Source organism: Capsicum annuum, chromosome 9 (assembly GCF_002878395.1).
Source record: "Capsicum annuum cultivar UCD-10X-F1 chromosome 9, UCD10Xv1.1, whole genome shotgun sequence".
Lineage (NCBI taxonomy): Eukaryota > Viridiplantae > Streptophyta > Magnoliopsida > Solanales > Solanaceae > Capsicum > Capsicum annuum.
Genome location: NC_061119.1, coordinates 196,186,657 through 196,258,745, shown reverse-complemented (window position 1 = coordinate 196,258,745; position 72,089 = coordinate 196,186,657). Strand labels below are relative to the sequence as shown.

General features: G+C 33.3%; 4 protein-coding genes across 12 annotated transcripts in view; 2 read left to right on the top strand and 2 right to left on the bottom strand.

Moving 5' to 3' along the window:
- Positions 1-13,655: 13,655 nt before the first annotated feature.
- LOC107842233 (peroxisome biogenesis protein 22) lies at positions 13,656-28,843 on the top strand. Its single transcript, XM_016685983.2, has 8 exons — positions 13,656-13,987; positions 15,912-16,145; positions 16,227-16,274; positions 25,181-25,237; positions 25,312-25,413; positions 26,231-26,296; positions 27,609-27,710; positions 28,435-28,843. The coding sequence occupies exons 1-8, from the start codon at positions 13,895-13,897 to the stop codon at positions 28,537-28,539; spliced, it is 807 nt and encodes a 268-aa protein (XP_016541469.1). The 5' UTR covers positions 13,656-13,894; the 3' UTR covers positions 28,540-28,843.
- Positions 28,844-36,827: 7,984 nt separating this feature from the next.
- Positions 36,828-51,154, bottom strand: LOC107842237 (zinc finger CCCH domain-containing protein 13). Of its 9 annotated transcripts, none has more exons than XM_047397171.1 (12): positions 50,769-51,022; positions 44,305-44,901; positions 44,011-44,193; positions 43,710-43,740; positions 42,990-43,143; positions 42,791-42,847; positions 41,390-41,487; positions 41,220-41,291; positions 40,894-41,102; positions 38,473-38,648; positions 37,504-37,692; positions 36,828-37,092 (listed from the first exon to the last, which is right to left on the bottom strand). In XM_047397171.1, the coding sequence occupies exons 2-12, from the start codon at positions 44,306-44,308 to the stop codon at positions 37,033-37,035; spliced, it is 1,233 nt and encodes a 410-aa protein (XP_047253127.1). In that variant the 5' UTR covers positions 44,309-44,901; positions 50,769-51,022; the 3' UTR covers positions 36,828-37,032. The 9 variants fall into 9 exon arrangements, with proteins under 9 accessions (XP_047253127.1, XP_016541477.1, XP_047253128.1 ...); XM_016685991.2 differs by having other exon boundaries at positions 44,440-44,901; XM_047397172.1 differs by having other exon boundaries at positions 42,990-43,125; positions 50,769-51,021.
- A 4,133-nt stretch (positions 51,155-55,287) lies between these two features.
- On the bottom strand, positions 55,288-56,031 carry LOC124887172. Its single transcript, XM_047396357.1, has one exon. The coding sequence runs from the start codon at positions 56,029-56,031 to the stop codon at positions 55,288-55,290; it is 744 nt and encodes a 247-aa protein (XP_047252313.1).
- A 13,642-nt stretch (positions 56,032-69,673) lies between these two features.
- LOC107842241 (traB domain-containing protein) overlaps positions 69,674-72,089 on the top strand; it is a 10,524-nt gene continuing 8,108 nt past the window's right edge. The window contains exon 1 of the mRNA XM_016685996.2: positions 69,674-70,497. Within this exon, the coding sequence (XP_016541482.1) occupies positions 69,883-70,497 (615 nt within the window). The 5' untranslated portion in view covers positions 69,674-69,882. The remainder of the gene's footprint in view (positions 70,498-72,089) is intronic.

The following is a 72,089-nucleotide window of genomic DNA, read 5'->3' as shown; positions in this document are numbered from 1 at the left end:
CTATGAGTTAATCTAACCCATAATTATTAAGCACTTACCTAATTAGAACGAATCTATATACTTGTCTTTCCTCGTATCAAATCCTTTTTCATGACCACTCTCGCTCCTTATTATATTACCATTTACTATTGGGATTGCAACAACTAAATCAATTGATAACATTAACAACTTTGCAAAAGAGAACACTATATTATATATCACGTATATAATAATATACACATCAAAATAATATTTATATATAATTCAGGATGTGCCTTATAATAATTATACTTTCTACAACACACAATCACCATAATCAATATAACTATTCTATTTAAGGAATCATAGTATCCTATCAGACAACCGATCCACACAAGGAACTAATTACACTTAGGCAGATTCTTCAGTAGGTATCACCACAACATAAAAAGATATATAAATGTACATTCAAATGCATATGATAAATATATATTTGTATGATACACATAGCATCTCTTTCTCTTCTTAATCTCATCATCATCAATATTATTCTCAAAATTATGAAAATCATGATCTTAATATCATCAACTCATTTGTATTAATACCATTCAATATTATGAACATCATGATATCAATATCATCATTAATATCAACAACTCATCCTCATTAATATTATTTCAACATCATGAACAGCATGATCTCAATAGCATTATCAATACTATTAATGGAAATACAAGATAAAGTCAAGAATTATAAGTAATGTCTAGAGGCGAATTGCAACTCCCCAATCAAAATTTAATGTAAGCAACATCGATCAAATTAGGACTTACTACTAATGACAACCAAATAAATGCAATAAATAATCACAAGTTCATTATTCCAAGTAACAACAAATATATACAAACAGAGAAAATCACAAGGTGTGAAAGTCAATTCACCACTTACTCAATTAAGTATTATCAAATCTAATCATCAATCACAAACATGTCCGGAGATTAATCAATCAAGTATATATTTTAGGAATTCATATTCCACTAAACTTATATCTACACTCTAAATCATTATTCTATGTCATTCATTAATTCAACCCTCTTTTATTCATATTGAAATGGGTAAATTTAATTACTAAATAATGACCCCTACACTTAAGTCATCACTAAGTTTAAGTCACTATCCACTTTAGTCGATCATTCAACCCATAGATTCTACTGGACTTATAATTCTAGCTAGTGTCATACACCTTTACACATCTTGCTTTTTTGCACTTAGCCAAACTTGACTTTAGGTTCTTAAGTAATATCATTACCTCCTCTTATCACAATCAATTCTCCTGACTATCTTTTATCAATAATATCACATGTTTTAAATATACACAATATCGGGTTCACCCTTTTTAAGGTGTTAAAGACTAGTTCTGTAGATTAGAAGGTCAACTAATCCTTTAATTATTATTCACATTCATACATTAAACTCTATAAAATCACCAAGTAATTTGAGAAATTACAACCACTTATCAAGGGATTCACACCAAATACAATAACATACAAGTAAATTATTATTATACCATTTTCATATTTTATCCATCCTAATTCAGTACCCGCAGGCCTAGATATGAATCTTTCGTCCACTACAGTTATTACATACATCTAAACCAAGTATAATACACATGAAATCATATCCTACCTCGATCAAAGATATCAAAATAAGCATGCCGTACCAAGATTGTTCTTTCCTTTTCTTTATGTTTTCATTAGCTCAAATATCTATAAATCACATAATTATAAGAGTAATTAAATAATTACTTTTTGAATAATTGATTTGAAAATTCAACCCACTAATTATACTCGTATTCATGGTCTAAATCATTACCCAAGGTTAATTAACCCTTTAACTAATTCTATCATACTCAATTCATCTCCATTAATAGAGTTTTGAAGGTAAAAGGTCTCACCTTTATTGAACTCAAGATCCTCAACCATTAAAGTTTGTATTTTTGAACTATAATTTTATACTAAGAAGAGTTAATTTACAATCAAAATCGATTCTAGGTGAAAGTAAATTTACCTATAAGTTTTTTCCATGATTTCATGAACCTAGAGTTCTAAACCACAAGAATTTTACCATAATTTTTCATGCTAATGATTCTAAAAGATAAAAGGATTAATCAATGTTAAAAAGGAGTAAATATCTTACCTCAAAGAAGGATTCCCCCCCCCCCCCCCCCCCAAAACCATGAGTCAATCGCCTCTCTAGAGTTTAGGAATGAAATACTTAAGTTTTGGGATTAAAATCCATCAAAACTAACGTTAAATACTATCTCATTACTATTGCAGTTGCCCAGACAATGTTCAGTAAAATGGTCATAACATTTTGCTCCAATGAAAGATTAACAAATGATTGAATGCGTTGGAAAGAAGACTCAAAAATCTTTCATTTGGTGGGTATTTAGCTCTATAAACCTTTATATTCTATGAGATATGCTCATTTGAATTCGACCCTAATTTAAACTTAGCTTGAAACTCAATCGATAAGAATATTTTCAATTTAATTTGTGCTAGGGGTATTTTATGACCTTAGTACATGTCCAACGTACTCCTATACTAAATAATTAGTCTTATAAATTATGATGATAGAGCTTATAATGATTTTACCACATATATTTTTAATAACGATAAAATGAATCATTACACCCAACTACTAAACACACACGACAATATGTTGAAACTCATTCATAGACTATGTTCTGATGAAACACTTGTCCAAATAGATCCTCCACCTTTACTTCTATCGGCAAGCTCTTAATATTCTCCATATCGACTAATACTCTAGTATAAGAGGCTCGATCAATCTATGTGGTATATTAATCCCCAAATAAAAGAATTCCTAAATCACTACTTATTCTGCTAAGATATTACACACCCCAGCAATTCAAAGGCAAATTCAAGTTTTTCACCCAAATTGGAATTGCATGTAACACCTACTTGAGATCAAACTCTGGCGTCCATGGCGTCACTATTATTGGTTTATTTTTCAATATACATGGTCCTGAATACAATAGTTCTTCTCTACCCTCAAAGCTACTAAATCAAACTAGAAAATACCCGTCTTTGTGATAATATACCTTTGATTTTTCTATGTAATTTCATTGCGTAGCAATATATTATTTCACCGCAATAAAAGTGGATTAGCTCCAACTACATAGAGGTTTAACGTGTTCTTTCATCTCACAGTCTCTGCTTTTATTTTGTCTTTGCATAATTCTACAATCGTCTCACTATTTTTTATAGTAAAATTAAAATCATTTTGTTTCATACTTTGTGCAGCGATATAATTCCTCTGAAACAAATTCGCCCAATTTTGTTGCTCTAGATTCACCTCCCCTTGCTTCCACCTAGAAATAGCTTTGTCGACGCCTTCTTATGTTGTTGTAATTGTACCTCAGTTGTTCCACTAGATTTCGACTTTGTCTCATCATTCGTGCTGCAACTAGGGATGGGACGGTCAGAGTTGGGGTTTCATTCCTCTTTAACTCTGGACACTGCTCCATGGAGTTCACCCCAGTGTTAATGAAGCTTTTGATCGCTATCTGGTTTTCATTTACCATTTGTTTTCTATCCCTTGCCATCACAGCCTAAGCACATATTAACTTGCCTATCGAACGACTAGAGGAAATAGACTTTTCTTTTGCGCGTTTTATTTCTCTGCTTTTGCTTTCAGTCGCACACGTCTGCTTAAAAACATTGCAAATCACTATTGTTATTTGTTATTTTTTAATTATAATTTTCATGCTTTAAAAACTTTTCTTTTTTGTAGAGGGTCTGTAGAAATAATCTCCCTACCCCATCAAATTTGCATACAGTATATCATTCTCTGACTTCGGTGAAACTATACTTATTATTAAAGTTCAATCTTGACAAGTCAAATTCTAGATGCAAGTGCAAAAACTTTGGCCTTCATAAAGTAAACTTCTGATGAAGTGTTAGAAGTTTGGCCTTAACAAGTACTTCATTTTATTTTACTTGAAAAATATACTTTTCTTTTTATTTGTTTAATCTAGCAAATCAAGAGAGTTCTACTACAATTTTTTGTCATTCTACCCTTACTATTAAGTAACTAATAACGTTAGTTTAGTAAAGTACATATTAATTTAAAAAAATTAAAATATTATGTCAAGTTAACATGAGCCAAATAATATAAAACGAAGGTACTCAGAGTATGTCAAATTTTGTACACGATTTCTTACAACTTCAATTTCATATAGTACTTCCTATGTCCAACAATATTTGTATACTATAATAAAAATAGATGTCCAACAATATTTGTGCAGTTTAAAAAATTAATAAATAATTTAGACTTTTTTTTACTCATTTACCCTTACTGTTAAATATTATCTATCACTCAATGTATTTTTCAAGATATTAAATTTATTATATTTAAAGGGTAATATAGTAAAATTACATCTATTATTTATTGTTTAATAAATATGAGCAATTAAGTCTCTTGAACTTATCAACTAGAAAATATAAATGAAGGACAAAAATGAAAAGAAAATTCAACAACTCTCTTGAAGATTGAACAATAAATTATTTTGAATATTAAAAAATGACTCACAAATTAAGTTAATAATATGAACCAAAGGGAGTAACTATCAAAAAAATATGTATAAACAACATAAATCCCACCTTAAATGAAAGTAATTACATAGGATCCCATATTCAGTTTCTCTTCCCAGATTTTGAAAAGTACATATACATGTCGTTGTATCTTATACATTAGTGTATGTATGAGGTAAATCGTTTTGCCTAAAATTAAGAAAATAAAATCAGACATCATTATTTTCTAACTTAATTAACGGCAGTAATTAATATACAGATTTTGTGGAAAGATTGTATTTCTAAATGTCCCAATAAATTTTTTCCCAAAATAATTCTTTATATCTTCTCTAAATTTTCGATTACATGAGCTACCAATATGCAACAGGTGATCCAGAATTTTGTCAATACGATATTTCATGCCCTGAGACAATAATATATATTTACAAAGTTATCACAACTATCACAAAAAAATCAAGTTACAACGAAAAAAGAAAAAAAAGTGAGTTGCATATCAGTAGACTGCCAAAAACAAAAAAGATAACCTTATACAATAGTTCAACATGTATGTGTGCATCTTATACATAGTACGTCTATGTATAATGTTTTATGAAAACTAATATAAAATATAAACTTTCTAAATGTATAATGTAACCTTATACATGTTATAAGGATGTCATGAAGACTAATAACTAATGTAAACTTTCTAATGTACAGTGTAAATATCTAAAGTATAATATGACCATAAATGTAAGAGGATAACACAGTCGATTTAAACGTATTATAATTATATTGTATAAGATTACAATTGTAAAGTATAATGTACCCAACGTATATAAAAAATATATCAACTTAAAGTATTATAAAAAGGTATTAACGTATAAGAAACCATTTAGTAAAGTAAATAAAGTATTATAAAAAATATACCTTTCTAATGTATAGAGTAAATATCTAAAGTATAATGTGACCATAAAACTAACAACGTATAAAAGTAATATTTAATGTAAACTTTCTAATGTATAATGTAAATATCTAAAGTATAATGTGACCATAAAACCAACAAAGCTTATGTGCCGGAAAGAGGAGGCGGAATTGGAGAAGAGATTTTGAATTAACGGATGTACAAACCTGAAGAGAAAGCCGAGGATGTGACTAGTTTCCGAACCTAATTTTTTCGATGTTTACTCTCCCCAAACCCCACTGTGTGGGAATACACTGGGCTTGTTGTTATCGTTGTTGTTGTACCTTATCAGTACTTGAAGCAAAGTCGACAGGTCAATATATTGTGTATCACAGAGAGTTTAATCTAGTGGGTGTGGGGCGGAGGGGGGGATTGAGATATACAATAATGCAACAAAGAAAAAATCGAAACAATTTTTTATTTAAATAAAGAATGTTACGAAGTTAATTACTTGATCAGTTAATGCTTGATAACTGAAAGAAAATTGAAACCCAAATCACGTTAGCAAAGTTTTAGGCGAAAAATATGGAGCACAATGTTAGAGCAAAATATGGTGGTTTGGAATGTATGAGACGGAAGAGACAGAAACGGTAAAAAGGAAGGAATTTTGTGTAATTAATATGGAATATTTGTAATTACTTTTCAAAAAAGGAATATTATGTAATAACTAATAGTTAACTTGTGTATTTATGTAATTTTTCCAAAAATATTTAGTATCCCCTGTCCAATAATACTTGTCCACTATATTAAAAATAGATGTCTAACAATACTTTTAAAAAGTAATATAGTAAAACTATCACTATTATTTATATATTTTAATATATGTGTCAAGTCCATGGACAACCATTATTGGAAGGAGGAAGTGTTCGCAGTAAATTTTCGTAGCGCTGAAATTAACTGCAAGTAAAAATAAATAAATAAAAAGAAATAATGATTTTATATACACAAAATTTGAGGGTACAATTTTGTTGTTCTCTTAATTCTTCTCTCGTAAACTTAGAAATGATCTGAGGGCCTTCAGTAGCGTGTTTCTCGAATCGTTGGATGATTTGTACTTCTAGAGACGTATTTCAATCATCGAAAATGTCGAAAAGTATTTTTTCGTATTGGAATAATCTCCGGAAAGAACTCCGTTGATTGCTCCTTGCAAGAACTTAATAGTCAATGCCGACGTTGTCAATACTTGTCCAAGTCCTCTTTTCAGAATTCTCCTTTTTAGAATCTCTTTTTTCCCCCTTAGAAGGTTATGTTACCCCCTATTTATAGTTGTAGGAGTAGGCCTAGTTGCTTGTGATTGGCCGAAAATATGTTATTTGAGACACTTGGAGCCTTTTGACTGGTTATTGAATTTGAATGAGATTTCCACATCATTTGTACATGTGGCGGTGTCTCATTGGTCTTGAATTTGACTGGTATGTCACGTCACTTGATGAGTTTGGGCTTCAAGGTGAGATGGACCTTGATGAGGAATAAAATGGGCTTATTATTTTTTTAAGCCTAAAATAATTTTAGACCAAATAAAATATGGATCAAATTCAAATTTTATATAAATTTGATCCAATAAATTTTACGTGTCTACAGATGCCCTCTACTTCAAGGTTGGTCAACGTGTAGGCTTGCAAAAACTTGGCGGCGAGACTTGAAGTACTCATGAATGTGTTTTCATTCTCGTGACTTCAAAGGTATTTGTTTCTCATCGGTGCATCCTAGTTAGACCAATACTTGCGAGTGGTCTAACTAAAGTTTCCTCTAGGAATTTTCATGTCGTGAAAGTCTTCGTCAAAGCAACCAACGATTTGTTTGTGGTAATCTTCATTTTTCGTCCACAATCGAGTACAAACTCGATATTATTTCAAGAGTATTAAAAAAATTATCAACTTGATTTTTTTTTACTCTTCTTGGATAAGTATGAACATGAGAATCACCACCTTATTATTTATTTAAGTAGTTTTTACTTGCACAACAATATGACCCTCTCAATGTATTTGAATTAAAAGGATCAACACAACCCCTTCACTTGACATATTGCACGTATGAAGTAAAAAAGTTGACTTGATTTTTTTGTACCAAAGGAAAATATTTACTTTCCTTTTGGTTTCATGTACCAAAGAAAAAATATCAACTTCCCTTTTGGTTTCATGTACCAAAAGAAAAATATATCAACTTTCCTTTTGATTTCAAGAAAGTATTAAAGTCACCTCCAAAGAAATCTCCTCAATATGGTAATTTTTCAACTGATTGGCAATTTGAAATTCCCAGGAATTCTCATTTTCTAATTTCACCACAACATTCCTTGTACACAAATTGAAAATTCTTCATAGGAGCTTCTACATAAGGAGATGTTATGAAATCACATCAACCACAATTTTTTGAAAACTGTAACCCTTGCAAAGACATCCCTTAGCCTCTTTATGACCATGTATTTGAAAACACTGCTGGTGCACCTTAACCTTTTTGGCAGCATTGGTGGACATCACGCAAAGTATACAACCTCCTCGCAACATCAACCGAAGAAGTACGTGGAGTGTCTTTCTTATTTTCAACTTCAAACACTTGTAGAGTTAAAAACATATCTGACTGTAGGAATGTCCAAATGTTGAACGACTTAATTCTGGAGAGACTAGACTTGTATTGTTGCCTCATATCCAAAAATCAATGTCAAACTCCTTCTGTAGTGACGAGAATTAATTTTTGAAGTTGACGCTATAAGTTGTCATGTCGTGACTTTAGATAGCATGGTCGTGATCACTCCTCTTTGCCTTTTTTTTGTAGGTTCATGAAAAAATGTAAGTGGTGTCGATATCACACCAAGCATATACAAATATTGTCCAGATAATTGGTCAGGAACCACTTGAGACATCATTTTTTGAGTCGCAATTTTCAATGAACAACAACTAGGTGCTTCACCCATTTTCTCAAGGATTAGCAAGCAATATTCCCTCTCACGTCTTGGAAACGGGCACTCAGAGTAACTCTTTTCTATCCTTGACCAGAAAATTTTTGCCTATTTTCTTAAATCTTGGCATAGAAAACTCCTTGCATCTCGGCATAGAAGATCAATGATTGAAAATCAAATTTCATGCTAATCAATATCGATATCAGTCATGTCAAACTAAACTGATGTGTTTCTCCCAATGTTGATCATGCCACATTGAAGCATCGTGCCTTTGTTACCGACACTTATTGCCAGATTGAAGTTTCACGTAGTTGACATCAATCCGTATAAAACCGAGAAGCTTCATCCGGTCAACACTGTAGATGTATTCTATCTTCATTTTTTTTGTGTGTAGGTTTATGCAAATGGTCTTTATGTCAGACCAAAAAGGTAGAAATGATTGATGTTGAACTATTTGGTGCATTACTTCCTTACTGCTTGATAAGAAAGTGACTTAGAATGATCTGATTTCATCCTTGATGACGCTGAAAGTTCCTCTTTTTAGCTTCAGTAAACATGTACTAGGAACACGTTCATAAAAATATTTATTCTCCAATGGGAGAATAAAAGTATGAGTTGTTTGATTCATAAAAATGAAATTCAATGTCCCAATACGTCTATTTTATCAGCTTTGCGCAGCGTCACGATAAATTTTGTATTTTGACATAAGAGTATCAAAATCAGGAGCCGTTTTTTGTGTTGGAAACTAGACTCGTAGAGTTATGTCTCACGTGGTAATCACAATCAGATTGCACCCAAATCGTCCTAGCTATTTCCCCAAAACTGATCCTCTAATCTTGGTTCGCTAGTTTAATTAGTTTTGCACAGCATCACGATAAATTTTGTATCTCGACGTAGGAGTATCAAAATCAGGAGCCATTTTTTGCATTGGAAATTAGACTCATAGAGAAACGTCTCACGCAGGAATCACAATCAGATTGCACCCAAATCATCCCATATATTTCCCCAAAACCGATCCTCTAATCTTGGTTCGCTAGTTTTATCAGCTTTGCGCAACGTCATGATAAATTTCGTATCTCGGCGTAGGAGTATTAGAATCATGTGCAATTTTTTATGTTTGAAAGTAGATTCATAGATCTATAACATATATAAAAACCACACTCAACTCCCTTATGGATTCATACAAATACGACATTAAAGTCAGCTTAGTTCAGAATCTGATGGCCTATTTTGCAACTTTGAGCGGCTATGATGGAAAATTCATAACTTGGCGTCGGAACCTTTGAATCATGAGCCATCTTTTTTATTTCAGAGAAGTATCTAAGATCTACCACATATATCAAAATAATGGTGGACACCTATACGGATTTATACAAATATATTGTCGAAATTCGCTTTGCCTTGCTAGTCTCTTCACCTTTGAACGTCTGCGGTAAACTTAGCGAAGGAACGTCTATCCTCATTTGATATCCATGTCAATTCAAAGCGTTATTTCCATGCTCAAATAATGACATATATTTTCCCCTTTTTTTTATTTTTCTAACTCATATGACTGAACTTAGAGTAAAAATACTCTAAGCTGCCTACGTACCTCGGGAGGATCAAGTCATAACGTAGTTCACGAATGATGAGTTAATTTACTTTTTTTCTTAAATTTCTTTGTCTTTCATTTTTTTCTTTCTTTTTTCTTTTTTCTTACTTTATAGAGATCTGTTCACAGTTTAGACTCATGCAGGCCAATAGTGACATGCAGTTTAAGCTCGTGCTTTAATGAGCATTTTGACTCGCAGTTTAGGCTCGTGCATTGAGGAGCATTTTTGACTTTCAATTTAGGCTCATGCATCGAGGAGCATTTTAACTTGCAGTTTAGGCTCATGCATCGAGAAGCATTTTGACTTGTAATTTAGGCTCGTGCATCGAGGAGCATTTTGACTTACAGTTAAGGCTCGTGCATTGAGGAGCATTTTGACTTGTAGTTTAGGCTCGTGCATCGAGGAGCATTATGGGGAAGCATTCTTGTAATGTAACTTTCCTTCTAACTCTTTGTAATGGAGTATTTTTGTACTTCAGTTTGGTATTTATTGCGCCCATTGGTTGAAGCAGATTTGCATTTGATCTTATGTCGACTTTTGAAAGTTGGAGTTTAGAAGCCCTTTGATATTTTTTTCTTTTGCGAGCGATCAATGTCTAAGTATTACCCTTCTTGATATTGAAGAAGTCATTTTGCATGGATTTGCTCGTTATTTTCTTCAAGGCTGGAACCCCAATTGGGTCAAAGCTCCCAAATTATAGCATGATGATTTCTTCCACTTTTGGTGATTTCACAGAGCGCATGGCTTGTAGAACTTTTGAAATTAAACCATTCATATGGTGCAGTTTGGTGCTAACATAATTTGCGTCAACTATATCACCATCATCAATGATGATCTTTCCCTCTTGCATTAATGTCATGATCTTTTCCTTCAGGATGAAGCATTTTGTGGTGTAATGACCAACAATGCGGTGAAATTTGCAATATTTAGGATCGTTGACTTTGTTTGATTCTTTAAGTTACTTTGACTTAGGAATTTCAATGACTTCTTTGGCTAGCAACTCATCAAGAATCCCAGGAACATCAGAGTCGGGGAAATGATATACCTTTGCTTGTAACTCCTTCAAGGTTGGTTGATTTTTTACCTCTCGCATTTGTTGCTTTGGAGCTTCCTCTTTTAACTTTTGTCTTGTGGAGGCCTTCATAAAACTCACAGTTGTCATCATAGATTCCCCAATTGGGTCTCCTGACGAGCCTTTAAATTTTGTGAATTCTTTCCTAGGATAAAAAACAGGTGACGCCATTCTATGATTTGCAATGCTTAGCTCCATGTCATGAGCCCGCATAGCTAATTCTTCAAAAGTTTGAGGTTTAATTCCTTGGAGGATATACACAAGGTCTCAATGCATCCCTTGAAGGCACACTTCAATCGCGAAAGTTTCAGAAAGTTGATCCTTGTAGTCGAAGCTCAATGTTCACCAGCGATTTATGTAGTCTACTACAGGCTCATCTTTACTTTGTTTTGTGTTTGTCAACTCCATCATGCTGACCGTATAACGGGTGCTGTAGAAATGATTTAGGAACTGATTTTCTAGTTGCTCCCAACAATCAATTGATTCAAACTCCAAGTCTTTGTACCAATCAAAAGCGTTGCCTTTCAAAGAGCGAATAAACTGCTTGACAAGAAGATCACCATGTGTACCAGCACTGCTACAAGTCTCAATGAAATGAGCGATGTGTTGCCTTGAATTTCCCTTTCCATCAATTTGTTAAAACTTTGGCAGTTGATATCTAACTAGCATAAGTAAGCCCTCGATTCGCTTAGAATACGTCTTTGAGTATCCTACGAAACGTTGTGACGAACCGTCATATTGTGCCTTGATGGTGTTTGCAATCATATCTTGCAGTTTTTGAACTGTTAGAATAGCCACCGAAGTGGGTCGATCATCGCAGTGATTGTTACTTAACTTGATGAGAGATTTACCATCAACTTTTTCTTGTGGTGTTAGATTATAATTTGACTCTCCAGAATTGTAGAGCTCTAACTTGCTCATAAGTCGGGTGATTTGATGATCTTTCTCATAAACAGAGTTCTTCAAGGCTTCAATAGTTTGTTCCATCATTGCAAACTTCTCATCCATGTCAACTGTATCAACCATGAAGGTGTTGACTTTCGTTAAAGTTAGAGAATTCGTTCAGTCTTTGGATTTTTCAATGTTGTAGACAGTTTCAGATGGTTCATCTAATAACATAGATGCAAAGTTGCCCCCAGGGATTGTAGTTACAGCCGAAATTTGTGATTTTCTCCTTTTTGTCATCTCCAAAAAGGTGAAGTATTGGGATCCATCAAAGCACAAGCGTTGAGATTGCATCGATTGATGGAGTTAACAAGTTTGATCTCAGTAGACGTGGCAGTAGTAGACTTCTTGCACGAAACTTCATTGATTTTTCTGAAGTCCATTGTAGTAGTTGAATTCTTGATTTTTCAATTTGTAGAAGGAAGAAATGAAAAGCAGAATTGGTCCCACTGGGCGTGCCAAAATTTGTTCACAACAAATTTTCGTAGCTCTGAAAATTAACTGCAAGCAAAAATAAATAAAAAGAAATAATGATTTTATATAAATAAAATTTGCGGGTACAATTATGTTGTTGTCTTGTTTTTTCTCTCCTAAACTTAGAAATGATCCGAGGGCCTTTAGTAGCATGTTTCTCAAATCGTTGGATGATTTGGACTCCTAGAGACATATTTCAGTAGTCGGGAATGTCGGAAAGTGTTTTGTCGCTTCGGAATAATCTCCGGGAAGAACTCTGTTGATTGCTCCTTGTAAGAACTTGATAGTCAATGCCGACATTGTCAATACTTGTCCAAGTTCTCTTTTCAGAATCCCCTTTTTAGAATTTCCTTTTTGTCCCCTTAGAATGTTATGTTACCCCCCCTATTTATAGTTGTAGGGGTAGGCCTAGTTGCTTGTGATTGGCCGAAAACATGTCATTTGGGACACTTGGCGCCCTTTTGACTGGTTGTTGAATTTGAATAAGATTTCCACATCATTTGTACATGTGGCGGCCTCTCATTGGTCTTAGATTTGACTGGAATATCACGTTACTTGATGAGTTTGGGTTTCAAGGTGAGATGGACCTTGATGAGGAATAAAATGGACTTATTATTTTTTTAAGCCTAAAATAATTTTAGACCAAATAAAATATGGATCAAATTCAAATTTTATATATTTACATGTCTACAGGGAGTAGTTAGAAGCTAAGTTGCTCGGACTCTCCAAAAATATTGATGAGCTCTTGTCGGATTCTTCAAAAATATACGATTCTTGAGGAATCGACGCGCCGTAGACATTTTTGAAAAGCCCGAGTAACTTAGGTGTATATTTTTGAAGGATCCGATAAGTATCCGTAGATATTTTTGAAGAGTTCGAATAACTTAGGTTAGAAGTTTTCCAAAATAGTTATGAGTCGTTTGGTATGAGGTATAAGGTATAAATAGTCCCAAAATAAAATAAAGAATTATTTTATCTCATGTTTAATTAAAAATATTAGTTTATATCAAGATTATTCATCTCACTATTTACACTTTGATAGAATAAGTTATCCTATATAATTAATTTCAAAATGATGAATCTTGAGATTAATTATCTTGGCATGACGCTTTTCCAACCAAAACTGACCCTTCAAAACTTAATAAGTTTGGTTATGACTTAAATGCTAGTCCTAAAATGGGCTAGCCATAAAAATAGATGTACCTATTTTCCCTTTTCATTTCTCCACTTTTTCAATCTTCCATTCGAAGCTTCCTTTGCAAGATCAATTTCTTCTAGAAGATTTCTGTAACAGCAAAGAGAGCTCGATCAATCTTTCATCGGCTCAAACACTACCAAGGAACCACAGAATTCCATCAATTTTGAAGAGTTGAGGGGGTTGGGTGGGGGTGGGGGTGGGGGCTTATGGCTGATACTTCGAAGGACGATTTGGTGGAGCTGATAAAGCGAATTGGGGCTTTTCTTACTCTTAAGTTTTCTAATCTCTCCCTAACATTGGTACGAATTAGTTTTGTATCATTGTTGTTAGAGTGTGTTAAGAGTTCCACATTTGTTGCGGAATGGATCAGTAGTAGTTTGCTTATATTAACTTGGGCAATCTCTCTCGTGATTCATCTTTAGTTGGGCTTGGGGGTTAAAGGGGCGTTGGAATTCTAAATTAGTTTGGGATAGACCAGTGGTTTGCTTATATGGACCTAGTCAATTCTCTCTATTTTGGGGTTGAGTTAGGCTCAGGTGTTGTATGTTTACGTGGTAGTAGTGTAGGTCCATCCCTGTTTGGACTCCCGGTGCACACTCAAGTTGGGCCTGGGCTTGAAGGAGGTGTTAGAGTGGCTTAGAGTTCCACAAGAATTGGATGATGGATTGGTGGTTTGCTTATATGGACTTGGATAGTCCTTGGAGATCTAGCTTTTGGGGTTGAGTTAGGCTCACGTCAAGTCCTTTCTTTTTGGACTCTTGGTCCCCTTTGGGCTTGGGCTTGAAGGGGGTATTAGAGTGGGTTAGAGTTTCATATTGGTTGGGGAATAGACCAGTGGTTTGCTTATATGGATCTTTTCTTAATAAACTAACTTTTGGGGTTGAGTTAGGTTGGGTTAGAGTTCCATGGTGGTTGGAGAATGGACAAATGGTTTGCTTATACGGACTTGGACAGTCCTCCTCTTGTGAGCTAGTTTGAACTAGTTTTTGGGGTTGCGTTATTAGGTTTAGTTGTTGTGTTATATAAACATTGTTTGTGGGGATTAGGATAATTTTACTGGATAATTTGATGATAAGCAATGTTGTTAAAGGCTGGACTACCGTCTGCTTAAACCTTGAAAGTAGACACAGTGCTTTAGCTTGTTTAGGTGATGGTTTTGCCTGGACAAAAGTTGGTGGAATTTTACCTAAAAATGTCCGTTCAGGTTAGATATGATTAGGCATCAGTGGAAATATAAAGAGGAGATTTAACTACGTATTAAATGGGCCAATATGAAATGGACAAATTTGAAGGAATAGCAGGCCAAGATCATGTGGTTCATTGGGAATTGGAAAGGGGAGAACGAGCAGATATAGAATGTTAAATTTAAATTGTTCCACGAGCTTGTATATTGATAAGAGGCAGAACTATTGATATAATAATTGTAAAGAAGTATTATGGAAATGAACTTTTTTTGCTGATTAAGAATAATAATTAGAATTTAGTATAAGGAAACCAGTTACTAGTCTTAACTAGAAACTTAAATTTGCACATTTGCACTTCTATCAGAAGTTTGAAATGATTTTTGAATTTGATTTGCATTCTCATTGGTTCATTTATTTCATTCCCTTGTAGCTTTTTTAGTTCATTTGTCATTGTAATTGTTATTCCTTTTGTAGCTATTTTTCTTGCATTACCTATATAACTCTTTTCTCCCTCGTTAAAATTCTTCACTGGAATCTACTGTTTATTTATGCTTAAAGTCCAATTGAACATTTGTGTTTCTCAGCACACTTGATTTTGACAACAAGATGCTAATTTTTTTCCCACTTTAGGCCGAATCTTTGAAAATCATTGACTTTGGTCTGATTCATATCTTGAACATACAACATAGTTCTAAAACTACAGCTACATAACCTGAGCAATAGCAAGAGTGTAGAATTAGGTGACTGCACAATGTAGAGTTTCAGGGATTCCTACAGCTTCTACCGCTTGCAAAATTGAGGAAGGCAATAGATGCTGAATTAGCAATTCAACAACCAATAAACTGCCATTTTATCTAATTGTTTTGCTGATATAATTCTATCATACAGGAACTGGTGCTGCAATAGCTCTCTTTTTGAAAAACAAATCCTATGGCATTACAATTATCAAAAACAAATCCTATGGCATTCCTAAGAAATATGTTTTAAATGTTGTGCTATTTTCACTTTAGACGGTAACAGCTATTTGTTTTAAGTGCAGGACTCAAGATCTATAGGCGCTATAGCAGGTCTTGCATTTACAATAGTTTTTGCCTGGAGAATATTGAGAACATCTAGTCCACAGAGGAGGAGTCCTAAACGACAAGCTGTTATACCTGGTAGTTCTGGTGTAAGCAGTCATTTTAGTGAAAATATAGCAACTTCAGAAGTTAGCCCCCCATCAGAGGATTCGAGTGCACAAAATGTAATTGATGAGTTCTTTCAGCCAGTAAAGGTAGAAAAAGATTTTCATTTGCCCTTACCCCTTTATCCTAATATAATTGATGGATTAGTGACTTCTACTAATTGCTTGCAGCCAACTCTGGGACAAATAGTCAGGCAAAGACTGAGTGAGGGGAGGAAGGTATCTTTTAATGCTTCTCTTGTTGGTATCTCTTTAACATACACTTCTCCATCTTCAAGGCCTCGTGGGTGCCAAGTACATGTTTGATGTTCAACATACATTTATTAATCTAAGAACAATTTGAGATCATGGGCTGCCTTTAATTTGTTCCTTTAAGATAAAAAATTCATTCTTTTAGGTGTTTTTGTCAGTGAAGTTTTTTTCTTCTTCAAAAACTGAAATAAAATTGGTGTTTGTTAAGGTATTTTTAAGCTTTATTTGCAAGAAATTTCTTTTGCAATACTACTTTTTGAAGTTGTAGTTTGGGGGTGTTTTTTGAAGAATGTTTGCAAGAAACTCTTCTGCCACTCACAGAACACAAAAAGAACCAATTCAAACAGATCTAAAGTTTCACAAACTTTTTCCAATTATTGGCAAAATGGCTGCTTAAATTCTGGAGATAGTTCCTGAAATAGTTCTTTGTGCTAATAGGTTAAACTAAAGCGAATAGCAAGATTTCAAATGTGAAGGATTCACCAAAAATGAGGGATTAGTGAATGGAATGAACCAAGCAATGTACTAACAAGATTAACTATTATATTTTATTCCAATAGCATTGTCCATTTAAGCCTGAGCTCACCACTTTGCTCTCAGTATATTTATTCCATGGTGAGTGATTGCAGGAAGATGACGACTGACCTTTTAATAAATTTAATCCTTCAGTAGGGTTATGTAGCATAGATTACATAGAAATATCTTGAACATTATCTAATATAGTTATAAAATAGAATCTCCTAGGTAGGTACTTAAGTTTACCTAGAAGTGTAATAGTCTTTAAATAGAATCGCCTAGGTAGGTACTTAAGTTTACCTAAAAGTAGTTTACATTTGTTTGTTTTTGCGAGAAACTGCTTTGATATTTGGAGAGCCTTCACGAGAATAGATCATTCCCAAATGCTAGCAATTCATTCATTCTTCAAAGAGGATACTGTCTTCGTATCTTTTGAAGAGGTCATAAACTAAAGTATTAAGATGAGTCTTTCCCAGATCCCACTTAATAGCATTGGTGGGGTGATTTCTGCTAACGGCTATTGCGTTTTCGAATCCTTTTCTATTGTAACAACCAGACATTTTTGGGGCTTTGCTTGCCCTTAAGTACATATGTAGACATCAAAATGAATTTTGAGTTATGTCATTACTTTTAGTTTTCTTATTTTAACAATTTGCATACCACTTCAAGTCTTGTAGAATATTATCTAGCATATTCATACACGCACTTGGGAGCATAGCTTACATCCATATAATGTATGAAGTAGAGAATTAAATGAGTGGTTAGTGGGCAAATTCATATTACATATGATGTTTCTTTGGTAATTAGCTCACGTTGGATGACAACTTAAAAAGATATTTCAAGCTCTTGTTTCAAATGTCTTAGGGACTAGAAACAAGCAAAACTGTGTTTAATGGTAAAGAAATGGACCTTGGGCCTAACTCAACCTCAAAAGCTAGCTCATGAGGGAAGGATTGCGCAATACCATATAAGGAGACCAAGGACCCTTTAACCCACCGATGCGGGACTCCAACACCCCCGCACACCCAGGGCTGGACATCTGGAGCGTGGACAATATAAGACGGGGGGCCCAACATCGAGAACAATGAACTAGGTGGGCCTGGATCTGATACCATGTGAGAAAATATAAGAGAAAAATATTATTGAATTGTTGTAACTACATTATTACATTGAGGCCTATTTATAGACAATACATTCCAATCCTTTTCCTAATAGGACACTATATTATAATCCTTTACCAAGTAGAATTTTATATACTATTCCTATTCCTACTCATATTCTAACACTCCCCCTCAAGCTGGTGCATAGAAGACATATGTACCAAGCTTGTTATGGATGTAACTAATATGAGAATTGCTGAGGGACTTGGTGAAGATATCTGCAAGAAAATTGATAAGGACTGCTTTGAACGTCTGGGAGACCTCAATTGAAACGGAACAAACTGAAAAAGTGATTCGAAAAGTAGTAAATATTGCCGTAAAGTCGATGTGTCGCTGGAAAATTGCCGAAAACTGGTATAAAATATACGGGTCATCTCAAAATCAAGAGATGAGTAGATCTTGAACATGAAAGTCACCGGAAACTTAGTCGAAACATGCTCACACGCCGGATTATTAGATTTGATGGATGAAAAGTGACTACAATCTGAAGAAAAAAAAGTATATGGGTAGGATCGGAATGATGTCACGACCCTACTGAAAAGGAGAAATATGTGTAGGGTTGGAATGACGGCACGGCCTTATTGAGAAATAGAAATTATATGAGTAGGGTCGGAGTGACGGCACGATCCTATTGGAAAAGAGAAATTATATGGGCAGGGTCGGAATAATGGCACGACCCTGTTGAAAAAGATCTGAGGAGTCACCGAAAAGACATATGGAACTATGTAAATTAAATCTGAGGAGTCACCAGAAAGATGCATGGTTCTATGCAACTTAAATATGAGACATTAGTCCGGAAAGATGCACGGTGCTATGCAAATCAGATATGAGAAAATAGTCACCGAAAAGAAGTACGGTGCTAAGAAAAATAGATATGAAAAAGTAGTCACCGGACAGATGTATGGTGCTACGCAAAGATATGAGAAAATAGTCAGTAGAAAGATACACAGTGAGCCAGTGACCCAACTTTTGCTAACATAATCATTGGCCAGACGAGCGGCATGTATGGATTATAGCTGCCCGCCGGCAGCGGAAAATCTTTGATTCTTTACCAAGATCATGGAAGCTCTGATACCATGATAAAGAAATGGATCTTGGACCTAACTCAACCTCAAAAGCTAGCTCATGAGGGGAGGATTGTCCACGACCATATAAGGAGACCAAGGACCCTTTAACCCACCGATGTGGGACTCCAACACCCCCCGCACGCCCAGGGCTGGACATCTGAAGCATGGACAATATAAGACGGAGGGGCCCAACATCGGAAACAATGAACTGGGTGGGCCTGACTATGATACCATATGAGAAAATATAAATGAAAAATATTATTGAATTGTTGTAACTACATTATTACATTGAGGCTCTATTTACAGACAATATATTTCAATCGTTTTCCTAATCGGACACTACATTATAATCTTTTTCCAAGTAGGATTTTATATGCTATTCCTATTCCTGCTCATATTTTAACAAGTTTATTAAGGCAGAAAAAACAACATAGAGGGACCTTGGGGAGGCGTTAAGGTAGTCAAGCTACTAACTGAATTGTCTTTTGTGCATATCACTAATTAAGGGATTTTTGGAGAAGAGGGACATAAAGCATACTACTTTTATGCTCAGGAAACAATGTAAAGTTAAGAGGGATCTTGTATATATAATAATCTTAAAGTACGAAAATGCCATTATATATTATAACTCTTGATGGCCAAATTTAAGATTATATAAAAGACTCATCTTAGTTTTTTAGTGTTTCCTGAGATAATAGCAATATGCTTTTGTCCCTTTACAAAAAAAAAAAAAAGGAAATCCTAAACAGTGATGTCCATAGAAGATGATTCAAAAAGTAGTTCCAACCCTGACGCCCCCTCCCCCTCTCCCCAACCTCCCAAAATCCCTTTAAATTGTTGTTTCTCCTAATGCACGAAACACAATTTGTATTTCCACTTCTTTAAGACATCTAAACATGAGCCAGCAAAAAGTAAAATTGACTTGGCCCCATTTCCTTCTCCTTTGCATTTTTATCCAAAGTCGGCCACATATCAAATCGTCAATGTGGTGTGTGAAGTTGGCATACTAGCCACTTATTTAATTCTCTAACTAATACATCATATAAATGCTTCGATGAAACTCTAAGAGTGATATAATATAGACTTAAGGACACTATTAATGTTATTGAGAATCAATTTTGGATTTTATCCCCGGTAGATCCACAACAAAAATCTGTATTTTTTCAAAGATGATTTAGAAAATTTATAGTAAGAGGAAGAAAGATCTAAACATGGTTATTATTGGCTTGGAGAAAGAATATGATAGACAGATAGAGTATCAAGAAAAGTCATTTGGTGGGTGTAGGAAATGAAAAGATTCATGCTAAATAATTTACGTCATAAAAGACTTGTATGAAGGGCCCATTACAAGAGTGAGAACAATAGAAGAAAACGTAAAGGAGTTTCCTATAACCATGGGTTTACATCAAGAATCTGTGTTGTGCTTCAATGCTTATTTACCCATGTTATGAAAGAGCAAAAACCAACACATTCAAAGATGAGGTCCAATGGTTGTGGTGTATGTTATTTGTTGACGATGTTGTTCTAATTGACAAAACCAATGAGGTGTAAACCAAAAGCGTGAACTATGGAGAAACACTTTAGAAAGTAAGGCTTTTAAGATAGGTAGAAGTAAAATCGACTATATGCATTTCAAGTTCAGTCAACATATGAAATTGAAGTTGAGATAGGATTAGATATGATTGTGGTTCCTAAATCCAAACAATTCGGATATTTAGGATCGTCGTTCCAAGAGAATGAAGTGATAGGTGAAGATGTTACCAGAATCAATCGGATCGGATGATTGAAATAAAGAAGTGGTAGCAGGATGTAATGTAATCAAAGGATGCTTACCGAAGTGAAAAGTAAGTTGTAGAATATTTATTAGACCAATGATATATTCTTTTTATATTTTTTTTTGAAAGTTGTGATATCCGGGCCAACTTGTGCCCACCTCGACTAATTCCACGTTTACTTGCCACCTCCCACTAGCAACAGGTACCTGGTAACTTTGTCCACCTAGGCTATTGCAAATGGGAAGAAATCACTTAATGTTCTTTTTGATCTCCGCTAGGATTTGAACTCGAGACCTTATGGTTCTCGTCCACTTCATTGACCACTGCGCTATTGTGCCATATTCTTGGATGCTAAGACCAACAATATCATATGAAAGTGAATGTTACATTGACAAGATAAATTGCTAGGATGGATTTGCGGTCATACATGATTAGATATGATCGCATTAGCTAGAAAATAATCAGAGAATATCATTTGATATGATTGTCATATTTCAACTCTAGATGCATGGGTCGATAGGTGTGAAATCATAGTTAGTGAATATAGAGAAACTGGAAGAGTACTCAAAATCATATGGAAGGTATTTCTCTCTCGACCTATATTCACTTGGGAGCCGTGCAGATTTAACAAAGATTGGATGCAATGGAAAAAACAAATTTATATAGGCAATACCGATTAGTTGGGAATATATATCAGTCATAAAAGATTTACTTCAGGTCCTACGCTTTCGAGGAGTCTTTAGTCCTATTAGAGAATCTTGTGTCAATAGAAAAAAAAATAGAACTTCACTTTTCTTTTTTATTTTGTATAATGTTGGCCTGAGATGAAATTAAATGGCGAACATGGTCAGTGAGGATTCATCTTGAGCCGGGTAGCCGAGGTTCTATTGGCAATAGTCTCCCTACTTCACTCCTGAGGTAGTGGTATGGACTTCGTACACCTCACCGACCCCAACCCCACTTTGTGGGAATACACTGGTATGTTGTATGGTCGGTGTAGATTTAGTATAGCCAACTCCACCTTGTTAGAAAAATTTTGTAATGGGAGAGGCACAACCAACAAAAGTTGTGTGAAGCTCTATTTGTCTACTTTTTCAAATGAAAGCATTGAACAGGAAAGAATGTATATATATAATACAAGTGGGTCCATCAGGCACAATAAATTATATTAATTAAGTATAAACTTATTTATTGTGCGATAGATCTAAATGTAGTAAGTCTATAAACTTATTTCTTGTATTGTTTTTCCCTATTATTGTACTTGTGAAATCATATTCTCTTGCCAAAGATTCAAATTGCAAAATGAGAAGTTAATCATCAATAAATCTTATTTGGATACATATATACATGAATGAGAAAAAAATTATAAGTAACTAATTATGAGCAATTGAGAGTACCTTTGCATATCCATTTTAATTTTTTCCTATCTACACTTTTTTATATTTTTTTCTCTAAAAGATTGTATGCATTATTCAATAATTTAGTCATTTATAAGGAATATTAAAAAAAAGAAAAAATTACAGTGAATTCCTTTTATGTAAAAAAAGTTCAAAATTTAGTTGTGATATATCAAGATACATCGACAATATTAAAATGTAAAACCAAAACGAAACCAACCAAAGAAAATTAAAAAAAAAATTGGGTTTTTCTTCGATTTGATTTTTCATCAATTGTTGGGAAAAATCTGTCAACATAGAAATATTATTTCTTCCATTTCAGTTTATGTGTAAGTGTTTGACCGATCACTTAATTTAAGAAATAAAGGAAGATATTTAAAATTTGTGGGTTAAAATAAGCCAAAGATATTTGTAGGACTATAGATCATTTTAATAAGAGTAAAATGTATATTTTATTGTTAAATTCATATCGAGTATATAAAGATGTCCTCTTTATTTTTTTTAAAAAAGAATTGTCTAAAAAGGAAAAAAATGTCATAAATTGAAATGGAGGGAGTATTTATTAATAAAAATTAGTTCAATTTACAAACTTGGTGTGATTTTTATTCAAAATAACGATTCCAATAAAACTGCATTCAAAATTAATGGTGGATCACGTATTCTAAATTATAAAGTATTTTAAGTAGACTTTATAATATACCAAAAAAAAAATCTCACACACACATACTGGTTTAATTTTTTATTTTTAAATATTTATTTAATACAATTTATTATACCTGATGGATCTATTTATTACTTTCTCCCTCTTGTTCATTGCTTTCATTTGGAAAAGTAAATAGATGGGCCCACTATCTTATGTGTAAAAATGTAATGGAGCCTCACACACCTTTTGTTGATTGTGCCTCTCCGATGATAAAAATTTTCCCTTGTTAGGGATTAAGGTGTAGTTGTTGTATGCATTATATACAATCAAGTGATGCTCCCAAGTGTGTGTATATATTTTTCCGTGAATTGTTAAAAAGAAAACTATAATTGAGTAATTAACTCAAATGTTCAATTTGATGTCTATGAAATCCCAGAAATGACAATTTGTTACACTTGTAATCTATTGATGGTCCCCTAAAATTCAATTTACTCTTCACTCTCTCACTATGAAATTCAAGTTTGAAAAATATGGTAGAGGCATGTGGAGTATCTTTTCTTATTTCTCCCTTTTGCATCACCGTGAATGAGCACAATGTGTCTCCCCTTTCCACTCATTGTCAAGAAAAGAGAGTAGTACACCTCTTTTTCTTGATACATGATCATTGCTCCTTTGGTCCAATTAATGTCTTAATTTCCTAAGAATAAAGGGGGCTTCTTTCTGTCAAATTGCGTTGAAGAATAGTTTGGAAGGTTGAATAGATTGGAAGTAAGTAATTAATTGGAGGTAGAACTTTATGTGTTCCGCCTCATTTTAACTGAAGGTGTTTGATTGTAAGGCAAATTTATGCAAATTACCAAAAGTATTCTTGTTTGTTAAGTGATTGCGAAAGTTCCACGTGTCCTTTTAGTTTAACTCTCATTGTAAAACAATGAGCAAAATATCAAGTGGGTCCAATAAGACATTCATTATGGGTAAGACGGCAATGCTAAGATCAAATAGTTTCTAAAAAGTGAAAAATGTCGTTCTTTCCGGGATAGACTAAAAGGAAAGCCTATCACATAATTAGGCCAGAGGTTGTAGTAGGTTAATAGAACTACATTATTATTTTCATGTAGAAATGCACACCTCTATTTCAATTCGCTTTATTCAGATCCCATTTCATACCCACAACTATGCCTCAATTCTAAAGTAGTTTCGTTGGCTATTTCAATATACATTTGTCTTTTCAAAACTAATTACAACAACAACGACATACCCAGTGTATTCCCACCTAGTGGGGTCTGGGGAGGATAGAGTGTATACCACTACCTCAGGTGAAGTAGAGAGGCTGTTTCCGATAGACCCCCGGCTTAAAATCAATTACAAAATAACAGACACAATACATAAATGAATATAAACTTGTACAGTATGCAAAATAAACTAACAACACTAGCCACAAGATACTACTAAAACTATAAATCTGAAACCGTAGACAACACTCAACACCTACGAACAAGAAACTTCAGACACAAATACAGAACACTCCCCTGCTGTCACCGACACCCTCCCACCCCCTAACCCTCTACCCTAATCCGCCTCCTCCACACCTTCCTATCAAGGGTCATGTCCTTCGTAAGCTGTAACTGCTCCATATCATGTCTAATCACCTCCCTTCAATATTTCTTCGGCCTACCTCTCCCCCGCCTAAAATCATCCATAGCCAGTGTCTCACACCTCCGCACTGCACTGGCGCATAAGCACCCCTCCTCATCACGTACCCGAACCAATTAGAGTTCCTAATTATCCTTGTTAATCTTATGCTTATCATGAGGACATACAAGTCATTAACCAGAACAGAAAGGCCTGTGACAGCAACCAAACTTGTCAGCCACTAGATGCCACTGACCACACTGGCTGACCTGGTGTAAGTGTAACAATAATAGCTACATCATATTGTATAGATCCTTTGCAGTTATTGCATTTTGTTTAGCTAAGTCTCTGTTGAAGCCTACACTAGCATGCTCAGCGTGCACTTCTAATGGGGTGTCTTACCCACCTTATCCTTTAATTGGTAGCCTTACGGGTCCTATTTAGGATTTAGAATATAATGAAGTATTATTGATTGCAACATCGAGAAATAACTGAGAGCATGATGGTTGTCTCTACCTTAATTTTAAGAAAAATTGAGATACTTGACCAAAGCTTATCTGTTCAAGCTTTTGCATTCTGACATCCTCTTTCCTGATTCTGTTTGGCAGTGGTAGAGACTCTTCGTTAATTTCGTCACAGTAGCCCAAATAACTGGACAATCTGCATATTATTTCATTTTATAGGTAACATGTCGGTTGCTTGGAGTAATCTTGGAGGAAACGAGCCCGGAGGAACTACAGGTTATTATTATTTTTGTTGATTATGCATCAATTTTCAACATGCAGTTGACAATGTTTATTCTTGTTCTTTGCAGAAACAAGCTACTGTCCGATCCTCTGTGCTTGAAGTGTTGCTAGAAATCACCAAATTTTGTGACCTTTATCTCATGGAGAGAGTACTTGACGACGAAAGTGAAGTTAGTGCTCGCTCTATTATATTGCATCAGTGTGTTGACTAGTAGTTGCTATAGTTCCAATCCCTTTATAAAAATTTAATCTGCATTGTTTGACTTAGAGAGGATAAATTTTTTGGGGTTGGATGCCATTTGATGCTTCTTTTAAAATGAAAAGGAAAAGTCTGTCCTTGTTGATTGGCTTTGTATACCAAATAAAATTGGCTTTCTGAACTGATCCCTAAAAATTAAATCTAAAAAGGTAAAAGGACGTATCTTTGATGCAAAGTCTTAGTTGACTCTGAAAAACTAGTTTGATGTGTTGCTTTAGGCATCAATTATGCTTACTGCTTTTCTGAGAATCACCTATAAACTCAACTGCCTTAACATACCCTTGTAATCAAGTGGAATGACATTCCCTAAGCAGTACACTATTCCCCCTCTGTTTTTTTTCCTAGGCAAAACTGAGATCACATTAAATAATCATCACACACATTGACAAACATTCATCATTTACTAGTGTAGTAGAAGATTTGCACTTACTAATCTGCATAACTTAACAAAATAGCTTTCCTTGATAGTAAGTCGACCTAAAATGAGATAAGATGACCATGTTTGAGCTTCTTTTGTACTTCTTCTTTCTGGATGTCTGGTCTTGTCCACTATTTCATGACTTCTTGAACTTGATTCATTTTTCAGCACCTACTATCATAGTTTTGGTGCATGTTAATGGTGGACTGCAGTTGATGCAGTCTCATTTAGTTTCTATGAGTAACCTGCATGTGTATCACCACATTCTTTTTCTTGCATGCATATTCTTGAAATGCATGAATATTTGCAGAAAAAGGTCCTACTGGCTTTAGAAGATGCTGGAGTGTTTACATCTGGTGGCATGGTCAAAGACAAGGTAACAACTAGTCATTCTTCAACTGCCAATGGAAATCGAAATCCATTTAGAATACTTTCATGGACTTCTTGTTATTATGGTTGTTTTACATGGGTGATTTCTGCAACTTTTAATCTCAACCTTGCACCTGTGAACACTTTTCCTTTGTCCGTTTATTGGTATCCTCGTCCTGGAAAATTTGAGATTTATTCTTCTGGATGCGCGAACTTTATAGTCTTCTGTTCTGGAAAAAAGAGAGATTTTTTTCCTTCTAACAGTAATACAAAAACCTCACCTGAGGTTTTGGTTTGTTAAATATATGTTCCTTGTGGTTTTCTAGTACTACGTTAATGTCCTAGTCCCTTCTTTAAAGTTGTGTAGCAAATCTATTCTTTTATGTTTTAATTTATTGGTGGACAAATTCAACCCATATACTTAAATTTTGTTCTTTTATGTAGAAAAACGACATTCACATATTTTCTTGGGTCATGGCTACAATCTTACATCCTCTTTGCAACTAATTCCTTTATGCTCTTACACACTTAAAAGATAGGCCAAATACATTGACAAACGCTAAAACTTACACCTTTTTTCCATTTTGACACCACAATCGTCATGCCTGTTGAAAACTTAATGCTTCCAAAACTGTGCCTACTAACACAAATTTTACTGATCCACACCAACAACAAATGTGCGATTCTCACTCTCGTTTGATCCTATGACGTGGTAAATCAAACCTCTAAAATTTTGCCCAAAGAAAAATAGAATTTGTCGTCTCAGCCAACCTTCATCTTCTTCACCAGCTGTGGACCACTCTCGTCATCTGGAACACCATCCATCACCTCTCCACACCATTACACCACCTCTAGACTATTAGATTTGTTGAAGAAGCTTTCGTCATTCCCGAAGATTGTGGTTCTTCATTGAAAGCTCCGGCTATTACTCATGTTACACTCTATTAGTCAACTTTGTTCATATTATATTTAGCGTCTCTCGTTCTAGGTACGGTCTTACATGAAACAAGAGAATATTCAGTCCTCAATTGTCAGTGTAGAGTCATCAGCAAATGTTATTGTTTTTTATTATGTAGGGAGTAACATAATGATTGGCTAAAACATACATAGAGAGTAGATTTGTCCGAGCAAAATGTGGATTGATTAGTATAAAAATGATTTATTATCCCAGCTGTCACAGTTTGAATATTTAATATAAAGATTCAACAGTTGAATTGATGGCTCAGCTGCCATTTTAACCTTTACTATTTTTCTGATGGTCCTCTTTCTTGTACTGAGTGTATTATGCATTATATGATACTGATTTGATTGTTATTCAGGTTCTCTTTTGTAGCATTGAGAATGGGCGAACATCATTTGTCCGACAACTGGAACCTGATTGGCACATTGATACAAATCCGGAAATCGTTTTTCAGTTAGCGGTATTCCTTGTTTCCTTCGACTGTTAGCATGAGCATCCCATGTTTATAGTCTTCTCTATTTCAGTAGATGTACTAATTCATGAAGAAAAGTAGAAGTATCAGTAAACCGATGAATCCGCCCATTTATCTACCATGCATTAGTTAGATCTCTTTCCCCAAGGAAACAACTTCAACCTCTCTTATATTTACTAATGATTCTAAGATTTGCCTATAAAAAATAAATTTCTTTCTTCTTAAATTAGAAAATTTGCAAGTTTGACCCTGTAATTTCCTGTCTGTCAATGTGAAGGTCTTCTATAAACACCCATTGCCTCAAAGAAAAAAGTCTTCTACAAACACATAATGATACAGTTACTTGTCTCTTGCCTGTTTCAAGAACTCAAGTTTTGACCTATTAGAGATTAGATTTTTCAGATCACTGTTTCCTATGGTACTCGAACTGCTTTGAATTTATTTTTTCCCTTCAGCCTAGGGTCTATCAAGAACAGCCTCTCTACCTCCCAAACGTAAGCGTGAGGTCTGCGTACACTCCACCCTCCCCGGACCACATTGTGGGATTACATTGGATATGCTGTTGTTTGCTTTGGGACATTCCATTAGGGTAGTGATGAAAACGGTTATGACAAGTGTAGCTATAATTATTTAAATGGCAGTGTGGCTATGCAAATTTTTAGTGCTTTCCTCTATTGAGATATTTAATGGGTTGATACTAACTGATTTGCAGAGATTTATCAAATATGAGCTACACATTACACCTACCAAGTCAGAAAGAACAGCTATGAATGTTTTCAGCTCAACGTCTTTGGAGCAGTTTTTCGGAACTGTTTAGATGCCATCATATCCCAATGAGTTCTAACATATTTTCATTCGTTTTAGGTCTCACCTGTTGCCCTTCCTATTCAACTTTGGGCTGTGAAAGTTCATATTTTAAACTCAATTACGTCTTTTTCTGGTACCTGCAACTTCATAGGTTGAGGTTTAAGGGTGACACTTTGTATATTACTCTGTTGTATTCAGAACAGATCACTTTATAATTTATATGGTTGCTCTGTATAAGCCAGTGTACCAAATGGCTTAAACAAAGATGTATTATTTTGCTAGCTTTATGGTGCAACCTGGTTATTGTAGAGGAAGTTGATGCAATTTCAGATCAGGTTTTTGCATGCATTGCTGAAGGACGATAATTAAAAACCACCTCGAAATAGAGGCATTTGCGTAAATGACCCATTTTAGATGTAATAAGGGATCGCGCAGTCTTTAATGCAATATTAGCTTGGTGTCACTAAGCATTCATAAAATCTGTGATTAATTATTTTTTTGAAAAAAGAAGTCATTAATAATGGTTTTATTTAGGGGTGTCAAATGGATGGTTGTCTTTAATGCAATACTAGCTTGGTGTCACTAAGCATTTATAAAATCTTTGATTAATTATTTTTTTGAAAAAGAAGTCGTCAATAATGGTTTTATTTAGGGGTGTCAAATGGATGGTTAGGTTGAATGAGTTAACAAACGAGTCTCAGTTTTTTTATCAGAAGTTCCTTGGGCTGAAATGCTGAAATTGCTTGCACTAAAAGCAGTTCATAAGTTGATCCACCTAATTCTTGTCAAGTTTTTAATTTCTTTGTTTGTCCTTCAATTACTTTTGTAATTAATAAAATTATTTCTTTTTATTTTGATTTTATGTAACATAACAAAATAAAAAGAAGCTTCTTTGTGAAAACTTTTTAACAAGATTTGTATGATTTAATTTATACTTCATATAACCTCAATTTTTAAATGGACTAAAATTATCTTAGCTAATAAATGAGCGCAAATCTGAACAGATTAGCTGAAATATGTTTTCATCAAATTTGAGGAGGGCAAAAGTTTCGTGTTAGGGAATTTCAAGAATTCAGAGAAATGTTGCGAGGAGGTCAAGGGCGCTATTCATAGGATGCGTAGGGGTAGGGAGATTGGGGCAAACGAGATTTTGGTGAATTTTTGAAAAAGCAATGGCGGGGCAAATTTGGAGTGGCTGACAAGGTCGTTTAACATCACTTTCAGGGCAGCGAATATGCCCGAAGCTTGGAGATGGAGTAGGATGATTTCATTATATAAGAATAAGGGGGACATTTAGAGTTGCAACAACTATAGGGGTATTGTTGCGGTCTATCGCACAGGCAAGTGCACTGATCGTACAAGTAATATAGTGACCCAAAGAATCGGATATCGTACCCACGAGAACTACTTGATTAGTAATTTAATCAACTTCAGTTTCGACAATAATGTGTTTAAGTGTTTCAAAGTATCAAGATGATTGTGATAATTTAATAATTAATCTACTAATTAAATAAATGACAAAGTGTGACAATAAACGTGAGCAAGGTTGTAAACAATATGAGATAGAATTCCAGGGTAGAGGCACTCCTAACAGTCTTCTGAATCTCCATCTTTATCGTGGTCGTGTTGATTATCGGGTTATTGATTCACAGGGTTTAGATTACGATCATGATCTTCCGAGTCTCTAATATCTTCTACCTAAATAGACATTGCAACTACATCGTTGAGCAGGGATGCAATAATTCATTTAGATGCTTTAAGTTATCTTCCTGCAATTGAACCAAACAAGGCTTCTAAGTATATTCCTATCCTAGTTGCTACTTCATCTTCTTCATTATGTAGAAGAATACGAACTTGCTCCTCAAACTCTTCGATCTATCCCTAAGATTCTCCTTCCGTGTTCACAAAGAAACTATAGATTCATTCTAATTTGGCCCAATCATTAAAATGGTAGAAACAAGAGAATAAGAATAACCCATATGATAAAACCAACGTTAACCACTCTAAGAATATCAAAATATAATCATGTTTGTGGTCTCAACCCGAAAACAAGGGTGTTTAGCTACTCATGTTCGAAATCAACATCAAAGAAATATAATTAATCATACCAAAACTAATGTTGAGAGATGAAAGTTCAAAGAACCCTAAGAGAAGTATTGCAATTGTTTTCGCCTTTGTTGTACGTATGCCAAGGTATCCCCAATTGATTTGAAGTGTTCCTTTTATAAGAGGACATAATTGAACGAAAGTTGACCTTTCTCATGCCACATTTCATCACAAGGACTAGGATTAGCGCCACGGAGCTATCGCGGACCCTCATTGAAATGTGGCATGAGAAATAATTTAGCTCCGCGATGCGCCAGGGATCGACTCTTAGCCCTTTTTTATTTTTCTTGGTGATGGATGTTTTGACTTGCATATTCAAGAGAGGTGCCTTGGTGTATGTTATATTCTGATGGTGTTGTACTTATTGACGAGATTCGAGGGAGTTGGGGGATGGGAGGAGGAAAGTTAATGATAAGTTTAAGGTTTGGATATAGACACTTGAGTTCAAAGGATTTAGGTTGAGCAGGACCTAGACGGAGTACTTGAAATGTAAGTTAGGGATTTGTCGCATGAGGCTAGCCTGATAGTGAAGCTGGATTCTCAGGCTATTCAAAAGAGGTAGAGTTTCAAGTATCTTGATCTATGATTCAGGTGAATGGTGTGATTGACGAGGATGTCATGCACCATATTGATACAGGGTGATTGAAATAGAGGCTCGTTTCGGGAGTCTTATGTGATAAGAAGGTATCTCGTAAGCTTAAAGGTAAGTTCTACAGAGTGACAGTCCGACCGACTATGTTGTATGTAGCAAAGTGTTGGCCAGTTAATAACTCCCATATCCAAAAGTTGATAGTGAAGAAGATGAGAATGTTGTGATGGATGTGTGGACTTACCAAGAGAGATAGGGTTAGAAATGAGATTATTCGGTAGAAGATAAGAGTGGCTTCGATGAAGGATAAGATGTGAAAAGAGAGGTTGCGAAGGTTCAGACATGTGTTGAGGAGGTGCACGAATGCTCCAGTACGGAGGTGTAAGAGGGTGGTTATGAATTATTTAGGCGGAATAGATTTAGGCCGAAGAAACATTGGAGGGACGTGATTAGGCATGATATAAAGCAGTTACAGCTTACGGAGGGCATGACCCTTGATTGGAAGGTGTAGAGGACGCGGATTAGGATAGAGGATTAATGGGTAGGAGTACGTCCGTAATAGTAGGGAAGAGTGCTTTGTTTTTATCTGTACCTGTAGTTTCTTATTCGTGGTGTTTCAGTGATGTCTATGATTTCGATTAGAGAGTTTATAGTATTATCTTGTGGGTGTCTTGTTTTCTTCACTATCCAACTATTATTTGTCCTGAGTCGGGGGTCTATCAGAAACAACTTCTCTACTTCATCTGAGATAGTGCTATGGGTTGCGTAATTTTACCCTCCCAGACCTCCACTTTGTGAGAAAACACGAAAAATTTTACTATGGGAAGGGCACAACCAACAAAAGTTGTATGACCCTCCATTAAGTGAAAATTATCCCAAAGAGACTTATTATATTGTTAATTACAAGTTATAGAAAAACTTTTCAATAATTACTAGACTAAAGAAATAATTACAAGTTATAGCAACTTTTTAGAAAAAAAAATTTTAATTAAATATTCGAAAATTAATTTTTTAATATTTATTATTTATATTATTTCCTTATTTTTAGCATTTAACATTTATCACTCTTAATTAAAGTTTTGGATAATTATGGCAAGTTATATTACCTCTGATTATGCAGTCTACCTCAATTACTTCTTGCTCCTTAATCTACCCAATTCATCCTATCCATTTTCATCGTGCCAACAAGAACAAGAAACCTCTTACACTTTCTCTCTGAACCTCAAAGTGTTGTTGTTTCACTCTTAGCTCTTCTTCTACACATATTTGCAGCAAAAAACACTAACAAAAAATGACAACAACAACAACAACCCCATAATTAATTGGGAAGAATTCTATTCTTCTATTCAACAACAACAAGACACAACAACAACCTAGTACGATGACGAATACGAAGACGAGAACTCAGAATTTGACCTTCCAGTTCATTTAGGTATTAAAACAAACATGTAGTGGACAGGCTTGAAAGTTGCATTAGGACAAAGGATTAATGTGGAGGGGATTGTTTCTTCATTAAGGATTTTTTATAAGGATAAGCATTTAGCGATCCCACTGTGTAGCATGCAAAAAGATAATTCATTATCTGCACATTAAAAGAATAGAGCATACATTGTCAGCCACTGTTTAACCACCATGTTTAATATAATGATGTTTTCGTCATCTTCTTCTTAAGTTTCTTGATTAATTGCTAAAATAAGCATCCTTTGCAGGTATATGCATGATGTTTGTTTACTGTCTTTGGTTCACAAGAATATCAAATTTGCAAATATTTTACTTGACGCAAAACTCAATCCTCATCTATCAGACTCTGGATTGGCACCGTCTTTTGCAAATATTTAATTTTTTCTGTATTAAATTGATATAAAATTGATATTGAATCATTTTTTCTATTTATTGTTTGTTTTTCTAAGATAGTTAATAATAGTTAATAATGTGAATTAATTTTTTAGTGTTATTTTTTGTATTTATGTAGTATTTATATAATATTATGTTACTTTAACATTTCTTTCGTATTTTACATCATTGAATGAAATTGATATGAATTAAGCCGCATCAGATGGTATTAAATTTGATATCAACTACATCAAATTATACATTTTCGATTCTGTAATTAGTAACATTTGACATCAATATTGTATTTCGATTTTCAATGGTGCTCATTACTCTTTGTCTTTATAAGATTGTTGGTCTGAACAAAGTTTAATTTTGGTATTTAACATACTATTTATATAATGTTCTTCATCTTCTTCTGCCAGAAAGGAAATACTAATATCAATCATGGTTAATACTGATTATTTTTTTATTGCAACAAAAAAATATTTGACATCAAACAATTATTAATTAATTTATTTTCAACATTTATGTTGATAGTTTTTCATGTAATATCAATTACATCCACTAACAAGGTTATGTAACATAAAACATAATTTTTCTTATCGATTGTCACATTCATAAAACTCATTCAATACAAATGTGATATATGCGAACTTCATCGATACCAATTTTAATATCAATTTAATATATTGAGAACTCAAAATAAAAGTATTACTTAAGTAAGAAATGAGTATATAAACTGATTTCAACATAATTTATACAATTCATGGATATTGTGTTGTGTACTATACTGGTTTCATACACTAAAAACAGTTATAAGAATACATCATTTGTATGCAGAATCTTATATACCAACACAAATAACAGATTGTTCAATATTTTCATTAATATTCATTGACATATATTTTGTTGTCACATACAATAGATATTTAACAAAATAATCGACAATACTACTTTTTTTTATCTAAATACATCATTACTCCCGTGTCATTGTGTATGAGCATTGGTGGGCATATATCACTTATCAAAACCTCAATCTCAATTTCAATTGAGGTAATGTCAATCTTCAACTATTATGCTATTGCATTTAGCAATTCTTTATACTTGGTATTTGCATCATACATTATTTCATATATAGAAAAATCTTTAGGTTTACCTGCAAACATAATATAGAATTGTTAAGTAACTAATACTTAATAATCGGTAATGATACGTAATTAAAAAAATTACAACATATTTTAAAACTCATAAAATATACACATCAAAAAAATAAAAAAATGATAAACATATAAAATTTGATAATTTCAACATATTTTGATACTGTCAAAACATACAAATCAATAAAATTAAAAAATTAAAAAAATTACTGAAACAATAAATATAATATCACAATAGGTTACTGAATGTAATATGACCGAATGAAAACAGTTGACGGCCAATAATCATACACCTATAGATTAATTGAACAATATTTTTTTGTGACTTTCCACCACATTCTCGTGAATAATCAACATGTCAACATCATATAATCAAAAAAAATATGAAAAATAATATTAACTTTTTCTCTGAATGTCTTTCAAAAATATAAAAATCAACATGTCAACATCACATAATTAGACAATATATATTTCAAAAAGAAAAAAATTAATACAAAATATCAAGTTAATAACCAAGATATACTTGAGGCATCTCATCTCCCTCCATTGTATATCACGATTGAATGCAAATTAGCATAATTCACATTTGTGTGTCTCATTTTTTAATTTTTTATAGATTATTGAACGTTTTTTTTTTCAATAAAAATACTCAAACATTGTATGAAACAACAACAACTTGTGGAAGCATTTTATTGAAATAATAATTTCTGATAGAAAGAAGAAGAAAAGCAAATGAATATGAAGAAGGAAAAGAAATCAGATTGTTTAAAAATGGAGGGAAAATGCCTAAAGAGAGAATAGTGGTGTGATTGGTATCTATTAGTAACTGTTAACTACAATTAAGGAAGGGATATTGTTAATTAAGTTTAACTATATTTAAGGAAGGAATATCGCAATTTAGTTATATTATATTTTCCTTTCCTGTAATGATTTTGATATGTTTTTAAAAAAAAAAAAAAAAAAAGTATATAAAAATATTTTTTTTTATTTTTTTTAAATGAAAGTTGCTATAAACTTGAAAACTAAAAAAAGTTGTTATAACTTGCAATAAATAATCTAATAAGTTTATTTAGTTAATTTTTTCTTATTCTTTTGACACATAAATAGTGGACCATATTGATCCAATTTTACAATTAAAAGCCCTGAAATTCCATCTATCTATCTAGTACTCTGCCTATATAAAGATCTTTTTGGTCATAATATATTAAAATATGAAAAAAAATTTAAGAATAATTTTTTTTATTTTATTAAAAAATTAGTGTTTGATGAAAATTTTAAATCCAACTTAAAGTTGTATTTCAAATTCAAAAAACAGTTATGGGCCTATTTTCCAACAAAATTTTCACTTTTATGAGCAAAATGCTAAATAACATTTTTTTCACAAATCTAAAACATTGAAATATTATTTAATATATTTTAATTTATGTAAAGTATTGACTCGGCACATATTTAAAAAATAAAATAAAAATTTGAATTGAGATAAAATATAGTATTTTATAAGGCGAAAAGATTTGTGTGGTTATAAATTATTCTAATGAGAGTAAAATACATAATATTTTATAGTTAAATTATTACTAAAATAAAAAAGATGAAGCACCTTCTCTAAAGTTTGCATGCATTCTACCCTCTTCAAATCCTATTTGTGAGATTCCACAGAAAATGTTATTATAAATATAAAAACATCTCTTCTTTTTAAATTTTAGAAAAAAAATCATATATTTAAATGAATAAAATATCTATTAATAAAAATAGGATCAATACATAAAGTTGCTACAATTTTATCTACTAATAACGGTCAAAATTTTACATAAGACTTTTAGATCATATTTTTACCTTACAAGTTGCATCTGACAAGAGGCATATAATTCTCCTTTTTGTTTTTATATTTGCTTATACAATTTATAGTACCAGTTAGGACCCACATGAATTATATAAATATATTTTCTCTCATATTCATTGTAAAATTAGAAAATAGGACTCACTATCTATGTGTCAAAAAATTAACGGAGGGTCATATAACTTTTATTGGTTGTACCCCTCGCATGGTAAAATTTTTCAGAAAACACTGGATATATTATTATTGTAGATGAAACATATTTTCTTGGGTTAATTTTGTTTTCCATAGTTATTACCTAGATAGTTAGGCACGAAGCAATGTCGGATCAATTTCTTGATGTGACCACGAATACCTCCTACAATCATACTTGCAAGTGAACCAATCAATTCATCATTGAGACTTTATGTGATTAGAAATGGATTTCTTATTGGAAGGCTATAAGAAGTTGTTTGGTACGAAGGATAACAATTCTCTAATAAAATGCAGAATTATTTTAACAACGTTTGGTTAGGAGTACTAGTGAATCTTGAGATTACCTATTCCACCATTTATCCGATAATGATGCAATAAGTTATCTAATATAATATGGTGGCTGATCCCATGAGATAACTGTTTATCCCAATCCCATATCAAGCATACCCTTAAAGGGGTAGCTCAGTATGTTTCTGTTTTGTCAATGCAATATCATATGTATAACCAAGCAAAACAAACAAGTAATGGATATGCATGTGCTGCTTCATAGACAAAGCACCTCGAATATGCAGAGATTAAGAGACTCAAACAAAACCACTGGTCTCGAATTATCAACCTTGCTATACAAAAAGAAATCTGGTACTCATTCAAAAGCATAATCCTTAATTTAGTATCCATAAAACCTTAATTTAGTATCCATAAAACTTGTATGTGTAGCTCTATTCTTCCCCTACATATGCAACAGCTGCGTTCTAGTCCTCTTATAATGGCAACATATTGATCACTATGCTAAACAACATCTACCTCCAACATCTCTTCATCAACTCCATATGCATCATCGCGGCTATACTGCAACCAAAAGTTGAATGGCTCATTTCATATTAATACTATTGACGTACAAAGCTTATGAATACAACATACGAAGACAAGATTGCAGAAAACCAGAGTTATTATGGATATAAATTGAGGACACGGAGATGGTCAAAACATTAAGAGTAAGGAAATATTGCGGCTTTTGGCAAGAATCTGAAAACTACAATGTAATCTGCCTGTTTTGTCTTAGAGATGGGGGGAAGTTCATGACTGAACTTTGTTTTACCTTTCTGGCAGTTTTACTGATCACCCACTATTAATTTTGCGATCCAACGAAAAACAGCTAAAAACTGGTGGTTTTGAACTAAAGTAGGTTGCAAACAGAAGAACTTATGAGCACCATATATTTGCATGCTAGATATGTACCGGTTCAGTTATTGAACTGACCTGTAAACAAGCACCTGGAGGGAGAGGAGGAGGTGGTGGAAGAAAAGGGTACTCCGGGATACCAGAAGGAGTTCCCTTCCCAGCTACTTCAAGTTTGTCTTCCATGTCAACAACTTCGACATCTTCATCGGCTGCATGAGCAGCCATGCTTGTTGATGGCAACACAACGGCAATATCAGAAGCTTTGGGCTGCAGAATTTGAGGGATGCATTTATCAGTTCTTCGAGCATAAGAAATAAAATGCTCTAAAGATGCAATATCCTTCACTTAGTTGCATCATGGAACTTGGAACAACTACCATCAGGCATAAACTGCAAGACCACTTTCATTTTCAATTTAGAAAACACCAAAGGCAAAAGACATGATGCTGCAAAATTAATAAATAATATAATTGGGCATAGTTGTATTCTTACGAAAAATGATAGTCAAATTCAGTGTTATGCATATTCAGGAACTACTGATGCATACTCCATTTTTTTGATAACCGAGAAATCGGAGAAGACAGGTGGAGGACAGTTCGAAACTCAGTGGGCAATGTCCCTGCCTGCCCCTGTCCATTTGTTGAAGTTCTTACAAAGCGAGTTGCCATAGGTAAAAAGAGTCGGAGAAACCAAAATTCACAAAAGATTCTCTTTTCTAACAAGTGATTCCTTCCGAGTCCACATGTCATCCCATATCATTTGTTAATTCATGTAAACCATGTCAGAACATGCAGATTTCAGAACGTTTAAGATGCTTATGAATGTAAGAGAAACAATTGAAAGAACAAACAAAAAGGGAAGCCAACAAATCAACAAGCACCAGAAAATAATCAGCATAAGATTGTGGTTATATAGACTGCCAAAGATATGAAAGGGGTCATCCCTAACTCTTTTTAAGTGTTGGCGTAAACTTCTTTTGGTTGGTTTGGTTTTTTTTTTTTGTGGGGGGAGGAATAGTGGGGGCTTATGAAGGTTAAAAGTAAAGCACCTTGTTTGTGAGAGACATGTCACTGGAAAAGTTTATTCCCTTCTTAATCTTCTCTTCACCCACTAAGGTCTTATAAGCATTCTCAGAATTGAACTCTGCCTCGTCTTTCTTCTCATTATTCAGCTGAAAAGGATAAGCAATCCTCTGTGAAGCATTTCCTTTTCCTTTTGTTGAAGCTGTTACAGAGAGAGTTGCCAAATATATAAAAAGAATTAGGACACCAAATTCACAACGAGGGATTTCAAGAACTTTGATTTGCATCACAAAGTAGGATCTAATGTTCTCACAAGAAGGGATCTTTGATGATTATGAATCAAATGTTGTGCATAGTGAAGGACTAGAGCATTAGAGAATTGACGCTTCATACCATATAAACTGAAACTAAAGCATTTATTGCTGAAATTAAGGATCTTACTTTTCTTGTTTTACTTTCATAGTATTATTTTTCACGTAAAGGAGTATCTCTTGAGGCTGCATTCCCGTGCATACTTCTCGAATATGAATACAAGCGCCAGAAAGAGTATTCTCATCAAAAACAGACAAAAAAAATTAAGAAACGAGTATGATGAGATAATGGTTAATGAATGGAATATCCCTCATTTACATTTTCTTCAACTTGAAATTTTACTATCTACACGTGGCAGGCAGTTCAAGGCATGCCAATGTCCAAAAACATGTGGGTTATGGCAATGAGCTTCAAGTTAAGGTGCCACTTTGTTTTTTCTAGTTCTTCTTGTGATTCCCTATTGACACATGTACGCTTTATCAACCTCCTCACCAAATGTCCTCCAGCATCATAGAATACATCCCCCAGAACAAACTAAAAGGAAAGGAGGAAATTAAAAAACCCATTCATCCAGATATACTAATTGTATTATTTACTTAGAACTGACTACTCTCCTATTCTCAGCGTTTCATTTTTCAATAGCTCAACCGCCCAATGCTGCAGGCCTGCATGTCTTCCATCTCCTTTCCAGTCATGTATGAGAATCAGAAAGAACAGTTACTAATCAAAGGCATCCATAAAGATCAACATAAATTGGAGTCACATGTAACTTAATCATGTGAATCTTTTGTTCAATACACCTGTGAGTCTGCTGTTAGGGTTCTATTTTGGATTAATTGGGCAAGATGACGTGGTTAAATAATAACTGATACAGTGTACTCGATGATCTCTATTGTCTGTTTTTAGTCTCTTCCTCTCTCCTCACCCACTTTTCCGTCTCTCCTACATCCTTTCCTCTTCTTGGAAGTAGCAGGGCTTCCTTCAGCTCACCAAAATAGTTTACTTCCATTTTCTGTCTAATGTTAAAACAGAACTTTTTCTGAAGATATAGTAGGAGTATATGTGAAACAATTTGTGTTACATGTCTCCTCTAATACAGAATCAATACACAAGGTGTAGAATACTTCATAGATGGAAGAGAAGAGAGACCTTAGAAAAATTCTATTCACTCAACTGTATACACCTCTGCTCATGCACTATCCAGAAATGCATTTTGCTACTTGTTTCCAAATTGCAAAAAGCAAAACAATTGTCACTCAGTAGACAGACATGACAGAAACATCATGCTGCATCGGACCAGCAATAGTCAGACTCATCTATCATCCTTCAAATATAATAGTCACATTTCGCTTTTCAAAGATCAGTTTGACCAATTTTAAAGTTAACCTGAACATATATAATCCATCTTTTGAAAACAAAAATTTAGAGACTCGGAAATAATTACATGTTTTCTGCTGAAAAGTATAAAAAGAATACTTAGAAGTCAGAATGTTCTTACTAGAGTGAAATAATATTGACTATCAGAAAGTTAAAAAGCGAAGAACTTTTTGGAACAAAGAGAATTAACTACCATAGCGCTGGAATTATCTGTCTAAATTCAAAATTTCAGTAAACAAAATAATCATCACAACAAGCAATGAGGTTTTGGAAATCACAGCGCTGAATGAGAACTACAGTAACTTGTCACCAAATACAATAATCCGAAACCATTTAAATCATCCATATACAACATCTAAGATTTTGTTTTCTGCACTTCTATATTCAAGTATTATTCACATCTATATAGACATACTCTCTTGGGTCAACTGACTTCAGTTGAGTATAGGGAAACTGAATTTGTAAAAGATGAGCAGGAAACAAGCACCTATTATGAATTATATCGGCCCCCGACTGCAACAGCCACTTCGACTCTATATATAGAACAAAACAGGGCACTGATACATACTCTAGAGGTCCTCGCCAGTTTTGTTCAGTTCAGGAAAGAAACCAATTTAAAAAGAAAGAAAAAAAAGCACACTGAAAGCTTAAGACTAGTCACAAAATTCAGCGCAAGCGCTTTAGATTACAATAAGAAGCACTAGTACAGTTATTTTATTTGAAAAGCTATACTCTTAGACATAATCATCATTTATTACCTTGGTTTGAGGTTTCATCAGCTTCACGATAAATTCTTGGCCTTTTCTTGGTAGGTGAAGTATCCTTCTGCTGCTCATTCAACGAGCTAAAATGATTACCAGCCATCCCCCCATCAATAATATTGATGGCAGAATCCTCTCCACTTGCACCGGTTCTGACGAAATCTGAGCTGAGTTTATTAGCGAGCTTTTGAAGCTGAGCTTCTGACCTACAATTGCACCATCTCCACTGAGTATTCATAGAAACAGAAATTGACTTACAATTTTAGAATCTGAAGTGGATAGGGAGGAAGAAGTCAATAGAAGGAGCAATATCATTATAATACCTCTTTAGTTCACCTTCTAACCGTGAGTGATTATTATATGCTTCAATGAACTTCTTCATCTTCGAAGTAATCCTGGGGGGAAAGCCAGGATTGGACAGACAGCATGTAAGGAAAAGGTATATCCAGATTCAAATGAAAAGATTTTGAAATTCGTTATAACAATTGGCGACCTTTTACATTCATCCTTTTCCTTGAAAAGCTCCATCTCAAGGTCCTGAATCTTTGAAGATAGACTTTCTGCCTGACAAGTTGTCTCTTCAAGGTAGATCTTTCATGTTCCAACCAAAAAAGAAAAGTATTGGTGAGTAAACTTGAAATATTAGAGCAAGAAGCAAAAGAATGTGTTAGGGGAAGGGCATAGAGACAGAAAGTAGAATGGTCTGTTGAAGAAAGATGGAGGCAAGTAAACGTTAACGAGAGCCTTTACATCTGCTAATGGCAAATGAATAAAAAAATAGAAGGCGAAACACATCTCTAATAACTAGTAGTATCTTTTTCACTGCTATAAATTAGCACAAAAGATTAAAGGTTTGAGCCTCTAACTTAGGTCAGAAACTTCACTATTAATGCGAAGGACCAGCAGCGGCAAGAGAGGCTAGCTAATTTAAGAAGGAAAAACAATCCAAAAGCCAAAAGGGTTATTCTAGACCGTCAAGGCCTCTTTGGCAGCTTATACTCTTTTCTTTCCTTTTAACTATGGCCTAGTCATCTATGAAGTGGGTTGAGAACCTTGCTGGATAGAGTTACCGGGTAGTGCTAGTGGAAGGACGCAGGTAATCCCTGGGATTAGTCGAGGTGTGCTCAAGCTAGCCAGGATACCATGGTTAATTAAAAAAAAAAAAGTGGCTAATATAACGCATAACAAACAACTTTGCTAACAACCCCTCTATTTGAAACCGGTTTCTGTGCCCATAAAAAAATAAGAACTAAAAAGTGCCCTACCTAGTGTTAATAGGTTCAGACTTTAAACAAGCGAAAGATACATAACAAATATTAGTAGTACCCCAAAACAAGGACATAGACATACCAGTTCATAACAGTAACCAGAGAAAGCAAAAGATATTAGTTGGAAAAAAGACTATAAGACGAGACACACAGCTGTGGTGTGTTGGACTTCTTTCCTCAAGATCATAAAATCTTATTGAACTTCTCGTGCATTGTGACGCCCACTTCCCGCATAATATTTGACTTTTCATGAAATATCTGCAGAGCCAGATAACCAGATAGTGGTACATAGATAATTAAATCACCACCGTCATTATCTTTACATTACCTTTGCAATACACACATGAAAAGGAAAAAACATTTATGCATATATCAATACACACACGTACATGTTAAGACACATGCATTCATATTACAATCATCTATGGCATACAAATAAATAAAAGGATATACATAAATGCAAATGATGATAAAATACCAAAGAGTGTAACTGGCAAGCACTTGCTTAGAAAAATAATTAAAGTAGGAATTGAATACAAAGACTATTTCCAAAATTATGCAAAAAGGATAAATAAAAGAAATCTATTAAGGAACAAGAAGCCAATTACAAGAAAAACAAAACCAACCTCCAATTCTCGTTTTTGCTCATCCAACAAATTGATTTCGGATTGCAGCTGCCTAAGCTGCAATGTGAAGGATAGACAAAAATCCCAACAATATAAATATACATATATATAAAAATATATAATGAGGATGTAAATTGGAAAGGCTGATGAACTCGGCAATCCGCGAACTAGGATAACGAAGGTATCCTACTCCCTGTACCTTAAGGACATCTTTGGAATTGGAAGATAAATGTTTTTTCTCCTTCACATGATCTCCTGACCCATCTGACATGTTCAAACTTCCAGAGATGTCACTTTGACCATCCGAATGATGTTTCATCCTGCGGCTTCTATCACTGGAGTATGCCATTTTTCTGATATTAGTCAAACATTACGATTATGGACATAGTATCAGGTCAAGGTAAAAGAAAGACTAAAGAATTTAGATTAACTATCTGAAAGTTAGCATATTATCTTTATCATGAAAAGCATAAAGATTTGTCCAGTAAAGGGGTTTGGAAATCTCAAGATATAGGGGATAGCCAATTAACCTCTTTGCTAGTAATTATTATACCTTAGGGAGCTGCTAGATTTCTCCTTATTTAAATAACACCTTAGGTCTCTTTACAGCAATCTCATTAACTGTATCGAAACAATTACCATACATGGAATATAGCATATGGCATATGCTACAAGATAAAATTATCTAACTGGCGACAGAATAAATTCTATTTCAAGTAGCAATAAGGATTACATATCTAACATAAATAATAAGCAAATGGATTCAAGCTCAATCAGCTCCCAACTAATTTCAGAGTGGCCTGAATTCAGTTCAAGGTTTCCATCTAAAGCCCGAGTATGTAATTTGTCAACAAAGACCTGTATATTATGTATCACTAAGTCCAAAAATGAAGTATAAACGAGATATTGATAAACTTACTTCCTCCCAGCAGAATCAGTAGAACTGTGCGCTGCAAAATAAATCAGAAGGAAATATAATATTATATGAATGGAACAGAATCATGAAAGAAGGACGAGAAAGAAAACCACAGAATATATTAACTCCTAATCTATGTGAACCAATGGATACTTCTAGCCAACATATTCACATGATCCCTTGACAGAAATAAGGACCTCCAACAAGTATGTATCCATGGAAATGAATCCTCTTAATCACTGTATTCATCATTTCAGATGAGCACGGGTAAATAAGTCTATAAGAGAAAGAAACAAGCTCTAACCACGGGATGCATGTCTCTCTCGCGCATCTCTATCAGAGGAGTATCTTCCCACTGGAGAATGCCGTCTATCAGAGGAGTATCTGCCCACTGGAGAATGCCGTCTATCCGAGGAGTATCTGCCCACTGGAGAATGCCTTCTATCAAGCTTCTCTCTCAGGTCACGACCACGAAAATCTCGCCTTTCTGCAATGAGAAGACTATATTTAAGTGAACTGGACCTGGCAGTCAATTCAACATATCGATCAAATTCACACCAACTAAATCACCAAGAATGAATGACAGAGCTAATCTTACCCATACATCAGAACTACAAGAGAAACATAACAGCGAATATTTATACTGCCTTCCTGTGAGTTCCAAAAGGAGCCATAGAAACTACTGCTCTCATACAATAAACAGAAATAGAATACCAGTTTTTTGAGCGTTTACCCAGGAGAGCTTCAAATATCATAGAACCAACAGAACAGGTATTAGACATATCCTTGCATCTTGCTCAGTAAAAAAAATTGGTACGGCAAATATTTCTGCTAGCAGCCATATCAAAAGGATATGTATGATCCAAACCGCATGACAAATATAGGATAATAGATGGGCCTTCTTGGACCAAAATACCATCCAACAGGTTCCTTCGCAGATTCATTCAAACAGAAGTCACGAGAAGGGAACACCATATTCTCGAGGAATATATGAGTGAAGAAATTACTAGGACACAGCATTGGTATGGTTCATCAAGCTGGCGGATAAGTAAATATATATATGGAAGACACTATGTCCAGAGAAACATATTCTGATCCCTCATGCGCTGCTGCTTCAAGATGCAATATGATAAACCAAGATGCTGAGAAAAATACCATAAGCAGCACAAAGATAAAGCAACCAGCAAATTCCTTTCTGATAAGAAATACTAAAACCTGTCAGTTGAATAGGCAGTTATTCATTGTCCAATAGAATAACTGAAGTGTGAAATTTCTCCCTTCAACGCAGTAATCGCCAATTTGATACACAAATACAACACTTGGATCTCTTAAACTGAATGTCAACCAAAATATATAGCAAAGAAGTGCAAAAAAGTTTCATCATAGGAAATAACAGAAGTTGCAAAAAGGAAGCGGAAAAAGTTTAAAGAAACTACACATATCCAATGAGAATCTATGATCAAGATATGGATATGTTTCTGCTCCTTTGATAAGTGACTCATGCATTTTCAATTACTTCTAACTTTTTCTGTTTTTTCTAGTCCCAAATTATTTGGAAGTGATTGACAAGCAAAATGGGAATTGACACGAAGGGTAAGAAAAAATTCTGATACCTGATGTACTTTTACAAACTATCTCGTTTTATCTTTCATTTCTTAAAGAAATTTTAAGATCTACTATAAAAATGTTAAATATAAGAAACAAACAGAAATAAAAATGAAGTGAAAAGCAAGATGATACTTTTCAACTTTTTACTCATATTGATGAACCAGCTCGGTTCTTCAGTAAGGTTTCGGGATTTTTTCGGTACTTCACTTCGGTGTTTGGTTAAGGGTAACTGCACTGAAGAAACGAACTTTTATTAATTAATTTTTTTAAATGATTTATTTAACATTTAATATGCTGGCCTGGCCCAATAAAAAATTATAGACCCATCAGGCCTATTGCAGATTTGTGATTCTGACATTGATTAGCAGTCACTGAATGTGCATTGCAACCTTGTGAAATAGTGATTGTTGCCTGTTGCATATTTGTGAATGTGATACTGGGACCGATCAGCAGTCATTGGCTGCTGAATTCTTTAGACTGGTTAGCACTTAGCAGTCACTGGCTGCTGAATTCTTGGACTGATTAGTGATATTAGCTGGTGCCTGGTAGTCTACTGACCGTGGTGTTTTCTGTTTTGTCTCAATTGAACACCAAACAGGATGTTCAACTAAAGCAGTCTTTGTTTTCTGGTAGTTTTGTTTATACAGGGTGTTCAATCAAACAGGTGTTCAACTATTAATCAAAAATATATTTTAATTAATAATTTTGTTTTTACTTGCACTGAAAAAACCGATTTACAGACACCGAACCAAATTAGTTTGGTTCAGTGTTTGGTTCTCATTTTTTCCAAAATCAAAAACCGAAAAACCAAACCAAACTTTGACAAACCTGACGAAGAACCGACCGCCCACCCTTAGAACCAGTCGGAACAATTAGTAAGAGAAAGCAACAATCTCAACAAACTGGCAAAACTATGTTAGGCATGAAACGCTTTAGAGTTGTCGCCAAGGCATTGCTCGGAAATAGTATGGACATTAGGTACTGAGGAACATAATTTGTAGGGGGGAGGTGATCGCAAGAAAATATCAACGAAAAGGGGGATATGTGGCTAAATACAACATGCTACCTTATGGACGCAGACTATGGAGCAATATTGAGGAAGGAAAGGAAGTTTACAGTGGCATCGTCACATCAAGGGCTTGGAAGGGTAAGTGTTGGAAATAGAGTTAGTTTTTGGGGCAGCAGCTGGTGTGGAGAGAGCATATTGCGGATTGCCTGCCCCACTAAAATTAGAATTTTTCATTTTACTTATCCATTTCGGCAAATCAAGATATCATTTTTTCCAATACTATTAAATCAGTAAATAGATACATAAAGTACTAGTAGTCAAATTTTAGATTTTCAAAACATGATTAATAACGTTAATTTAGTAACAAATAAACTCCTAATAAACACTTTCTTAAGGGAAGTGTCAATTGAACATGGCCAAGTAACAATAAGACTAGGTGATTTCTAACCATTTGTTACAAGTTGTACTGATGGAAGGTGACAAGTATCTCGTGGAATTAGTCAAATTAGTCAAGGGACATGAAAGTTGACCTGGACACCATGGTCATCAAACGAATAAACATGGCCAAGTAAAGTGAAACGGAGGGAGTATATGGGAAGCACTAGATTAGTTCAAATTGACTCTCTAGAAGCCAAACATGACAATTAATTTAGATTAGTTACATTAATTATCCAAAAGAAAAACATGATAACTAATATAAATTAGTCAAATTGACTCTTGAGAGGCCAAACATAACTACTAATTTAGATTAGTCAAATTGCTTCAGGAGAAGCCAAATACGATTACTAATTTAGATTAGCCAAACTGACTATCAAGAAACGAAATATGACAACTAATTTAAATTTTGGTCAAATTAACTCTCGAAAAGCTAAACATGACAATTAATTTAGACTAATCCAATCGACTCCGGAGAAACTAAACATGACAAAGTAATTTAGACTAATCAAATTGACTCTCGAAAAGCCAAACATGACAACACCTAATTTAGATTCGTTCAAATTGACTCTCAAGAAGTGAGACACGACAACTAATTTAAGACGGAGGACGGATATGTTCAGTGCGAACAAACAAGTAGTGATGGAGGAGAAGTAATAAATAAAATTACCGGTACCGGCACGACAGAGCTCGGCATTGCCGTGAGCAAAAGGACAAGTCTGACGATGACAACAACCTCTTTGATAATGTATGCATAGTTTCATTTTGTACACCTTCCTTTCCACCATTTTATGGAACAGATAGACAAATAGATCACGAGAAATGGATCAATAAAACAGAGGAATAGCACAAAACCCTAGTTTTGGATGCCACCATAACAGTTCACCAGGATGGATATAACCTTCAACAGATTTTTAAGGTACTTTCTTTACTTAAGAGGTCATTGTGAAACTGTTTGACTATTAAATTATGTTACGTTAAATGAAAGAATTTAAGCACGTGTTGTGTTTTCCTTCTTTTTTGTTTACCTTTTGTGAATCAATAGGTTAAAAAGTAAAACTTTCAATACGGGCCACCCAGTCTATTTGGGATAGTTTCTACATGCTTTGAAATTTGACGGGCTAGGTTGGGAATGATGGCCAGAAAACAGCAAACTCAATCCATCACTTTGTGGGTTGTGGGGCTCGACGGGCCAACCCGGTTTTTAAAAAAAATATTATCTTTATAATTTTCTTAATTTTAAAATTTAATAACATAAATTCTAAGACAATATTGCATTATGTTACTACTTTTGACATGACATCATTCAAATCAAATAGATATATTTAACATATTTTATAACTATAATTAATATTTAAATAATTACAATGGTTTGAGTAGAACTTGAGTTTGGATTCCTCTTGTTATTTTTAGTACTCTATTTTACTTTTGTTGTTTAATTATTTTTATTTGGCCCACGCACCGGCCCAAACCACATTGCTCAAGCTATACAAGTCAGCGGGCTTATCCATGACGGGCTAAAAGGTCATGTTCTTAAACGAACAGCAAATATCTTAGCCTAACCCCATCAAATTACAGGCTAGGTCGGCCCTACGATCCCGGATCATATTGACAACTCTAGTTAAAACATCTATTATTTGAGTTTTGATTGATTAATTTTATGTGTTTTTAAATTAAAATAACTTTCAAGTGTTTTTACGGAATCTTGAGTAAAACTAAAATACCTTTTACAAAACTATTCTCTTTCATTTCTCAAAGAAAATTTCAAATCTACTAATTAAAATGTTAATATAACGAAAGAAAAAAGAAAAAAATGAAGTTAAATGCAAGATGATACTTTTCCAACTCTTTACTCTAATCTTGATGAGTCAGAAAGATTAGTTAGAGAAAGAAACAATCTCAACAAAGCGGCAAAGGTATGCTTGCGTGAAAAGCTTTAGAGTTTCCGCCAAGGCATTGCTCATAATGGTATGGAGATTGGGAACTGAGGAACATATTTGTAGGGAGAAGGTGATCGCAAGAAAATATCAATGAAAAGGGAGATAGGCAACTAAAAACAACATGGTATCTTATGGATGCGGACTATGGAGGAATATCGAGGAAGAATGGGAGGCTTACAGTGGCATCGCCAAATCAAGGGCTTGGAACGGTAAGTGTTGCAAGTAGTGTTAGTTTTTGGGGCAACAAGTGGGGCGAAGAGAGCACATTGCGAATTGCCTTCCCGACTAAAATTAGATATTTCATTTTACTTGTCCATTTCGGCAAATCAAGAGAAATTTATCATTTTTTCCAATACTATTCACACATTAAATATATACATGAAGTACTAGTAGTCAAATTTTAGATGTTAAAAGCATGATTAATAACGTTAATTTAGTAACAAATAAACCCATAATAAATACTTTCTTAAGGTGAGTGTCAAGTAAACATGGCCAAGTAACAAAGAGGATAGGCGGCTAAAATAAACACGCTACCTTATGGATGCGGAATATGGAGGAATATCGAGGAAGGATGAGAAGCTTACAATGGCATCGTCAAATCAAGGGCTTGGAAGGGTAAGTGTTGGAAGTAGAGTTAGTTTTGGGGGCTACAAGTGGGGCAGAGAACACTGTGGATTGCCTTCCCGACTAAATAAGTAGTTTTACGTCCATTTCGGCAAATCAAGAGAAATTTATCATTTTTCGTAATACTATTCAATCATTCAATAGATACATGAAGCACTAATAGTCAAATTTTAGATTTTCAAAGCATGATTAATAACATTAATTTAGTAACAAATAAACCCCTAATAAATACTTTCTTAAGGTGAGTATCAAGTAAACATGGCCAGGTAACAAAGAATAGGAGACTTCTTCCCATTTGTTCTTATTTTGATGGACAGAGTTACTCATAGCAATACTGGACATCAAATAGAAAAAACGTGGGCAAGTAAAATGAAACGTATTTAATTAGTTCAAATCGACTCTGGAGAAGCCAAACATGACAACTAATTTACATTAGTCCAAATTGACTCTGGAGAAACCATACACGGCAACTAATTTAGACTAGTCAAATTGCCTCTGAAGAAGCCAAACATGTAAATAATTTAGACTAGTTCAAATTAGCTCTGGAGAACCAAACACGACAACTAGTTTAGACTAACTCAAATTGACTCTCTATAAACGAACTAAATCAACTGATTTACATTAGTCAGATTGATCGAAACACCAAACATGGAAAAAAAAAAACAATTTATATTAATTCAAATTGACTCTCCAAAAGCTAAACATAACAATTGATTTACATTAGTCAAATTGAAGCCAAACACGATATCTAATATAGATTATTTCAAACTGACCTCTAAAACCAAAGACAACTAATTTAGATTAGTCAAATTAACTTTGGAGAAGCCAATCATGACAACTAATTTGGCTTAGTTCAAACTGACTTTCGCAAAGCTAAACATGACAACTAATTTATATTAGTAATTCAAATTGACTCTTGAACAGCTAAACATGACAACTAATTTAAATTAGCCAAATTGATTCCCGAAAAAACAAAACATGACAACTAATTTATATTAATTTGAATTGACTCTCGAAAAGCTAAACATGACAACAACTAATTTAAATTAGTCAAATTGACTCTTGAAAAGCAAAACACAACAACTAATTTAGATTAGTCAAATTGACTCTCCAGAAACAAAACATAACAGCAACTAATTTGGATTAGTCAAACCGACTCTCGAAAAGCAACTAATTTTTATTAGTCAAATTGACTCTCGAAAAACGAATCATAACAACAACGAATTTGGATTAGTCAAACTGACTCTCAAAAAGCGAAACATAACAACAACTAATTTGGATTAGTCAAACTGACTCTCGAGAAGCGAACATAACAACAACTAATTTAAATTAGTCAAATTGACTCTCGAGAAACAAAAAACAACAACAACTAATTGACACTCGAGAATCAAAACATATCAACAACAAATTTAAATTAGCCAAATTGGCTCTCATAAGCAAAATTACCGGGACCGAAATTGGAGACGCGACGGAGTTCAGCATTGCCATGAGCGAAAGAACAAGTCTGTCGATGACAACGACCTCTCTGATGAAGTACACATAGCTTCGTTTTGTACACCTTCCTATCCACCATTGGAATTACTATATACTCTGACGATAAATAGATGAATAGCTCAAAATAGAAAATGGATCGATATAACAGAGGAAAATCACAAAACCCTAGTTCTCCAGACCACCATAACACACTACACCGGATGGACTACCTTATAGCATATCTTTAAGCATACTTTTATTTATTTATTTATTAAAATGGGCCAATTGAAATTGGTTGCTCAAAAATAAAAGAATTTATGCACGTGTTGTCCCCACCCCACATTCTTTTTCTCTTTTTTACTTCAAATTAAATTAATAGAGTTTTGAAGCCATATAAAAATGAGGCTTTTAAGCTCGATTTGTATGAGTAGCTTGATTGGTTGACCTTTTAAAATCAAAACTTATTTTTAAAATATTTTTTAAAAAAGAATTTCTGATGAGAAATAAAGAAAAGATATTTTTTAATTTATATTAATATGGAGAAGTATTCAGTAAAAAAATGTATTAGAAAATAAAATATGAGATGGAATTATAAATCGGAGAAAATTTACTTGGTCAAATTATGAAGTTCCTAAATAGTTACTCATTATGTATTTTGTTTGAACAGAAGGCTTGTGATCAAGGTTAGGCTAACTAAGTGGGGTTTAGCAGGATTTCTGATATGTCCTTTGTGTCAGAAAGTTGATGAGAATATTACCATTTATTTTTTGAATGTAACTCTTATGGCACAACATGGCGTAAGCTATTACATTAACAACGAATTCAGAGGTGTAATTTGTCATACAATGAGGAGGTTCAGTGTGTTATTAGATGTATGATGGGAATAATTAGCAAAGCACAAGTTCATCGTATGACCATGGCGGGAGTTGTTTATTATCAATGAGTGGAAGAAATGACCACAATTTTCAACACATATATAGACATTTGACATTATTATCCGACAACTTATACAGATTATACATATTCGAGGATCCTGCAATTTAAGCTTATAGATAGGATGCGTACTCCTAATATGTACTTTTGATTTTGATAGCAAAGCATATGGAGTAGGTTTGATCGGAAGAGCAAGGCTTGGGGTTGGCTTGTCCAAGACTTTTTTTTGTTATATATGGCTATTTTGAAAAATAAAATGTTACTTATCAAAAAATTATATATATATATATATATATATATATATTTGTGTGTGTATATTCTTTAAAAATATTTATTAATTTTGGCCAAACAAGTTTATAAGATCATGAGCTTGAACAATGTAGCTGGATCATGAAAGTTTATCTTTAAAGAAAGAGAAAATACATAAAGATCTTCATATCTTGTTCGAGTTTTTAAAAAAGACACTTAAATTTTATTTCGACTTATTACTTCACGAATCTTACTTAAATCATTACAAATACACTGTTTTGATCCTCTGCATGCATACACGCACAACAGGCGCGTGAAAAAGGCTCAAAGTTGACTTTTTCTACCAATTAAAAGTTGTCACGTATAAATAATTTGATATATAATTTATCTTCTTGTTTTAAAAAAAATAATATTTATTTACTTTTTAAAACTATTCCATACCCCCTGCCCCCACAACACCCCCACCCACCATTCTCTTGTTCCCTATAGACAGTTTTTTTTTCATCACCATAACTCAACAACAATCAATTACAGCAATAACAACATCAATTACAACAACAACAACATCATCATCACTATAACTCTCTTTCTCCTCAATCCTCTCAATCATCACCATAACTCTACTCACATTTTACCATCACCGTGTTTACTTTCTTCAATTTCAAGTTCTTATTTCAATTTTACTTTATTTTTTACATTTTGAACAATTTTATAAAACTCAATATATATCCTCTTAAGAAGAATTATAAAGCTTCATTTTAATGGAGTTTTGATCTCATCAATAGACAATCAACAAACACATAAATCAATACAAAATTAGGAAACAATACAAAATTATTCCCTCAGTTTCATAATAAATAAATTATTGGAGTATTTATTGATATTCCAAAATAAGTGAATCGTTGAATTTTTTTTTCAAATTTACTCTTATGATTTGACAATGAAGAAATTCATTTTTGAAAACAGTATTGCTGCCGCCTGCAGCAGTAATTAAAAGTGAGAGGTCAGTTTTTTTTTTTTTGGTAAAAGAGACCAACTTTGAAGTAATAGTTGAAATGTCTCCATTTAATTTAAAAGTCTACTGCCTGTAGTACCTGATACAACTATTTCCACTTGTAGCATTAATTAAAAGTTGTGTAGTACTCCCTTCATTAATTGAAACATCACCCTTCCATATAATCTCATTTTTCATTCTGTTTCTACTTCATTGATTTCAAAGGAAAAAATTGAAAGAGAGTCCAAAAAAAAATTTAGAGTATGAATTTCAATTTTGAAGACTCAGTTGAAATAATTTATGATACTATTATGAATGAAGATTCGGTTGAAATAATTCAAGATACGATTATGGAACACTCGGTTGAAACGGTTCAAGACACTATCATTGAAGAGTTCATTGAAAAGGTTGAAGATTCAATTGAAATGATTTGAGACACCAATATTGAAGATGAAATAAGGATTATGTTAAAAATTTATCTTCCCAAATTTTATTAGAATAATTATTCTCCTCATGTTCTTGTATTTTGCATTAAAAAAATTTTTTGGCTTATTCAATTGTGTATTTGTACAAAATGGTCTCTTTCATTTATTTCTTGAAATAGTTAACCCTTTCAACACAATCAATTCTTCAAAGAAAAAAAAGAAGAAGTATCGATTAACCCCCTGAACGTGCCACGTTTTATTCATGGTACACCTGAACTTTGACTAGTCCTAAGTACCCCCTTCCCCCAAACTTGTTCTTTTAGTATGTCGCGTGCCCCTTTTACGCTGATGTGGCAAAATGTTTGAGTTCAACCTCCATCACGCGCGTGATAGAGGTATTTTTATGCCAAATCAGCATTTTTAATGATAAAAAAATGAAAAAAAATCTATTTTCCTTTAATTTTTTCAAAAAATTCAATTATCCCTCTCCCTATTTATTATCCCTCTTCCTCTATTACTTCTAATCTAAAAAAAAAATCATCCGTTTATTAATTTTGTAAAACTCCACTTTATTAATTAGTTTATGAAATAAAAATTTTATCTGTTTATTAATTTTGTAAAAATTTTGTTTATTAATCTAAAAAAAAAAATTCATCCGTTTATAAATTAAATCTAAAACTCCAGTTTCCATTCCTATGAAACTCCTTCAATTTTGTAATCTTAATTATATATATCATATGAGTTATTGTAACTAAAAAAATGTACTAAATATCGAAGCAGATATTTTAAATAATATTAACAAAACAAATTCTAAAGAAACTAAGACACATACTTATAATAAATGTAGTTATATTAGTTATCGATTTTTAATCCCTAACGATTTGATTTTTTATTTAACCGACAAGAAAATACTCATAAAATAGAAAAAGTAGTAACTAACATGAAAAGAAATCGAATCTTAGTTGCAACAAAAATCCTACTTATATATATATAAAATTAATATAATCTTATTGGGTTATCGGTTTACCCAATAACTTAATAAAAAAATTAAAATCGAATCAATAACCCAATAATTTTTTTACAAAATCATTAAAAAATCGTTAACCCAATAACGATAAATCAATAACATTTTTATAGGTTCGATTTTTGTACACCTCTAACTTAAATTATAATTTCTTAATCTATTAATTATAATAAGAAACGTATTTGTGCATGTGAGTCTCCTCCAAAATCCTAATCGAAACACTAATCGAAAACTACTATGAAACACTAATCGGAAAAAAATATTTTCATATTATGAAACACTAATCGAAAAAAAAAATTCATATCTTTAACACAAAAAAAAATATAAAATTTTAAATAATAGCTTACTTGATCGACGAAAATTATACCTTTCACTATTTTGGAGTTGAGGAAAATTAAAAGATATATTTTTTTTTAGAGAGAAATCGGATAATTAAGGGTAGAAATGGGTTATTTTTTAATATAGGGTAAATATAAGGGAAGTGAATGGTATTATCCACGTGGACAGCCACATCAGCGTTTTTATCCACGTGTCCGCACATGTATTATACGCAGTGGATAGTGGGCCTAAAAGGGTGGCACGACATACTAAAAGAACAAGTTCGGGGGTACTTAGGACTAGTAAAAGTTCGGGTGTACCATGAATAAAACCTGACAAGCTCAGATGGGTAATTGGCGGTTCTTCTGTTTCTTGTAACTCCAACACAAAACATGCTTGATTTAAGATGGCTTAATTTGCTCACAAGAAAATTTAAAAATAACTAATTAAATATAATTAATTAAGAAAATTCTTGTAAATTAAATAATTAAACCACCATCCAAATAGCAGAACAACCGACAAAAGAACTTAGAATTTCAGAAACAAAATTTAACCTAAATAAACGAAAGTTTTTTGTACTAATTTTGAATCAAATTTCAATTGTACTGGAAGCTGACCATTCCTTGCTGAATTACTTTTACTAAGATGTTGAATCTTGTAATCATGTGAACCTTTTACTTTCATGATCTCCATTATACATGACTGCGTTGTTAGAAAAATATAATTGGACTTCTCTGTTGAAAAATCTTCATATGATTTTATAACAGCCGCAACAAGATCATCAATACTTTTAAAATTTTCCTTGTGTTGTAGAGACTGGGTAGATCTGAAAAATCCAAGGTCTAAGACATTCAAATATGGAGAATTGGGTGGTTGACACATCAAGCGAATATCGAATCCATCTTGTGTCGTTGCTCGACAAAATTCCTCGTCATTAGGTTGAATGTGCGTTCTTGCATTATCTTGTTGAATGAATATTGTAGAATTTAAATCTTCGCTAGGCCATTTAGCCTTGATAGCAGGAAGTACTTTATTAATCAAGAATGATCGTGAAATTTCTTTGGTTACCGAGGTTATTGTTTTCATAGTGTCCGCAAGTCTATTTGCACTAGCTCTTTTAGTTCGTTCTTGTGTAACAAAAAGAAACAATCTAATTTTATCGGAGAATATTTTTACTCCTTGTGCATCAAATCTAAGACGAGCTACAACAACTAAAAATATAACTCTGTCGATGAAATTTTTGCTCTTGACAGTGCGGATTGGATCTTCTTCATTAGGCAGTAAATAATACATTTCATTTTTTTGGTCATATAAAATCACTTCTCGTTGATATGAACTGTATTGAACATGTTGCTAAAAATTGAATCATGTGGTATGCTACAACGATCAAGCATAGATATGTAAAATTGCAATCGATTTATTTTATTTTCCTCTTTCAAATAAGGCTTTATGGCATTAGAATGTCTTCGTATATGTCCCGACTTCAAACGCCTAAACAAAGTGGTCGTACTCATATTCATGGAAGAAGATAATGATCGTAGAGTTGTCCACTTCCGTAAAAAATTGCACAAAAACGATTATGATCCATCTCAATTTTTTTCGACCACAATTGTTCACTTTTCTTCCATATACACCACTAGAAGCACATTCACAATAATTTGATAGTCTCCAAATGTGTTGAATTGTTTGAATGAAAGTAGAAAAATGTGATGCCACTATTTTCGTAACTCTTTTTTTTAGTTTACCATTGACACACTTTTGTTGCAAAATTTCATATATTGTAACACGTGTTTCATTGCTTAGATTTTTTTTCTTCTGTTGTGATTGTGACAAATCTTCAATTGAATCTGTTTATTAAACAAACAAAAAAATTACATATAAATTCAAAACTTTTTTCAAAGAAATGCACATAACGAGCAATTAGTTACCACGATTTAGGTTTGAATCTTCCGTCGGTTCTTGCAATCTTCTATCAAATTGTGTATCATCGGCTTCATTGGGATTCAAATTCAAGTTGAGAATTGAATATTCATCGACATTGTGATTTACTTCAACATTGAGGTCAAAACACTCATGTGTGTTATGCTCAAATGAAATATTTAGATCTAATGATATTAAAGTCATGTTAAAAAATATATTGAAGGTAAACTTTTTTATAGAATAAATTTAGAGTAAATTTACGGGGAAATGAAAACTTTCAAGTTATTTTACCTCCAAAAAAATTTATTGGAGTATCAATTTAAAATTTTTAAAAATTAGAATGGACAAAAAATTTTACCACCATAAGCTAAACATGTGTAGAGGAAAAACATGCATGCAGTGAAGTGATGCCAAAATGAAAAAGGGTAAAAATAAAAAATTATGTTAAATTTATGTCTTTGATTCTTTTTCTTAATCTGTGTGCCAAAATTCAATAATTCATTTATTATAAAATCGAGGGAGTAACATAAACATGAAATTGGAATCACTAAACCACAAAATTAACACTAAAATCCAAAGAGAAAGAAGAATAGAGAAATCAGCAACTGAATGAGGGTGGGGTGGAGGAAAGCTGTTGGACGAGAGATGGGGAGGGAGATGTTGGATGGGGGTGGGGGGGTGATAAATAAAATAAAAAAAATTTATTCAAAAATATAAATAAAATGTGAAATTAAATTATTTAACATGTGACAGCATCTGATTGGTGCGTGCATTCACTCTCTTTCTTGTGATTGGAATTTAGTGAAAAATGATGTATTTGCAACGATTTAAGTAAGATTCGTAGGGTAATAGATCGAAAGTAAAGTATAAGTATCTTTTTAAAAAACTCAGACAAGATCAGCGGGGTCTTTATGTGTTTTCTCTTAAAGAAATCATTTACATTTTCAATTGGAGGCGGAGTTACAGTACCCTAGGGGGGTTCGGACGATCCAATGGCTTTTACATAGATGCTATATTTATAATACTAAATTCGGAATATGTTTTTATAATTATATAGTGTGAACCCATTAACAAGAACTGTTGCTTGGCCTAGTGGTAGATGGATCATTGTTAAAGTCTTATTTGCCTTTGGTGTGGGTTCGAACTAGGAATGCTTATCGGATTGACCATTACACTTAATGATTTGGCTTATCGATTATCGATTTTAAAAGAGAGAAGTATACATTACCCCCTTGAACTTGTCTAGTTTTATTCATGGTAAACCTGAACTTTTACTAGTCCTAAGTACCCTTCCAAACTTGTCCTTTTAGTACGTCGCGTGACCCTTTTTTGCTGAAAGTCCACAACGTGTAATACACGAGCGGACACGTGGAAAAAAACACTGATGTGGCTATCCACATGGATAAATACCATCCACTTCCCTTATATTTATCCTATAAAAAAATATATTTTTCAGTTTTCCTCTACTCCAAAATACTGAATGGTTGAATTTTCGTCGATCAAGTAAGCTATTATCTAAAAAATTATATTTTTTGGTGTGTATTAAAAATATAAAATTATTTTTTTTCGGTTAGTGTTTCATAGTAGTTTTCGATTAGTGTTTCAATTAGGATTTTGAGGAGACTCACATGCATAAATACGTTTCTTAGTATAATTAACGGAGTAAGAAATTATAATTTAAGTTAGGGAAGTACATAAATCAAACCGACAAAAATGTTATTGATTTATCGTTATAGGGTTAACGATTTTTTAATGATTTTATAAAAAAAAAATTATTGGGTTATTGATTCGATTTTAATTTTTTTTACTGGGTTATTGGGTAAACCGATCACCCAATAAGTTTATGCTAAATTATTATTTTACATTCTCTCTATATATATACATTTATATATATATATATATATATATATATATATATATATATATATATATAGATAGATAGATAGATAGAGAGAGAGAGAGAGAGAGAGAATTTTGGTTGCAACTAAGATTCGGTTTCTTTTCATGTTAGTTACTGTTTTTTTTCATTTTATGAGTATTTTCTTATCGGTTAAATCAAAAACCAAATCGTTAGGGACTAAAAATCGATAATCAATATAACTACATTATTTTTATTATAAGTATATGTATTATTTTCTTTAGTATTTGTTTTGTTATTATCTTTTAAAATATTTGCTTCGATATTTAGTACATTTCTTTAGTTACAATAACTCATATGATATGTATAATTAAGATTACAAAATTGAAGGTGTTTCATAAAAATGAAAATTGTAGTTTTAGATTGAATTAATAAACGGGTGAAATTCTTTTTTAGATTAATAAACGACTTTTTTACAAAATTAATAAATGGATGAAAGTTTTATTTCATAAACTAATTAAGAGATAAACTGGAGTTTTACAAAATTAATAAATGGATGAATTATTTTTTTTAGATTGGAAGTAATGGAGGAAGAGGGATAATAAATAGTGAGAGGAATAATTGATTTTTTTTTTGAAAGAATTAAAGAAATTTTTCTTCCCATTTTTTTAACCATTAAAAAGGTTGATTTGACTGAAATTGGCTCCATAATAAATAGTGAGGGATAATTGAATTTTTTGAAAAAAATAAAGAAAAATATTTTTTTTTCATTTTTTTAACCATTAAAAAGACTGATTTGACTGAAAAATCACTCTATCACGCGCGTGATGGAGTGTGAAACCCAAACATTTTGCCACATCAGCAAAAATGGCCACGCGACGTACTAAAAAAATAAGTTCGGGCAAGGAGGGGCACTTAGGACAAGTCAAAGTTCAGGTGTACCATGAACAAAACTTGACAAGTTCAGGGGGTAACAGATACTTCTCTCATTTTAAAATATACAAGTCCACTAGCCAATCAATAAGATATCGGTTGATTCGGTAATGGATAAATAATTATCGAACGGTAATCTGGTGGTGTATCAGACCTCCACAATTCCTGCTTGAATAAAGACAACTTACAAAATAGAACACTTCTTTACCCTCGTGCCAGGCAGGAATACTCACCACTATACTACAATGATTTCTTTCTAGAGAAGCTTTAGGGGAGCATTTTAGGTCAATTGTCAAATCATTCAAAGCCAATAGTTGTATGTAGAATACAGTGAGTAGTCACTGTTCTATTTCTGTAACCATATATAAAAATTTAGGAACGTGACACTTTTACTAGCACGGTGAATAGCTACTACAGTGGGTGTGTTATTGGCAAAATTTATTATGTTAACTAGAAATGTATTACTACATGGAGACTAAAATTGTTGTTTAACCTACCAAAAAAAGTAAATCAAATTGCAAGAAAGATTCAGAGAAGCTAATTCAGAGCTTTTGCTTTGAATCAATATAATGATATATCACTTTATAGTTTACAACTTTACGCTTTAATTATAATATTATATTAGGGTTAATTAGTAATGGACTTTAGGTTATTACTTATAGATTTGAGTTTGTATTTTATAATAATATAATATCATATGTATTTTATATATATAGGTAGAAAAGTATAAGTATATATGGTAATTTTTAACGGGTTAATGGTTTATCCGATAAGAAAATTAAGTAATCCTTCCCATGCCAATAGGCCGTTAATTATAAAATCTTAATCCTTCACAACCGTTTATCCGATAAGCCAATACCAATAAGCCAATAAGTCAATTTTGCGGTGGGCTTATCGGATATGGTTTGATTTTGAACAACCCTAATTCGAATCCCACCAACAACTACTTTTTTCTTTTTGATTTTTTAAACTTTTACTCAATTTTTTCTCTTTCTAGTTTTAGCGTCTTTCTAGCTTCCCAACGTTTTTATTAAAAAAATATAACATATTTAAATAAGAAAAACAAAAAACAAAATAATATAAAACAAAAAAAGAAGAAAAAACTTGGTTATTAAAAGAAAACTTTATATGTTTGAGTTTCTCCCCATTAACTCAAAACCCCAAAATTCAACTTCTTCTTTGTTCTATTTTAGTTTCTCTCTTTCTCCTCTTTTTTTCAGATATTATTAGTTACTAGACACCTTAAAATTTGTGTTTTTTTAGGATCTTTAAGTTGAGTCAATATGATTACGAATTTTTTCAAACCTAAAACTCCTCCAGTTTCTAGTTCTTCTTTGTCGAGCTCTCCATTGCTTGTCAATCTTCTCAAAGAATCGGATACGGATAAAGTGTGTGTGATTTAAATCTTAAAGCAAACCCTATAGAAAGAAAATTAATTTCAGAATATCCTCCAGATGTACGTGATCGGATGAAAAGACATTATATACAAAAAAAACTTGTCAACCAAGTAAATCTGAAAATTTTGAATTTTCTGTAAGAGATTTTGGAGGAATACCACGTTACTTTAATCCTAAATATTTTTTACCTATGTATTTTTAATGGTTAGAATATAGCATTCAAAAAGGTGCATCATATTGCTCATATTGTTACTTGTTTAAAATGAGCTTGGAGGATACGAAAAAAAGTGAGTTATTATTTCACAATGAAAGATTTTCGAAATTGGAACACGGGCTTAGTGTCACGATCCAACTTCTCAGGTCATGATGACGCCTACCATAACCCATCAGTAGGCAATCCAACCCGTAAGCCGGAACGGCTAGCAACAGACTACTCAATAATATAAGGAAAAAATACGGAATATATGAAATAAAGATCAATATATAGAAGAATCCCAAAACTTGGTGGTATTAATACAAGAACTTCTAATATAAAAAGAGTACAAAAGTAAAAGATCAAGAGAAATACAATGATACAACTTATCTCCGAATACAACTTAGAAACTAGTCTAATACATAAGAGATAGAGATAAGTAATGCTCCGAATGTTAGGAGTTCACTCTAAGTCTCTGAACCAGGGTTGTTCCGCATGATGCACACATCAACAACGATAACCCGTACTATGATCTTAAGGCTGCAGAAGTGTAGTATGAGTACCAAACGAATGGTACTCAGTAGGCTACTCTCAACTGAGCTCCAAAGTTAAAGCAGATATATACAACATAAAAACGGAATGAAAACTACACCCAAGAGTTCAGAAATCATATGACAAGTTAATAAGATAATAAGGAACAACTATCTTATTCATGTCCAAGAGTCTAACATAATAAGACTAAGGAAGTATCAGGTGAACTATCCTATTCCAGCTACATTCAATATACGTCAATGTTATACCGTATATCCCAGGTCAATATATAAATAAAGAGAGAAAGAAATATATAGAGTAATATGCAAGGCAAAGATACGACTATACAATATGAACAATGAAGGATGGGATATGCGGTAGTAACATAGCTTCATATATCTTGATATATATATATATATATATAAGAACATGAGGTTATCTCAAAGCATAACCTATATCATAATATTCTCATTTTAAGACCTCATTACAATACTATCAAGATTTAAATACTATCATACTCGAGGTTCCTAATCCATATGGCTAGAAATGAAATTATCGTGCATAATAATGCAATCATAAGATAGGAGAGGCCAAAAACATACCTCAAATCTTGATACCGGATCAATGACCAATTTGTCATAAGCAACCATAATAATGATAATAACAATATCAATAACAATGCAAATAACCGGCTATTGCAGACAACCAAATACCTAGTCGAGCCTATGTGTATCCCCATCGCCCTAGGCTCAGAAGGACCAATCACCATACAACAACACAAGGCATATTCTTCAACCATACCTATGCAACCGTCTCATACCGGCTGATAAATATAAGTGTATACTGATGATAGGCAATGCACATGCAGGAATGAATGCAGAGTACACAAATAATATCACAAATCATCATAATTGTCCTCATTAGGACCATCATCATCGTAATTAACCTCCGGCCTTGCCGAGTATCAACATATCATCAATATATCCCCCGGCCTTGCTGGGTGTCAATATCATCACAACAACATCCTCTGATTTGTCGAGTATTAATATCATCATAATAGTATCCTCCAGCCTTGTCAGGTATCAATATCATCACAATAGTATCTTCTGGTCTTATCGGGTATCAATATCATCATAATAGTATCCTCCGACCTTGCCGGGTATCAATATCATCACAATAGTATCCTCCGGTCTTGTAGGGCATCAATATTATTATAATAGTATTTTCCGGTCTTGTCGGGTATCAATATCATCACAATAGTATTCCCCGGTCTTGCCCGATATCAATATCATCATAATTACCATTACCGAATAAGATACACTAAAATACTCATAAACATACACATATCACCAGAGAATATCTATCTAGTTAATACTTCTCAATTACTCGTTATTAGTTAACCAACACTTATTATAATAGAATCACTAGTTCACTAGTCATCACATAACCTCTAGTTATTAGCCTAAACATTATCCTTCACACAATCCTTACTTACGAGATAGCAACTAACCACTATTTATTAATTAGCCAACATCTATCATCTAGTCAAGGTTCATCACTAGACCAAAACTGCATTTATCCACCATTCATTATTATCAACTAATCATCCTATATCCGTTAATAATTACATGACAATACCTTACTACTTGTCACCTAACCATCTTTTTTTAACTGACACCATTCATTAACTAACCATCGCTAGCTACCATGTTTCAACTAAGTAAGATTCATTAACTAATACATTAGATTCCTAGTCATCAAGTGTTATAGTTCCTTAATAGACAACTAGTTACCACATAACTTAACCGTTTAACAAGAAGAGTAGTCATAAGATCACATTTAAGCTATAATCACATTATTTATAATGGTAAATAATCATGAACGTACCAAATCTAATCAGAGAGATATGTATACAAACATATACATATTCATAAACTATAATCACATCATTTATAATGATAAATCGTTCCTATTCGATCAATAGCATAACACGACCCTTGTCCCATTCATTTTTTCGAAATAATCACAACATCCTAATCACGACCTTAAACCCATACACATACTCGAGACTCATATCAATAATCATATTTATAAGCCATGGCATATCTCTAATATCTCACATATAGGATACACAATATCAATAAGCATGTGATCATCTCTTACTCAACAGGCATCTCACATCTAGGAGGCATAATATAGATAGACATATAATCATCTCTCACACAATAGACATCTCACATCTAGGAGGCATAATATATATAGACATGTAATCATCTATAGAATATCTTATATCAATAGGTCATACATCATGACTACGATAAATATTACTTCTCTAGCTCAATTTACATATCCAAGAGGAACATCGTCTTTATAGGTCCAAAATCATGACTAAAGGAAATAGTAACTTTATAGCCCAATCATCAAGTCTAAGAGAAAATAGCATCTCTATAGGCCAATCATCAAGTCTAAAAGGAAATAGCATCTCTATAGGCCAATAATCAAGTCTAAGAGGAAATAGCCTCTCTATAGGCTACATAATGTATCCAGGAGGAATATCATCTCTAAATGCCCAATATCATTTCCACAAGGAGTATCATAACCATAACTCGAAAGCCACAATTCGGAAACATCAATACAAGTTACCAAGTTACTAAGTAACCTTATTCTAAGGTTTTCTAGCCTCATTTATGTCTAATATCCGTACTAAGTCCACAAGACTTAACACAAGCTTAGGCCTAAGTGGGCCGAATGATCCCACTTCTAATCCACAATTTTCATAATTAAGCATACTATGCCCCAAACTAGGCTAAGGTATCTAGCTAATCTTCTAAATGTCAAGTAAGTCATATTCAAGCCTAAGATAGCAACTTCGACTAGAAACAAGGATACTCAAGTCAACTCTACCCAACTTATGGTTTTAAGACTACCATACTAGCCCAATAAGGCTAAACATACAAATCATGCTTCAAAAGCTAAAACCATATTCCAATCATAACATTATATCATATCTATGCTATAACTAATCTAAACTAAAGAGAGAAGGTAATAAGATACAAAAGGATTATAAACATGCCATCTTACCAGTCCAAAACCCTCATCTAATCCCCAAACATCAATATATAAAGGCCAAGTTATCCTAGTCATAATCAAGCCTAACATTCATATTCACACGCAACATATATCATACATTATTTATGAAGAAAAGTAGACAGAAGCCTACCTTAAGGCCAAACTGCAAACCTCACTTCATGCACCATATGCTCGTCTTTACTTTACAATCCTCAAAATGCCATCACACTATCAAAACCATAATCTACTCATCAACACGAGTCTAATGATACCCATATTTGCATTATTGTGCTTTGGATTAAAAAATGACACTAAAACCTCAAGTAGATTCCACATACGGAAAATGAGTTTCCGAGAACAAACCAATGTTCACACATGAATAAGGAATCATAACCTACAAAGAACGAGTGAAAACTAAGCATAGTTTGGGCTAATATCAAGCTCTAAGCTAAATTGGGGTTTTGGATCCAAACCAAGAAATTCAAGCATGAATTCAAGAAATTCTTACTTTAATATTGAAGATAACCGCGATACAAGATCATAATTAAACTCCTAAGTCACCCCCTATGACCAATTTTGAGTTATTACACTCTTTTTGGGGTTTCTACGTCTAATGGGTGAAGGGAAATGCCCCAAACACGTCTTGGGACCTTTATATAGCCCCTACAACTTAAGAGATGCCGCTATTGCAGTCATACGGGCTGCAATCACGCTACCCACGATCGCTACACTCTTGGCTGCGATCGTTGTTGCACCAGATGACAACAAACTAAAAAATAAAATTTTGACCCTCGAAACTTATTCAGAATCCAAATAATATGATCCAATAGTGAATCTAGAGTGTAAACCACATTTTAGATCCATTGAAATCATCAAAACTTTCATCGAAGATCGTTTAGGAAAAAAGTGGACCCCACACCTATAGTTTTATCACTTTTCATAAAATTTGCTCAATAGCCCAAAATAAGTCTGGGAGCCTTGAAACCTGAACCAAGGGTCTCCCTAGCCTAAAATCGACGTTTCGAATGTGATGACAAAGTCAAAATTTTAATTTGAGGTTGTTTTGACCAAATATGGGTCCCACACTTATTCTTTCCAATTTTTAACTTTCCAACCAATAGGTCGAATAAGTTCAGATGCATTGGAACCCGGACCAAAGGTCTACTTAAACTAAAATTGATATTTAAGGTCTGTTGGCATAGTTGGAATTTGCATCCGAGATTATTTTGCTGAAGTTTTCGCCCTGTGGCTATTTGAAGCCAGCGAAGACTTCAAAATAGGAAATTGACTCTAAAAACTAAAAGAATTGCCCGGTAACTGAATCATCAGTCCCAGCAAGTCATAAATAACTTAGGGCAGTTATGGAGAAGCTCAAACGAGAAAGGCAATCATAAATATGAAAAATGACATGAAGGATCATTACATTTAGAGAGGCTTAAAAAATATATGGGTGAAGTGAGTTGTGTTCATAATTGATGTTTCAAGATGATGCTGGATTTAATGAATAAAAAATAATCTATTCTAGCCTAATTTGACAAGCAATCCGAGAAAATTAAAGATGAACATCGGTTTCACTTGAATGCTTCGATTGATGTGATAAAATATCTTTTGAAAGAATGATTGCCTTTTTGATGTCACAGTGAATGTGTTACTTCTAAAATAAGAGGTCACTTTCTATATCTCTTAAACTAGTATGTGGATAAAAAGGAAGAGGTAAAAAATGTTGTACTAGATAAAGATCCAAAAAATAGCAACATGACTTTTTTTGATATTCAAAAAGATATTATAAGTTCTTGTGCAAGAAACAATAAAAACAATTATTGAATATTTGAATAGGGATTACTTTGGAATATTAGTTGATGAGTCTAAAGATGTTTTTCACAAGAAATAAATGACGCCTGTTTTGCGGTATGTCAACAAGGAGGGTAAGCTTATTGAGAGATTTCTTGATCTTGTTCATGTTAAAGACACATCTAGAAAGCCATTAAAAGAAGCTATCCATTCTTTGCTTTTAGATTATTCTTTGAGTCAATATTAAATAAGGGGACAAGGTTATAATGGAGCTAGTAACATGCAATTAATGGTCTTAAAACTTTAATTTTGAAAGATAATTCTCTGACATATTGCATAAATTGCTTTGCCCATTAGTTGCAATTGACTCTTGTAGAAGTTTGCGAAGAAACATTATGATGTGAATAATTTTTTGACATATTGCTAATGTTTTGAATATTGTTGGAGGTTCTTTTAAGCGTAGGGAGATGCTTTGAGATGATCAAGCTGAAAATTAGAGGAATTACTAGTGCTTGTTGAAGTTTATACGGAAAGTGGACTAAATCAGAAATTTGGACTTCAAAGGCTTGGTGATACCTGTTGAAAATCTCATTTTAAGACAGTACGTAAGTCGTAACTTTATTTCCTCATTCGTCAATTGTTCATGTACTTAGAGTTCTTGAAAATGAGGGTGCGAATTATTATGAGAAGCAATGACGAAAAGTCTAATAGAAGACATTATATCTTATGGATTTATCTACATGTTGCGTTTGATGTTGAAAACTTTGACAATTACATATGATTTAAATATGTCTTTACAATGAAAAGATCAAAATATTATTAGTGCTATGAAGCTTATTGATTTCACAAAAAGACAATTGTAATCGATGAGAAAATCTGGATGAAATTCTTTGTTAGAAGACATATTTTTATTTTGCGAAAAGAATGATATTGAGATTTCTGAAATGAATGAAAAATATGATCTTAAAAAGTCAAAGCGTAAGAGCTCAAGTGTTACATTTTCTCACCGTTTGCATGTAAAAGTTTTTTACGCTGTTATTGATTTGCATCTTTCAGAGCTTAACGATCGCTTTAATGAAGTCAATACCGATCTATTTCTTGAAATGACTAGTTTGAGTCTCGAGAATTCTTTTGTGAATTACAATAAAAATAAGATATGAAGCTTGCTACATACTACTATCCAGATGAGTTCAGTGTCTCCAAGCTTGAAGATCTGAGTTTGATCTTGACAATTATATTTATTATGTGAAAAATGTGGATAATGCTTTCTCAAATTTTGAAAGGACTTGATATCTTTCGATAAAATTGATTAAAACAAATATGCACAAGACATTGAGACTTATTTATTTGCTTGTGAAGTTAAGCTTGCTATTACCTGTGGTTTTTGCAACCAAGAAAAGAGTTTTTTCATCAATGAAGTTTATTAAAAATAATTTGTGAAGTAAAATTGGTGATGACTTTTTGAATGATTGTTTAATTTGTTATAAAGAGGATATAGTATTTGAAAGTGTATCGAATGATGCAATCATTAATCCTTTTCAGAACATGACAACTCATCAAAGGCAATTATTATGATAGCGTTTATATTTATAATGTTTAAGAAGTTATCATTTTTTTAACATGTTAAATGATGTTACTTGTTAGTTGGTTTGACTTATGACTATACATTAGCTTGAAATTATTATTTTGTCTTTAAATTCAAAATCCACTGGCTTCAAATTCTAACTCTATTTCTGTTTTCAATGAATCAAAATTTACCTTATTCTTACGTGATTCACCTCTACCGACCGTCAACCAACAACCCCCTAGTCATCAAATATACCTTTTGAGACTTTAAGCGCTCGTTTAACCATGAAGACTTTTTTTGATCAAATTATATTAGGAAAATTGAAAATTGATAAAAAAAAATTATATTTTTTTTTACTCATATTTCTGTCACAAAAACTAAAAAGCAAATCAAATTTATATTCATATTAGATATCGATGGCCCGTGCTATGTTATTTTTTATCTCAATTTAAATTATTAAAATAATTTATGTTTTTAATTATTGTGATTTATAATATATTTTTCCTTCTGTTTCAATTTAAATGATGCTGGTATAATTTCTAGAGTCAGTCAAATATTTTATATTTTTTAAATTTCTTAAGTTGTTAATCATGCGATTTATAATGTCTTTTACATTATTTTTCAATAATATATGAATATTCTCTCTGTCTCAATTTATGTGTCATGGATAAAATTTTGACAATCAATCAAATTTTTTTACATGTATACTTTTATATTAAGTTCTTAATTATTGTGATATACAATACTTTTTATTTTATTTTCAAATAATATACGTTATTTTATGTTTTTTTCTGTCCCATCTCAATTTATGTCTGCTAATATAATTTCGATAATCAATCAAATTTTTTATGTTGACATATCATTTTATGTCTCTTTTACCTTTTTTATGAAATATTATCAATTTTTCAATACTTAGACGCTCATAGTAATTAATTAGAGGTGATATAGTAAAATCATGATGAAAGCAACGAAGCACACGTCTTAAGTGACTTGTAATAACTAATTAGAAGCAACATAGCAAAATTACTATAAAAATACTTGTATAATAATTAATTATCGATGATATAGTAAAATTACGATTAAAACAATCATAAATGTCTCTTTTACTTTTTTTTTTAATTAAATATTATTAATTTTTTAATATGTAAATAACTTATAATATTTAATTAGGAATATAATAATTAATTAAGGATGATAGAGTAAAATTATGATTTAAGTAGCTGAAGTAGACATGTCATAAATATCTATTTTAATTTTTTATTAAATATTATTAATTTTCTAATATATAAATGACTTATAATAATTAATTAGGGGTGATATAGTAAAATTACAGTTGAAACAGCTGAAGCAAGCATGTCAACCTCGTGCTTGCTTTGCTGATACGGCAAAATTATGATCGAAGCAGCTGAAATAATCATAAATGTCTATTTTTTTTATTTTTTTCTAATTAAATATTATTAATTTTGTAATACGTAAATGATTTGCAATATTTAATTAGAAATACAATAATTAATTAAGAGTGCTATAATAAAATTACATTGAAATAGCTGAAGTAAACATGTTATAAATATCTATTTTTTTAATTAAATATTATTAATTTTTTAATATATAAAAAATTTATAATAATTAATAGCAGATATATCAAATCTCCTGAAATCTACTGCATGCTTCAGCTAACTCCCTCTTACAAGTAAGAGAAATCACAGCCTCAACTCCAATTTCCAATTTTGTTAATTTTCATCGCGGAACGCTACTTGGAGATACGGTATAACAAAGCAAACTATCTAGTCACAGCATAGTGCAACGTGTCATCATCTCAAGTATCACAAGCAAGGTATATAAATATAGAAAAAGACCAAATAAAGTAAAATCAGTTGCATACTCCATGCTACGTCGCTTAATAACTCGCCAACTCACCTTTCCCAACTCGCCCGAGGCAACCCGGTTCATCAACTCACTCACCGGTTCACCGCTCCACCGCCGCCGCCATCATTTCCCCGTCAAATTTCTCCCGTCTAATTACTCCTTCGTAAAATCCAAAACCTCCTCCGCCTCCTCGGCAGCGGTCACCAGAAATCGTGCGGCGGCGGCGGATATGGATTCAACTCCGATGACGGCGTCAGTGACGGAGGATTTTGTTCACGTTGATAGCGGTACAGGTAATTCGAATTCCGAAGGTTTATCAGAATCGAGTGTCGTGAAGGAACAAGGAGTTGAGGAGGCGATTTCGGCAATTGTAGAAGGTGAAAGAGAAGGATTTGAAAGGAAAGTATTGCCGGAGGAATTGGCGAGGAGTGCTAGTTCGGAAGAAGCGAGTGTTGTGGAGGAGCGAGGAGTTGAAGAGGCGATTGCGGCGATTGAAGGAGGTGAAGGTGAAGGATATGTAAGGAAGGAATTGCCGGAGGCATTGTTGAGGAGTGTAATGATGCTGAATTGTGATTCGTCTACTGCTGGAGGTGTTTGTGATGTGTATGTTGTTGGTACTGCCCACGTTTCTACGGTAAATTTTACTGTTTTTTTGTGAAGATTGTTGAAATTCATCATTTATAAGTTTGTTGTGAATCATACAAATAGAGGTGAAAAGAGTGAATGTTTTACATGATTAGAAATCGGATATTCAGTTTGTCACAATTATGTGGTAATTCTACTAGCATTATTTAGAAAAGAACTGTCTTTTCTGTATACTTTCCCGGTTTCAGTGATCCCCTGCTACGTTACAGTACCTTGCTCCTTATGTAGGAGCAGCTTTTTTTATGTATTGTGAACGATACACCTTAATCATTTTATGATGCTCTCTCCAAACAAGCGCAAACTTATTGCCAAAAGTCTCTTCTACTATGAGTAATGTCTGGTCGTGAAGCTCATCCGCTAGATGTTTCTTATTTGCATACACGCCTTTTGGAAATAGCCACTAAATGAAGTTCTAGTTTAGGTTAAGGAAGTAAGATCGTCTTACCAATAATTGAAACTCAACCAGGAGATGTTTTGCCTTGTCTTTTCTGTATGCTTTCCTCGGTTCCATTGCTTCCCCAGTTTCATTGTTGCTGCGGGCTTTACGCAATCTATTGGATTAGATATATTTTCCTTCAATCCGTTCAACATAGGGCAACAAGAGGATATCTGAGACACACCGAAGTACGAGATTCAAAAAACAGGTTCTTATTAAAAGAGTTCATAACTGCATGGATATGCTTACAATAACCTGTCAATTTTGGATTCAAATTCGAGATTTTTCTTAGGAGGTATCGAGAAGGATTTTGAATGGAATAATAGCGATTCATATAGAAGAAGAGGTTGGTAAATAGCAGTAGCCGCAGATACGATTCTCAATGAACAAGGTCAAAATGTAATACTGTGTTTATGCAGTTGTGGTAAAAAGCGTCTTTTTGGGCCCAGGTAGTTACAGGAAAGGTGAGCGACGGAATACACCATTGTGGCAGCCAAAGCAATAGGATTCCCCTGCTACATTGCAATGCCTTGTTCCTTATACGAGGAGGAACAGATGCTTTGTAGTATTCACACTTGGAACTATTTTATGCACGAGGCTTCTTAAGGTTAGAATTTTATCTGATATAATCTAGCTTCTTCCCAGTAGCAGAGATGGAATCGGAAGATTATCAATACTAATTTGCTGAAATGATGCTCTAAGAATGTAGGATTATCAGATATCTCGTGAGCATTATTTGATGAGACATTGTTTAGTCTTGGATTTGACTCAGCATCACCAGCTTGGTTAAATAGAAGAAAATGATCGACACTTCTTGAAGTTAAGAAGGTGATGAAAGTATAAGAGGGGGTGAATTGTAGCACCCAAGGGCATGGCCTAGTGGTTCATTGAAGTTGGATTGAGCACCTAGGTCTTAGGTTGAATTCCCAACAGAGACAAACACTAGGTGATTTCTTCCCAACTATTTTAGCTTTGGTGGACAGAGTTACATGGTACCTGTTGTTGGTGGGAGGTGGCAGGTATCCCGGGATAAAATTTAGTTGACTACTCCTTGGATCTAGTCGACGGATAACGAGACAACCTGCATACAATTATTAATCTTCTGATTTAAACAATATAAACCACAATAAATATTAAGAATGAAG

Excerpts from the sequence above, each read along its gene's own strand:
- LOC107842233 (XM_016685983.2), top strand. The coding sequence starts at position 13,895 with ATGGCTGATACTTCGAAGGACGATTTGGTGGAGCTGATAAAGCGAATT. Across the intron at positions 13,988-15,911 it reads CTAATCTCTCCCTAACATTG|GACTCAAGATCTATAGGCGC; the intron begins GTACGAATTAGT and ends TTTTAAGTGCAG. Across the intron at positions 16,275-25,180 it reads GACTGAGTGAGGGGAGGAAG|GTAACATGTCGGTTGCTTGG; the intron begins GTATCTTTTAAT and ends TTCATTTTATAG.
- LOC107842237 (XM_016685988.2), bottom strand. The coding sequence starts at position 50,895 with ATGGTGGATAGGAAGGTGTACAAAACGAAGCTATGTGTACTTCATCAG. Across the intron at positions 44,194-50,768 it reads CGTCTCCAATTTCGGTCCCG|AAAGGCGAGATTTTCGTGGT; the intron begins GTAATTTTGCTT and ends TTCTCATTGCAG. Across the intron at positions 42,848-42,989 it reads ATTCCAAAGATGTCCTTAAG|CTTAGGCAGCTGCAATCCGA; the intron begins GTACAGGGAGTA and ends TTCACATTGCAG.
- LOC124887172 (XM_047396357.1), bottom strand. The coding sequence starts at position 56,031 with ATGTATTATTTACTGCCTAATGAAGAAGATCCAATCCGCACTGTCAAG.